This window comes from Ostrea edulis, chromosome 3 (assembly GCF_947568905.1).
Source record: "Ostrea edulis chromosome 3, xbOstEdul1.1, whole genome shotgun sequence".
In the NCBI taxonomy this organism is placed as follows: domain Eukaryota; kingdom Metazoa; phylum Mollusca; class Bivalvia; order Ostreida; family Ostreidae; genus Ostrea; species Ostrea edulis.
Genome location: NC_079166.1, coordinates 21,384,946 through 21,457,034, shown reverse-complemented (window position 1 = coordinate 21,457,034; position 72,089 = coordinate 21,384,946). Strand labels below are relative to the sequence as shown.

Below are 72,089 nucleotides of genomic sequence, written 5' to 3'. Positions count from 1 at the left end.
TATTGTGGCCCCATCCAACCCCCGGGGCCCATGATTTGAACAAACTTGAATCTGCATTATGTCAGGAAGCTTTCATGTAAATCTCAGGCCATCGTTAAAAATATTTTTGTTTGATGTACTCTGACTCACATTTTTCAAGGTGGGTTGGTAGGTAGGGTTTTCTTTTTTTTGGTTTTTTTTTTAACGTCATGAAAATTTGTAATATTTTCTTTTAGAATAAGGAGAATTTTCTATTTTTCAAGGGACCCCCCCCCCCCCCAAAAAAAAGTTTTAAATTGCTGGAAAAAATGGTCGGGTAGGAGCAAATTTGACTGGTCTGTCGGAGTACATCAAACAAATCAATTTTTATTTTTGGCCTCAGCTTTTCTGGCTTAGTGGTTCTTGAGAAGAAGATTGTTAAAGTTTTTCCCTATATATTTGTATGTAAAACTTTGATCCCCACCCTTGTGGCCCCATCCTACCCCCGGGGGCCATGATTTGAACAAACTTGAATCTGCAATATGTCAGGAAGCTTTCAGGTAAATTTCAGCTCTTCTGGCCCAGTGGTTCTTGAGAAGAAGATTTTTAAATGACCCAACCCTATTTTTGTGATTATCTCCCCTTTGAAAAGGACATGGCCCTTCATTTGAACAAACTTGAAAGCACTTCACCCAAGGATGCTTTTGGCCAAGTTTGGTTGAAATTGGTCCAGTGGTTCTGGAGAAGAAGTCGAAAATGTGAAAAGTTTACAGACGGACAGACAGACACACGGACAGACGACAGACAAAATGTGATCAGAAAAGCTCACTTGAACCTTTGGTTCAGGTGAGCTAAAAATCAATTAAAATATGCAAATTCATTTTTGGGTTGAATGTATTAATTGTTACACAAATTTACTACATGTATATGTATCTATAATTTACAAATCATTACATTTTGCTAAATGATATAATTATTCTACATATATCATCTAAGATTTTAATTATACAAAATAATATCATATAAAATCTGTAAATAAATTATGGATCAACAAAATTGTCAAATACTAAGATCTGCTTTCATATTTACTGTACTTAAGGCCACATAGAATTTCATATTTACAGATTATCATCCACGCCCACCCCTCTCAAAATTATCCATCCCATTGTTTTTTATTCTACCTTTTTTTTAAAAAAAGAAGTTGAGAACAAATATTTGGCTTGTATATCAAACATTTAGAGCATTTCAATGACTGACCCTAACATTTTGGCATGTTGTGGTTATATTTGACATGTTTCTATTATAAGGGTACCCAAAGATGTGGTAGCTGTGAAGGACTGTTACAGTGTGATATGCATTTGGTCAAGTGACTGCACATGTATGCCTTGTTAAAATTGATTAATGGAGATGCTATTGAATGTGAAAGTATGCGATACCATGCCATTTCCCAATTCTGTGTTTGGAACTTTTATTATTGAGTGTGCGTGTCTTAGACTAGAAGAAGATTATGGCAAACTGAATTGAATAATGTTAAGCAAAAGAACTACAGTACAGTGACTGTTGCTTTGTGGTACAATGATGGTAATTATGACTCATTAATTAGCGGATACGGCAATGGCATATCCTGATCCTGCATTAACTGCATATTCAAACAAGAGGCCCATGGGCCACATCGCTCACCTGATTCACCTTGGCCCATATTTAAAGATTTGTTCTACATATTCGCTTCTAAAACTTTGATCCCTATTTAAGTATTGTGGCCCAACCTACTCACGGGGGCCATGATTTCTCCTACCTAAAATCTAACTCCAAAAACCCCCACACAAACATAGCTTGTAAAGGGGATAGGAGGACGTGCCTGGTGTTTAATAATTCAACGTGTACAGGCATTAGAAAAATGTGTATATGCAAAAACATACTTTAAATTGTATGCAAAATGATACCCATGTCTAGTCCTATTATAACATTGGAAGGAAAATTTGATCTGACCACCATTGCTACACGAAATTTTAAGTTACGAAAAATAAAAAAATTACATATGAACACCTAGGCTGTGTCAAGCTGAGTGAGCAAGTTTGTGCAGAACGAACAAAAATTACACCAAACACAGCGACACCTTTTCGAAATTTTATTTTTACAAACTTGAATCTGCACTACAGAGCTGTATGTCAGGAAGCTTTCCTGTAAATTATGTAAACTGCTCTGGCCTAATGGTTCTTGAGAAGAAGATTTTTATGGCCCTATTCTACCCCAGGGGGGTCATGATTTTAACAAACTTGAATCTGCACTATGTCAGGAAGTTTTTATGTAAATTTGTACTTTCCTAGCCCAGTGTTTCTTGAGAAGATGATTTTTAAAGATTTTCCCTTTATATTTGTATGTAAAATATTTGATCCCCTATTGTGGCCCCATCCTACCTATGGGGGTCATGATTTGAACAAACTTCAATCTACACTATGTCAGGAAGCTTTCATGTAAATTTCAGCTCTTCTGGCCCAGTTGTTCTTTAGGAGAACATTTTTAAATGACCCAACCCTATTTTTGCAATTTTGTAATTATATCTTCCCTTTGAAAGGGGGTGTGGCCCTTTATTTGAACAAACTTGAAAGCCCTTCACCAAAGGATGCTTTTTGTCAAATTTGGTTGAAATTGGCCCAGTGGTTCTTGAGAAGAAGTCAGAAATGTGAAAGTTTACAGACAGACGGACAACAGGGGATTGGAAAAGCTCATTTAAACTTTCAGTTCAGGTGAGCTAAAAATTACTAATATTTAAAAAAGCGCAAAAGAATGTTCAACTTCAGTGTTACATGAAAATGTACTTCAAAATCACTTAAAAACAATTATAATATTGCTGTATGGAAATTTTCTGTCCAAAGAAAACAATGTAAAAAAAAAAAATGAAGTAAATCTACACTCTACAGCAACATGCGAGTATAATGAACGGGAAATATACAGGGTTCGAAATTAACTCATGTCCGTAAGTCCGAGACTAGTAGAAAACGTGTCGGACTAGGGAACTCTCTATAGCACTAGTCCATACGGACTAGTGAAAATCCGGAAATCAATCTTGAATTGGTAAAGATTTGAGCAAGATTCGTCTGAGTCTCTTAGATGTTTGAACTTATGGTTGATTACCTGCATGGTCAGGTGTTTGCATGACTATGACAGTCTGATCTTCCAAACACATGGACTGCGTTTGAGATCGCCGTTTTTGGAACGTGCACACATTGTCAAATTCCTGCCGATTCCGAATGCTGAGTACACATTACGAGAACGTGTTCTAGGTGCAATAATTGCAAGTAACGTGGTCTGAGAACATGCACGTTTGTATGCACATGTTCTCGTCATTCGCGACTCTAACACAGTAGTTCATAACACTATAGCTCATGACTTGGTCAATCGAGTGAATTCTATTGACTTTATTTATAAAAGTTCGAACTCCTGTGACTCTAAGGTCTGAACACCAAAACAACAGGAACGTTGATCTCGAACGCACTTATGGACGTTTATCAAAGAATTAACTCGGAGGTTAATATTGTATGCTTTTGAAGATCTTGAATGCGAAATAAAATATGGTGGTCTCTTTTTCTTCTGTAGGTGTCAGAAATTGAATTGTTTGCAACTGTGATGTGTTTAGTTTGATTAAAATGAAGATCATTTTATGATATACTGGACGGACTAGTGAAATGATTTGCGGACTAGTGAACATCAATAGTGACTAGACCGTACGGACTAGTGCTTGAAAAAGTTAATTTCGAACCCTGAATATATATTCTGAAAAATAAAAAATACACCACCTGCCCCATTTTTTTCCAAGCAAGGATGAAAATCTAAAAAATAATTTTATGACTATGTGGCCTAAAATATTTTGTATACTTACTAATTTCAAAACTCGAAAAGGAAATGTTATCCATGTGAAGCACTCTGTTCATCCTCTGGGGAAGACAATCTTTGATTTGCAGTTTGTGTCATGACTACACCATGATATCTTCTAATCTCATCATACTATCAGAAAGTAGTTTTGGCAGTTGGCAAGTGTATCAATGGTGTAACTTCTTCATGATCAGATCTTCTATACTGTGTCATATTCAGCATAAAGAAACAAGGGCTATCATCTAGTTCTGAGGTACCGAGGAAGGGCTGTTTTTCTTAACACAGCCTTTCTTCTGGTATTCTTAGGGATACTTTATTCATCTTTTAATTACATTTCCTTCTTGGAGATTAAAAGTTGAAGACCACTGAAAGAAAAAGAAGTGATTTAATGAGTTCCATGTACAACTGTAGTTTATCGAATGTGCTGACCAGAATATTATCTAACTGTAGCCCCCCTCCCCGATCAAGCATGCAATGTCATACATGTATCTGAAATCAATACTTATAAAAATTAATTAAAATTAAAATGTTCAAATCTACAATCTTGTTACACATCTCCTATATTTTTTACTTATCATAACTTTGAATTTTTAATAAGTGTGTCCTTTTGTCCACAAACTTTAACAACCCCTCATAAACAATTTACAAATATGATATCAGAAATAATAATCTAAAAACATTATCCTGTTGTTCATAGATGCCATCAACACTAAGAGTATAACAAATAACAAAAGCTCTCCTGACATTGTCCCATTCTGAAAGAAATGATGTGCTTATATCCCCAAAGGCAGGGGGTTACCCAGAATTGTGTCTAGAGAGAGGAATAATATTTATGGAATTAACCAAAAAATTCAGGCTTTGACATTTACTTTTTTCAGCACTAGACCATTCGGGCTACTTCAAATGATTTTTACTAGACCTGACTTTATATCCACTAGCCCTGACCAACTTTCCAGGAACCCCCCCCCCCCCCCCCCCTTGATAGTTTCTCCATATTTAAATACTTCATTTAAATGGCAAACGTTAAGTTTGAACCAAAACGTATTTAATTGTCTCAAAAATATCTTAATTAAGTCTCGTCATTCCATTTGATTTTCAAACACGTTTTCTGTTTCTTTAAATTCTACCTGACACGGATATGCTTTAGTCTATTTAGCATAAAATGGCCTCAACCGGCTTTTTATTTAATTTATATTTCATAATCCCTGCTTTGTTTCTTCCTAACCTTTTCTTTTTTCTCCTGGGACGTCTTTCCTTGTGGACGAGAAGTCGTATTTAAATATAGAGACATTCCCGCACATATGTCAACACTGATAAATAGCTGTTTACGACGTAATTTATTGACTTGATAAACACTTTATTATAGTAAATTCAAATACACCGTTTACAATTAGCATCTAGTAGATGTCGTAAAACATCACTTCCGACCGTGACTTATTTATTAGAACTAAAAATAAAGATTATTCCATCACACGGTTCAAGATTGCTTGAAAACTCTTTACAATTATTTTCTTTTAGTTAAGAATAAAATATCTTACGGTTTAAAGTAAAGTTTCTTGTTTATTTTTTAACACCACCAGTCGGACTAGTAAATCAACATTTTACCCGACCGGACCTATCATTTAGTAGACTCGGTCGGTGACGGTCGGACGTGCCTTAGTGTCAAACCCTGAAATTAGTTAGAAATTTTAAAAAATTTTAGCTATGAATCCATGTTAAAAAATTGGTCATGGTAGCTCAGTGGTAACAGAGCATTTGCTTCATGATGAAGAAATCATGGTTTCGAGCCATGCTAATGTACTTTATTTAGGGTGTAAATGTAGGTAGTGAGGTGAATGCTCCATCGTCATATTTAGCATTCAAAAGAGAAAGTTGCTGGTCTTTCAGATGAGACCTTCAAACACCACATGCATGCGTCTAAATGTGTCGCACTTCATATTACTGAAATATTCTCTACAGGTATTATACTAAAATCAAACAAACACATATAATCATATACATGTTAAAAATCTTAATTTTAGAAATTTCTTCTTCTGACAAAATGATGCACAAGCATATAAATGGAAGCTATGCCACTATATGTCATGACACAGTACAGCTTGATCAGTTGATACATCACATAAAGTCACAGATGTAAACAATCAAGAAAAACTCAGTACCCAACATGCAACATCATCCCTTAATTTTGTATTGTAGCTGAAGATCATTCTTCCAAGATCGAAATGCAGCTTGGAAATGATTAGCGAGGGTTGAATTATTCTTAAAAAGTAGATTGAAAGCAAAAGGTAACTGCCAAAGTTACCAGGAGACAATAATCCATACATCGTTCGAATTTCCTCCACTGCCACCTAAAGTGCACGTGTAAACCACGCGTGTGACACCACAGCCCGACAGGCTACATTGTAAACAAGTAAAATGCATTCAGAGTAATAGTTTTACATATCATATTCTGTTTGGTTTATAGTCTTAGTAGTTACATACCTATGCGGTACACCTGTACCATGTACTGCAAGCAGTACGGCGTAATGTACATTTGCATCCTCGGGGATTTCAACCCGGACAAAGTGGAACATGCCAATCCGAATACATAAACATCTTTCTTTTTTATTTTTGCATTTTTATTTATTTATATATTTATCATTTATGTCATGGCGTTGGAAAAAACATTTCAAAGTAGGGAGACAGATGTAAAGGGGGATACGTTCCAATCATCCAAAAAATGTGCCGTGTGGAGGGGTGGGGCCATGGGTAGGGGGGTTGATTCCTAAGGACCTGGCACATATCTTTTTGTGAAATTCTATCCAAAATCAATATGAATTCTTAGCATACAGAGTACATTAACTGCAAAGATTATATTTTAAAAAGAAAAGAAAAAAAAAACCAAACAGTTCACGCAGATTTATCACTTTTATCATCGAAATTTTCAGTAACTCTGGTACTCTGTCGCTTGTACATAACACGATCAGTATGAAACACCATTTAATCAGTCTATGTAATAAAAAACCCATTGATAATATGCAAAAAATTTCTTTCAACCGTGTTTACTTACCTCAGATGGGCCAACTTCTTTCCCTGGAAAACTCCATTATGATGATATCACAAATGACGTCATTTAAAACAGAGCATGCGCACTTCGAAAGTGTGTAAGCCATGCTCGCAAGGAAGAAAGATGGACGAGTGCTAAATCTTTACACACCTGTTACACACATCTCATAAATCCTGTTAAGTAAACACTTCAGGATTTTGATGGTAGATGACCTATTTAATGATTTTATGCTGATTTTTATAAAAATCCAACTGAACACCACCATTTCCGTGTTCCTTTGGCCGACCCCGTGTTGATTTACACGTGTGCCTTCTTATTCACTGGTTCAATTGACAGGGCTCACACACACACACACACACACATACGTGTAACGCGTGTCAAATGAACACCTTAACTTCCCACCTGCAACTGAACACTTCTACAGTTATTGGTATTTTAGTACGAAAATTTACTATTTGGTACTAAAAACAACATAGAAGACATTGCTGCGGTCGAAATTTGTGAAATATCGTTTTATTCACTCCTTGAATTTTTGCTTATCAAGTGAACACTTTCCTTTACACACGGTCAATTGAACACTTTCCTTTACACACGGGCAATTGAACACTTTCCTTTACACACGGGCAATTGAACACTTTCCTTTACACACGGGCAATTGAACACTTTCCTTTACACACAGGCAATTGAACACTTTCCTTTACACACAGGCAATTGAACACTCTGACACACACGGGCAAATGAACACTCTGACACACACGTGTCATTGAACACTCTGACGCACATGACCAATTAAATACTCTGATACACGCAGCCAGCTAAACACTCTGATACACACGGACAATCAAACACTCTGAAACATCCAAACAATCATTCTCACCACGCTAAATAAATAAGGCCAAATCTCTAAAGCTTACAAAAAAGCGTGAAACGATGATATAAATCGAAATTGGGATGGGATAGACAGGGAATCCACACATTTCGTTGAAATTATCGCCGCAAGAAAATAAAAAAAGGGGGGGATAGTATTGATTGGATGATTGATTATATATTTTACGTCCCGTCGAGAATATTTTATTCATATTGAGACGTAACCAGCTTTAAGCGGAGTACCACGAATTTAGACCTATCCAATGTATCCATAGGGTTCAGGGTCGTAGCAGTGAGGGTTCTTTGAAATATCGTGCCAACACCTACTACATGTACGACAAGGGATATACGTTTATAAGGTCACATCCAAAAGATCCGTGATTCACACTTCTAAATGTCGAGCGTTTGGCGAAGGAGCAATTAACACTACCAATTTTAACGTCTTAAGTTTGACGCATGAACGATGCTTGAACTCACGACCTCCCGGTTACGAAGCGAACGCTCTACCATTGAGCTACCGCGACCGGTCGGGGGGAGGGGTAGTAGTGTCCATAATGATGACTTTTAATGTAATAATAACTTATGATAATCATCATTATTATATATATATATATATATATATATATATATATATATATATATATATATATACTTCTATGATTATAGACTCCCTCGTTTGCCAATGCATGCTGTACGGACCAGACTCTGTAGTAATTCGACCAAAAAGTATGATAAATAAAATCAAAATTCTGTAATACAGTGCCTAAAGGATCTAAAACAAGTATTCATAATTATATACATTTTTTGTATCACTTTAAGTTTTTTGTTGACTTTTGACATGAATAAAAATTAGATATCTTTGTAAAGAAATGTTACGCGATATCTTAATTCCACTCTAAAAGGGAACATTTTCATGAACATTATGTTTATATATGTAACTACATAGATGTGACCTTACAGAAAACTTTAATCAAACGTTGCAAAAACCATAAATTCTTTGAAAATCCGGTTTATAACACCAGTTTATATAACATAACTTCAGAATCAGGATTTGTTCCCGGTTCCTTTATATACTGTTACAAAAATATCTACATGTTTATGATATGTACATGCACATTATGTCAATTTTGACTATCATCTCACCTTGAAATATGAGGACAAAATTGTAATAGAGAACCCCCAAAAATCACGCTTTTGCTTCATCTTAGATGTTTTTGTTTAGAGATTTCGTGCCTTTGGCACTCATTACGCCCTTCCCTAAACGTGTTACGTGTTGGACACCCCCCCCCCACCCCACCCCCCCCCCCCCCCCTCATTAACCACGTCTGAAACACACCGACAATTGAACCTGGTACATTGCGCATAAATTGAACTATTATAACGGAAGGTAAAATTCAAGTTACATATTTGTAAGTTTTATTGATGAACTTAGTCCAGTCTCGAAAGGCAAGTAGAGATTTAAAACATTCCCTGAATATCGGCAATTCGCGCCTTCGAATGAGAAATAATCTCCCTCTTAAAAGTGATTTGGACCCCCACTCCTTTCCCTGCCGATCTGAGGACAGAGATGACCAATTGCAAATTCAAGGGAATATATTACCTTCTGTTTTTGTTCAAAAACTGGACGTGTCCTCTCATGACCTTTATAATACAAATTCACCAGGTTGATTTTTAAAATCTTATTAATGTTTTACATAAGCTCAAATTAAAGTCCAATAATATACGCACATCAAATCAATTATCGCTCTCATTAATTCAATTGATGCGCACATCCATGTGGTGGAAATATTGCTCGCAAAAATTAATTTAGAGTTCTGTATGAATGACTTGATTATCTCTTTTAATTCAATGGAGGATCTTTTTAATTATATATACAAGGCTATTTCATAAGCAATTAATGCGCGCATCATTTTTTTTTAAAGAGCAACAATTCAATTAAAGAAATCATTCAATTGTGGATATCTTGAATTGAAGATTATATCTCAATTAGATAATCTCTCTACAATAATTATTCCACGCATCAATTTAATTAATGATATCATTAATTCAATAGAAGAGAGCAATAATTCAATTATTGTGCACATTAAGTGATGTTAGCATTAATGAATTATTGCTCTCTTCAATTGAATTGTAGCATGCATTAATTCTATTGTTGGTATCATTAAATTATAATTCATTTGAGGAGAGCAACAATTAAATCATTGCGTGCATCAATTCAGCAGAATAAATAATGATATCAATAATTCAATTCATGCTCGCAATATATATATATAATGCAGAATTGAAGATATTAATTATTTGAAGAGATCTTTAATTGCAATGTTGGTCCATGAAATGAATTGATAATATCTTCAAATAATTAAAGATATCTTCAAATATTTGAGTTTGTTAATTTGGCGCTCCATAGATCTAAAACTATTCCTAGTGGATTATGGTGCTTTCTGACTCGGACATCATAACAGCTCTTGCCACAAATGAATCTCACCATACAAGTGATAAAAACACACTTGAATATGTTGCAGAAAAATAAAGATCAGGTGGGTCGCATATACCTATAGCCACCTCTCTTTTAATTTCTTCATAGGATTCATATACTTAAAGGGATTTTTCTCCTTGAAAAGGTGATATTTGAAAATATGTCACTTTTCAAGGAATTTTATAATCCCCCAATAGTATGTACCGGGGTAATTTCTAAACTGTTTGGTGAAAATGTTGACAATTAAGAATCAGTCACTGGTTATCCATGTGGAATTTAGCTATCTCATATGAATAAACTTTTGATTATTTTACTACAATCTACCATATTAACCAATTTCGGAAATAATTCCTTATTTGTCTTAAATTTTGATTTGATATAAAGAGCAAACTGAAATGATAAACCAAAGTTCACATTGAACACCAGTGAGGCAATTGTATACAAATATCAAATTCATATATTACAGAATTCATTAAGATATTTGAATTATTCTAATCTTTTAATGTTCCATGGTAGCAATGAAAACAGCAGGTCTTTTATTCTCAGTCATATATTTTATTATATTACAGGAGATGTTATATGTACAATTAGTATATATATATATATATATATATATATATATATATATATATATACATTATATATGTAATTCCATGTGCCAAAAAAATGTATACATACATGAGTAATTCAACCACAGACATATCAATAAATTTGCATTTAATACATTGAATGTAGTCCTTTGATTAAATAATCAACACAGATGGATCCATATGATAATACATGTATTTGTAAAAGAAAAAAAAAGAGTTCCATTTCTCATACAAATGATATCTGTACAAATATCAATATCAACAAGAGGCCCAGGGGCCACATCGCTCATCTGAGTCACCTTGGCCCTGTTGTTTTGATTTTTTAAATGCTATTTTATCAATCTTTATTCTCATGAATAATGTGACCCAAACCTACCTCTAAAGAACAAAACATTACTAAAATGAAATCATATAACACAAAGATATGACAAGCATGATATTGTTGTTCTGGATAAGACCAAGATATGAAGTCATAGGTCTTGGTATGATATGAAAGACTTAGCCATAAGTAATCTATATACAATACATGAAAGCCCTATCTAAAATAGTCCTGGATATACTTAATAAGTTATACTTTCTTAAAAGTAGGTCAAACTCAGAGTTCAGGGTCACAAGGTCAAAGAACATAATATGATTGATTGTTTTAGCTGTTTTCCGCCACACTCAACAATTTTTCAGTTATCTGGTGGTGCCCAGTTTTTATTGGTGGAAGAGAGAACCCAGATACAATGTACCTGGGAAGAGACCACTGACCTTCCGAAAGTAAACTGGGAAACTTTCTCACTTACCGGTGCAAGCAGGATTCGAACCCACGCCAACCACTAAAGAGACATTATTTGTCGAAATGCGCATCTGGTGCATCAAAATTGGTACCGTATAAGTTTTACCTTAAGCACAATGTAGTTCAGGACACACTGAATAGGTCAGATTTGTTTTGCCAAAAAAATTGTATATACAAGATATGAAGGCTCTAGTTTAAATAGTTCAAGAGATATCTTTAAAGATTTTTCCTTTAAATATATCAGCATATAAAACTTTGATCCCCTATTGTTACCACACCATACCTCCCGGGAAATGATTTTAACAAACTTGAATATGCACTATGTCAGGAAGGTTTAATGTAAATTTGTGTGTTTCATACTAAATTTGTAAAGAATTCTGTTATTCGAATCGTAGATTAATCACTGTTCGTTATCTTCACCTTTCAGTTATAGAATTTAGTTAAAAATATTCAATTGTTAACATCGACGGACTACAACGGACGCAGACCAATAGCAATATGTTATCTGAGTTTACTCAAGTGACCTAAAATTGTATAATTTTTCTAAAGCTTTTGAAAATTGATAATGCTATAAAAGCCTAGTCTGATCCCTTACACCCCATTTCAACAGTTAAGCGTAAAAACAGACTGGAGTGGATGGGGACCAAACTTAAGAAAGCTGTGAGATTAGTTCAATATTCAAACCTACAGTTTTTGAATAATAAGTATTTAACCCAACTGGGATGATTTCATCCAAAATATTTCACTAAAAATATTTGTGGGGATATTAGTTCACACAGACATTATGTTTCAAAATGAGTACGAGTATGGAAATGAACTGGGGTTCAAATTGACTGGCTACGTATACCTAACATGGCTACATCAACAAAGAAAATCACTTGAAGCTGTGAGTTTTTAGGTTATATGTGGGTTTAAGGAATATTTGAAAGTATGCTTGGAAACAAGTATAGTGGGAAAATATGTTAGGAATTATTTAATATTAAATTCATGAGACAGCGATGCACTTTTTTTTTCTGTGCCGTAAATTGAAGATTTTTAATAAGGGGCTCATCTGAAGCTCTAGTGCTCTGACTTGCCCCAATATCTTCTCAAAGAGCTACGATTTTGGGTTTAGTTCTGCATCTAGTTTTTTAGGAAAAGATTTTAAAAGATTTTCCTTGTATATATTTCACATATAAAACTTAGATCCCCTATTGTGACCCCACTCTACCCCTGTGAGCCATGACCTTTAACAAACTTGAATCTGTACTATATATGAATGTAAAACTTTGATCCTCGATTGTGACCTCACCCTACCCCCGGATACCATGATTTGCACAAAAGAGGAACCTTTTATGTGAATTCAACTTTCCTGGTCCAGTGGTTCTTGAAAAGGTTTTTTAAATGACCCCACCCTATTTTTGCATACCCTTTATCTATTGATGATGCATACCAAGTTTGATTGAAACTGACCCAGTTGTTCACTCTGGAGAAGAAAATGAAAATGTGAAAAGTTTACAGAGAGACAGACGACAGGCAAAGGTGATCAGAAAAGCTCATTTGAGCCTTTGGCTCAGGTGAGCTAAAAAAGTATATAAACATGTTCAATGTTAAACCTGTTTGTTGTATTGCTTAACAGCTCCATTGCCAGCATCTACCCTTACTGAGCTTACAGTGTCAGACCTTGATATCATCATCATCACTCATTTTGACTATCCAGGCCAAATTAATATTTTTGCAAGGGTGAGGCCTGGCTGTCCTGTCGAGGTTGAAGTTTGTACTTCCACACTTGGCGACCCAGTGTATTGATCCTATCCATTCTTCTAAACTCTAGGTCTCGTTTTAGGATCTCATCCCATGTCAGCTTTGGTCTACCTATGAAGTTCTTTTCTGTTGATCATGATGCATACCATTCTGACAAATCTGCAAAAATATTTAGAGAAGTGATTAGTAAAAGGTCTTCGTAAAAGGTAGCAAGAAATGTACAATTAGATAAAAATTATAATTTATATTTCTACAAAGTAAGTGTTTATCAAATGATCAGCTGAAAATATTAATTCACATATCAATTATCATTTTTAAAGATTCAAAGTGATACAGATATCATAAACATTTTATGACAAATATATCATAACTTCAGATTGTTTTTATGAAAAACAAATGTATCCCCAGCTCCCCAAATTGGAAGTGCTCCAAATGAAACCTCCAACCCCTTAATGTACTGCATGGTATGGAAGATAAAGCATGAGCAGGAACATAGACATTATGAACTCCAATAATTAAGCCACATAGGAGAAGGGTTCACAAACTATTTTACACCCTCCACCCCTACAATCCACTATATTAGGGACAACATTTGGATCTTTGATCTGTCCCTGCAATATGCACATCGCAAATGGCATTGAAGTATTTTACAAAATTTCAAGTCTATCGGATAAGCCGTATAGGAGAAGTATTCACAAGCTATTTTAACATCCTCCACACCTCTTAGATCTACTATTAACTTTTAGAAAAATAATTGGACCCTCCTGTCCCGACAATATGCACATCTACAAATGGCAATGAAGCATTGTACAAAGTTTCAAATGTATCCAATAAGCCATATAGGAGGAGAAGTGTTGACAAGGTATTTTACATCCTCCACCCCTCTAAGATCTACTATTAACTTTTAGGAAAATAATTGGATCCTTCCGTCCCACCAATATACACATCTACAAATGGCAATGAAGCATTGTACAAAGTTTAAAGTCTATCCGATAAGCCATATAGGAGAAGTGTTCACAAGATTTTGTGGCAGACGGACAGAAAGTACAAAAACAATATGTCTCCCCTGAAAGAGGGGAGACATAATTACAGTACTGCAGCAATATTTTCACTGTATTTCAGTTGGAGGCTGTCAAAATACAAATTATCAATATACTCTTAAGGTGCAAATCAAAACTTGTATATATATACCTTTTCTCAATACATTTTAATGCGTTTTATTTCATCTCTAGTGGACTCTCTTTAGGAGTGGCTTATTTTGCTGGGAATATGGGCATCTAGCTATCCTGGTGCCATGCTCTTTTTAATGAATATTGTATTTTCTAGGTTATGTCAAAGCCACTTGTTCTCTTTGATGCAAAATTATGTTTGACTGAAATTAAAGTGAAGGTTATTTAACAAGAAATCTAGTAGACACATTCAAGCAATACCTGTTCCAAATCTAATTAAAATTAGATCTTTGATCCGCTCATGCAATCGCTACACAAAGCGATTGCATGAGCGGATCAAAGATCTAATTTTAATTAGATTGTACCTGTTCCCTACCACTACTAACTATATATTTATTCAACATATGTTCAAATTCAATGGAACCACTGGACTTCATATACTATTTTGTCAAAATACACAGTATTATTGAAGAGGGTGTTACAACTTACATATACCAGATAAGACGTATCATCAATGTTCTACCTAATATATTAATATCTGCTCTAGAACCTGATTTTCATGCACCCATGTTATGATGGACTGTATCATGGTATTTATCAAGCTCTTTCATCTGTCTGTTAGCTTTTTTAAAAATTCAAAATCTTAGTTTATCAATCCTTATACCCACTCAGGTGATCTAATCAGTAATTAAAAAAACTGATTAATCTTTTTGAACATCATATCTAGCAAATATACTTACGTACATATGTAACTTTAAAATGATACTTATGCCTTGTTCAAACAGCGGTTTTAATGCATATTTTGAATTAAAATTTTCAAACTTTAATGCGCATCAAATATACTTCGTAGAATAGATATAGGCCCCTGCATAATGACAAATTTGGGTCACATACATCATACCCCTGGTTAGCTATAGATTTATATTTATGATAATTTTGACTGAAAAACTAATTTTAAAAAACTTAATTGATCGCTAAAAATAGTGAACATTAAGTAATTAGAAAATGCCAGATGTAGATATGTGCTCTGCAGAGACATACTGGGTCATATATGCATAAAGAAGAAAAAAACTATAAAACAATTCTCTTTGATCCACTGTAAATTGTTGGAAAATAGTCGATCCCTGGGTCAGAAGAACGTGAACAACATTAAATGATAATGAAGTATTGTACACAATGGCCTTCATTTTTGCAGTTACTGCCATTACACCGAAAGTAGGGGGCGTGCTTACTGATGGGGTCCCCCCCAATTGTGGCCCCATCCTACCCCCGGGGGCCATGATTTGAACAAACTTGAATCTGCACTATGTCAGAAAGTTTTCATGTAAAAATCAGTTTTTCTGGCTCAGTGGTTCTTGAGAAGAAGATGTTTAAAGATTTTTCATATATATTTGTATGTAAAACTTTGATCCCCTATTGTGGCCCCATCCAACCCCCGGGGCCCATGATTTGAACAAACTTGAATCTGCATTATGTCAGGAAGCTTTCATGTAAATCTCAGGCCATCATTAAAAATATTTTTGTTTGATGTACTCTAACTCACATTTTTCAAGGTGGGTCGGTAGGTAGGGATTTTTTTTTTTTTTAACGTCATGAAAATTTGTAATATTTTCTTTTAGAATAAGGAGAATTTTCTATTTTTCAAGGGACCCCCCCCCCCCAAAAAAAAGTTTTAAATTGCTAGAAAAAATGGTCGGGTAGGAGCAAATTTGATTGGTCGGTCGGAGTACATCAAATAAATCAATGTTTATTTTTGGCCTCAGCTTTTCTGGCTTAGTGGTTCTTGAGAAGAAGATTTTTAAAGTTTTTCCCTATATATTTGTATGTAAAACTTTGATCCCCCCTTGTGGCCCCATCCAACCCCCGGGGCCCATGATTTGAACAAACTTGAATCTGCATTATGTCAGGAAGCTTTCATGTAAATCTCAGGCCATCATTAAAAATATTTTTGTTTGATGTACTCTAACTCACATTTTTCAAGGTGGGTCGGTAGGTAGGTTTTTTTTTTTTTTTTTTTTTTAACGTCATGAAAATTTGTAATATTTTCTTTTAGAATAAGGAGAATTTTCTATTTTTCAAGGGACCCCCCCCCCCCCCAAAAGTTTTAAATTGCTGGAAAAAATGGTCGGGTAGGAGCAAATTTGATTGGTCGGTCGGAGTACATAAAACAAATCAATGTTTATTTTTGGCCTCAGCTTTTATGGCTTAGTGGTTCTTGAGAAGAAGATTTTTAAAGTTTTTCCCTATATATTTGTATGTAAAACTTTGATCCCCCCTTGTGGCCCCATCCTACCCCCGGGGGCCATGATTTGAACAAACTTGAATCTGCAATATGTCAGGAAGCTTTCAGGTAAATTTCAGCTCTTCTGGCCCAGTGGTTCTTGAGAAGAAGATTTTTAAATGACCCCACCCTATTTTTGTGATTATCTCCCCTTTGAAAGGGACATGGCCCTTCATTTGAACAAACTTGAAAGCCCTTCACCCAAGGATGCTTTTGGCCAAGTTTGGTTGAAATTGGCCCAGTGGTTCTGGAGAAGAAGTCGAAAATGTGAAAAGTTTACAGACGGACACAGACAGACGACAGACAAAATGTGATCAGAAAAGCTCACTTGAACCTTTGGTTCAGGTGAGCTAAAAATCAATTAAAATATGCAAATTCATTTTTGGGTTGAATGTATTAATTGTTACACAAATTCACTACATGTATATGTATCTATAGTTTACAAATCATTACATTTTGCTAAATGATATAATTATTCTACACATATCATCTAAGATTTTAATTATACAAAATAAGATCATATAAAATCTGTAAATAAATTATGGATCAACAAAATTGTTAAATACTAAGATCTGCTTTCATATTTACTGTACTTAAGGCCACATATAATTTCATATTTACAGATTATCATCCACGCCCACCCCTCTCAAAATTATCCACCCCATTGTTTTTTATTCTACCTTTTTTAAAAAAAAAAGAAGTTGAGAACAAATAGTTGGCTTGTATATCAAACATTTAGAGCATTTCAATGACTGACCCTAACATTTTGGCATGTTGTGGTTATATTTGACATGTTTCTATTATAAGGGTACCCAAAGATGTGGTAGCTGTGAAGGACTGTTGCAGTGTGATATGCATTATGGTCAAGTGACTGCACATGTATGCCTTGTTATAATTGATTAATGAGATGCTATTGAATGTGAAAGTATGCGATACCATGCCATTTCCCAATTCTGTGTTTGGAACTTTTATTATTGAGTGTGCGTGTCTTAGACTAGAAGAAGATGATGGCAAACTGAATTGAATAATGTTAGGCAAAAGAACTACAGTACAGTGACTGTTGCTTTGTGGTACAATGATGGTAATTATGACTCATTAATTAACGGATACGGCAATGGCATATCCTGATCCTGCATAAACTGCATATTCAAACAAGAGGCCCATAGGCCACATCGCTCACCTGATTCACCTTGGCCCATATTTAAAGATTTGTTCTACATATTCGCTTCTAAAACTTTGATCCCTATTTAAGTATTGTGGCCCAACCTACTCACGGGGCCATGATTTCTCCTACCTAAAATCTAACTCCAAAAAACCTCACACAAACATAGCTTGTAAAGGGGATAGGAGGACGTGCCTGGTGTTTAATAATTCAATGTGTACAGGCATTAGAAAAATGTGTATATGCAAAAACATACTTTAAATTGTATGCAAAATGATACACATGTCTAGTCCTATTATAACATTGGAAGGAAAATTTGATCTGGCCACAATTGCTACACGACATTTTAAGTTACGAAAAATAAAAAAATTACATATGAACACCTAGGCTGTGTCAAGCTGAGTGAGCAAGTTTGTGCAAAACGAACAAAAATTACACCAAACACAGCGACACCTTTTCGAAATTTTATTTTTACAAACTTGAATCTGCACTACAGAGCTGTATGTCAGGAAGCTTTCATGTAAATTATGTAAACTGCTCTGGCCTAATGGTTCTTGAGAAGAAGATTTTTATGGCCTCATTCTACCCAGGGGGTCATGATTTTAACAAACCTGAATCTGCACTATGTCAGGAAGTTTTTATGTAAATTTGTACTTTCCTAGCCCAGTGTTTCTTGAGAAGATGATTTTTAAAGATTTTCCCTTTATATTTGTATGTAACATATTTGATCCCCTATTGTGGCCCCATCCTACCTATGGGGGTCATGATTTGAACAAACTTCAATCTACACTATGTCAGGAAGTTTCCATGTAAATTTCAGCTCTTCTGGCCCAGTGGTTCTTTAGGAGAAATTTTTTAAATGACCCAACCCTATTTTTGCAATTTTGTAATTATATCTTCCCTTTGAAAGGGGGTGTGGCCCTTTATTTGAACTAACTTGAAAACCCTTCACAAAGGATGCTTTTTGTCAAGTTTGATTGAAATTGGCCCAGTGGTTCTTGAGAAGAAGTCAGAAATGTGAAAGTTTACAGACAGACGGACAACAGGGGATTGGAAAAGCTCATTTAAACTTTCAGCTCAGGTGAGCTAAAAATTACTATTATTAAAAAAAAGCGCAAAAGAATGTTCAACTTCAGTGTTACATGAAAATGTACTTCAAAATCACTTAAAAACAATTATAATATTGTTGTATGAAAATTTTCTGTCCAAAGAAAACAACGTAAAAAAAAAAAATGAAGTAATCTACACTCTACAGCAACATGCGAGTATAATGAACGGGAAATATATATTCTGAAAAATAAAAAAATACACCACCTGCCCCATTTTTTTCCAAGCAAGGATGGAAATCTAAAAAATAATTTTATGACTATGTGGCCTAAAATATTTTGTATACTTACTAATTTCAAAACTCGAAAAGGAAATGTTATCCATGTGAAGCACTCTGTTCATCCTCTAGGGAAGACAATCTTTGATTTGTAGTTTGTGTCATGACTACACCATGATATCTTCTAATCTCGTCATACTATCAGAAAGTAGTTTTGGCAGTTGGCAAGTGTATCAATGGTGTAACTTCTTCATGATCAGATCTTCTATACTGTGTCATATTCAGCATAAAGTAACACGGGCTATCATCTAGTTCTGAGGTACTGAGGAAGGGCTGTTTTTCTCAACACAGCCTTTCTTCTGATATTCTTAGGGATACTTTATTCATCTTTTAATTACATTTCCTTCTTGGAGATTAAAAGTTGAAGACCACTGAAAGAAAAAGAAGTGATTTAATGAGTTCCATGTACAACTGTAGTTTATCGAATGTGCTGACCAGAATATTATCTAACTGTAGCCCCCCTCCCCGATCAAGCATGCAATGTCATACATGTATCTGAAATCAATACTTATAAAAATTAATTAAAATTAAAATGTTCAAATCTACAATCTTGTTACACATCTCCTATATTTTTTACTTATCATAACTTTGAATTTTTAATAAGTGTGTCCTTTTGTCCAAAAACTTTAACAACCCCTCATAAACAATTTACAAATATGATATCAGAAATAATAATCTAAAAACAGTATCCTGTTGTTCATAGATGCCACCAACACTAAGAGTATAACAAATAACAAAAGCTCTCCTGACATTGTCCCATTCTGAAAGAAATGATGTGCTTATATCCCCAAAGGCAGGGGGTTACCCTGAATTGTGTCTAGAGAGAGGAATAATATTTATGGAATTAACCAAAAAATTAGTTATAAATTTTTAAAATTTTTAGCTATGAATTCATGTTAAAAAATTGGTAGCTCAGTGGTAACAGAGCAATTGCTTCATGATGAAGAAATCATGGTTTCGAGCCATGCTAATGTACTTTATTTAGGGTGTAAATGTAGGTAGTGAGGTGAATGCTCCATCGTCATATTTAGCATTCAAAAGAGAAAGTTGCTGGTCTTTCAGATGAGACCTTCAAACACCACATGCATGCGTCTAAATGTGTCGCACTTCATATTACTGAAATATTCTCTACAGGTATTATACTAAAATCAAACAAACACATATAATCATATACATGTTAAAAATCTTAATTTTAGAAATTTCTTCTTCTGACAAAATGGTGCGCAAGCATATAAATGGAAGCTATGCCACTATATGTCATGACACTGTACAGCTTGATCAGTTTATACATCACATAAACAATCACAGATGTAAACAATCAAGAAAAACTCAGTACACAACATCATCCCTTAATTTTGTATTGTAGCTGAAGATCATTCTTCCAAGATCGAAATGCAGCTTGGAAATGATTAGCGAGGGTTGAATTATTCTTAAAAAGTAGATTGAAAGCAAAAGGTAACTGCCAAAGTTACCAGGAGACAATAATCCATACATCGTTCGAATTTCCTCCACTGCCACCTAAAGTGCACGTGTAAACCACGCGTGTGACACCACAGCCCGACAGGCTACATTGTAAACAAGTAAAATGCATTCAGAGTAATAGTTTTACATATCATATTCTGTTTGGTTTATAGTCTTAGTAGTTACATACCTATGCGGTACGCCTGTACCATGTACGTACTGCAAGCAGTGCGGCGTAATGTACATTTGCATTCTCAGGGATTTCAACCCGGACAAAGTGGAACATGCGAATCCGAATACATATACATCTTTCTTTTTTGTTTTTGCATTTTTATTTTTTTTTTCTATTTATTATTTATGTCATGGCGTTGGAAAAAACTTCAAAGTAGGGAGACAGATGTAAAGGGGTATACGTTCCAATCATCCAAAAAATGTGCCGTGTGGGGGGTGGGGTAGGGGGGTTGATTCCTAAGGACCTGGCGCATTTCTTTTTGTGAAATTCCATCCAAAATCAATATGAATTCTTAGTATACAGAGTACATTAACTGCAAAGATTATATTTCAAAAAGAAAAAAAACCCAAACAGTTCACGCAGATTTATCACTTTTATCATCGAAATTTTCAGTAACTCGGGTACTCTGTCGCTTGTACATAACACGATCGGTATGAAACACCATTTAATCAGTCTATGTAATAAAAAACCCATTGATAACATGCAAAAAATTTCTTTCAACCGTGTTTACTTACCTCAGATGGGCCAACTTCTTTCCCTGGAAAACTCCATTATGATGATATCACAAATGACGTCATTTAAAACAGAGCATGCGCACTTCGAAAGTGTGTAAGCCATGCTCGCAAGGAAAAAAGATGGACGAGTGTTAAATCTTTACACACCTGTTACACACATCTCATAAATCCTGTTAAGTAAACACTTCAGGATTTTGATGGTAGATGACCTATTTAATGATTTTATGCTGATTTTTATAAAAATCCAACTGAACACCACCATTTCCGTGTTCCTTTGGCCGACCCCGTGTTGATTTACACGTGTGCCTTCTTATTCACTGGTTCAATTGACAGGGCTTACAAACACACACAAACACACACACACACACACACACACACACACGCACACACACACACACACACACACATACATACATATATATATATATATATATATATATATATATATATATATATATATATATATATATATATATTATCGCATGACTTTTGGTGTCTACCATGAACTATATAACCTTGACCTTCTTGCAGAACAGCAAGGTCATGCTAGTGATTTTGATGTTGAGACACCTCTATATGCTGTCAGAATTCATATTCAGTCTTGACATATAAACCCCTGTCTTATAAGCTGATTTCTCCACACAATACATGATGATTGTTAGACAAACAGATAATCGAAAGGTAATCTAACGATTATCACTAGCTATAGTGGTATGCAACAAGAGTAATGTTACCTATGTAAATCTCCGTTTAATGTCAATCTTTTCAAAGTATTTTCACAATTTTCGCTGCTGTATTATTTTTTTCTTTATTTGAATGGGTTTCCTTTATAATAGATTTAATTAATCTTGAAATAGTACTCTAAACGTAAATGGTAGTGTTCTGTAATTTCATGAATTTGGAGATATTATGATATTTTCAATAACTATGGAACCGACAACACATTGATATTATCATCATTTTTAATGCTTATGGCCATCAAATCAAAATCTGAAATTTGAATAATAGAGCGACACATATGGTTAACTCCCGGAAGCCATCCTCGTTATCTCCGTCCTTGCATTTTTTTTTTATTCACTCATTTTCAACGAAACATTTTGTATCAATTTCAGGGAAGGTTTAAAAGCTAGTATAAATACACTGTCATTATTGATGATAATTCACTAGCTCAAAAAAGAGAAGATCGGAAATGCTGTTTATCGTGGCAATAATCCTGTTGGGTCCACAGCACCAAGGTAAGAATACTTGAAAATTCAAACATAACGACACCTTCATAGTTCAACAGTTTTACTGGCTATTTAGTACATGCGTTTAGTTTCTAATAGACGGGTGCAACAGTCATTGAAAATATCAGATGAGTTATGAGATAATGCTATTGGCATACCGTTCACCTGATCAAGATATAGAGCTACGGCAGGTGGGACTGCTTGTCGTAAGAGAAAATGAAATGGGGTTGAGTTACATTTAGTTGAGACCGCCAAAAACCGAAGTCCCGTGCCACAACAGGTGTGGATGTGGCATGATAAAATGTATGCCTGCATATAGGTTGTAAGCGCTGAGCATAGGCCTAAAATGTTGCAGATAAAGATGGGAAAGTCCTGGGGTGTTCTCAAAAACTAAAATCCTGTATGATATATGAAATATATCAACTTGGAATTTCCAACGAAACATAAAAAGAAAATGTATGGAATGATCAAAATAGAAATAAAATGAAAAATATCCCTATATGGTCACAAACTGTACATATAAATGACAGTCGCTAAAGTTTCAATAGCTGTAGGGCAACAGCTAATCATCTCTCTATCATCTGACTATCAAAGGATGATAAACAGATAATAATTGTGGTCCTGAAATATACACTGACTGCCGACAATTCATTGAATGAACAAACAAGAAACAACTGAAAGTACTTTGTATGCAGACGATATTCACGAGTTCTGTAACTCTGGGAAGCAAACGCTTAGTGACTCATGTCTTGCTATCATAAACCGCTAATGCACTTTCAAAATATAACGTAGGATATATTCGGGTTGGTTCATATTTGCATATGTTGTCACATTTTCCAGTGATTTTTATCTAAGAGGACATTGAAGCTGGAAATTGATCAATAGCGTAATTTGTCGATCATGACCTTTTAACCGTGAGAAAGATCGTCAAGCCGAATAACTGTGTATAACTACGACACGAAAAGTGCCTTATAATCTAAAATTACCGTCATTAAAAACACACTGATTTTGACTACGGATAACTCCGTTTGCCTGATCAAGATGTTGGACTCACAGCGGGTGTGACCGGTCGATAAAGGATGCTTACTCCTCCAAGGCACCTGATCCCACCTCTTGTATATCCAAGGGTCCGTGTTTGCCCAACTCTCTATTTTGTATTGCAAAGCTCGTTTAATATACAGTTGTAATAATTAGTTTTAGATACAAATACAATATTGTTATAGGTTTTGTCAGCTGGTACCAAGAGATGTTCCTCGTGCAACGTATCTAATTCGTTCGATCCCCTTTCCTTTACTAAACGTGGAAGGATATATGGTACTCTTGTTTTGGTGAGTCGAATATGTACATTTTAATATTTCACTTATACTTTTTTATCCATTCTAATAAGGTATCAAGTCCTTCTTTTATCTATTCAGCCCATGGTCGAGAATGATCATCAACATAATTCATCATAATTAAAAGAAACTGGATTCTCTGAATCTAAATGACTTACAATCGATTATGTTATCAATGGTATAAATTTCCGCAAATTAAAAGATTGAAATTGATTGATCGATTGATTTTATATTGTTTACGTCTTTTGCTGATATGCAGTCGCTTTCATTGCCGGTGAAGTCCTGCAACATTTAGGCCTATGTAATTCCCCATTTAGTCGCCTCTTCAGACAGACAAGGGGTACTGGGGACCTATTGTAACCCGATGTTGTAGCATAGATTTCTCCGGCATAGACTCCCCCCCCCCCCGGAAAAACGGGTCGGGGATAGAGCTTTCCCCATAGGAGGAAAAAGCGCCCCAGCATATAATTTCCCCATATGTACAAAATCAGTATAGAATTTCCCCTTAGGCGGAAAAATAGCCCTGATATAGAATTTCTCCCGTCTTGATTCCGGATTTCATCGACCGGAATCTTTTTCTCTCATGTAGAAGCTTTTGAATAAATATAGAATGAAGCAAACCCATGCAATTGAAGATAATAATTAATGAAAATTATTGTAATTGCTATAAAGAGGTACATGTTATCAAAAAAAGTTACAAAAAGAAACAAATATGTGCTGTTGAATTGCTATAATTTAATGCAATAGATATGCGCTAATTAATATTACGATGTTTATAAAAGAAATGATTTTTGTTAGATGTTGAAGTTGGGTTTACACGCTGAAAACTTTGAATTGCGTATAGTAAATACAATATGCTTCCGAAAAGACTTTAAAGATGGTCAATATCATTAGGGGTTTTCGTACAAAGTCGACTAAAAGATATACAATTAAAATATCTAAAAAGTAAATTAGATGCACTGTATAATTAAATTCGAAATTTTAAATTGAAAATACATTACCTTCTTCCCAACTTCACTATTTCAGATGTTAGTTCTGGTAGATAACAGCAAAAAATTGAGATGTATAAATGAATTATGATATACCATTACACAATTTGAATAATTTCCTTTAAAAAACAAACATATGATGATGATGATTGTAATACACAAGACTCTGCTCAAAATAAAAAAATAAATAAATAATAGGAATTCGTGGGTCTAGATAAGCAAGAGAATTCTAGTAATTGAACTGGAAACAGATACATAGCTAAAATGTAAGAAGGAGGGGCGTACTGTCATTTAAGGAGAAATTCTATACTGGGGCGGTTTTTCCTGGGGGGTGGGGGGGGGGGGTCCGGGTAAATTCTTCCTTGGGAGAAATTCTATGCCAGGCCCATCTTTCCAGGGGGAATGTCTAACCTAGGCCCGTTTTTCCGGAGGGAATATCTATGCGGGGGGACTTCTATGCTACAACACCGGTACGCCACGGGACCAGTTTGATATTGAAATATGTCATAGTTTAATACGAAGATCCCGACGGATTTTTAGTGACGGTCAGTGTCAAAATAATATAATGCTTACAGTATTTTTCTTATTCCAGTGGGTGCCAAAAAACCCGAAATCGTAGGTGATATTTTACCCGACATCAGAAAAGGTCATGAGACAAGATACCTGAACTGCACAGTAATTAATAAAGGTCCAGGTCAAAAGGTGGGCCATCTTTCTATCTATCTATCTGAATGAATAAATGCATAGAATTCCTGTGTGCCAACTAGTGCTCTTTATCTAGGTACTATGGATGGATGTTGGGAGCCCTGAAACACATCCAACAATGTTCATAAGCGAGGATGACTCCGTGTATGAAGGTAAGAAAAGTTTAATTTATATAACTTAAAATTCAATCATCAAATTGAATGTAGACCGCTACTGTGAATACCTTTAAACCACAAACAACATCCTGAAAGAGGGGGGTTTCGGAGAGAAAGCGCATGTCGTATTCATTTTGACTTATTATAAAGAGACAGATTCCACCAATCACTGTCCTGTATTTAATCTGAAGGCGTGATTACGTCACATAGAATTTGCAGTGTATGTATGTAAAGCAAATCCACACTGATCAAATTTACACAAAGCATATACATGTTGTTTCACATTGGACATGGTAACCCCTTATAATTTAGCTAACACAATACAATGCGAATACCTAACACAATACAATGCAAATCTTTAACACAATGGAATGCGAATACCTAACACAATACAATACGATTACCTAACATAATGCAATCCTAATACCTAACACAATGCAATGCGCATACTTAACACAATGCAAAGCGGAATACCTACCACAATGCAATGCGAATAACTAACACAATGCAATGCGGAACAACTACCACAATGCAATGCAAATAGCTACCTACAATGCAATGCGAATTGTGCCCATGCTGCAGTAATTGGAACCAATTCTAAAAACTGTTAATATCAACATATTACAAATATTTACTAGCTATGTATACAGGTGTATCTAGGACTCAAACTGGATCAGAACTTTGTGTCGCAACCTTGCGTGTCGACTTCAACATGTCACATACCGTAAATTTAGCATCTGTATCTTGCATACAAATAAACGACATACCTGTTTGTTGCTTTTGTAACACATCGGTACTTGGTTAAGTAAATATGTCATTTCAATCAGTAATCATTGACATTATCGATTATTTTTGTTCTATTTCCTACTGTTTTGGTCACAAAGTTTACTTCATTGAATTTCAAACACAGACAAATCAAAGAACATTGCATTGCCTATAATTGATTACAATGAAATAAACAATTTCCAATGTGTTTAATAAAAAGCTAATTATAAATTATGTTAACCACTACAGTTTCACAATACAGTTTCACAATATCGGGTTCACGCGAGCATATTTTTTCTGCAATATCCTCATAATCATGAGTATATACATGTATACTTCAAATGCATTGCCACAGTTTCAATCATGTATCTAGCTAGTGAAACTTTTAAAGTTCCATATTCGCAGCACTACCAATGCTAAGAGCAAGGCTATGGTCAATATAGTATGTAGAAAGAAGAGAGAGAGAGAGAGAGAGAGAGAGAGAGAGAGAGAGAGAGAGAGAGAGAGAGAGACCCTTCGGTTGTTTGACCACACCAGCTTTATACCCTATCATAACACTAGTCCCATTTGTAGCTATTCCTGCAAAATTTGAAATACCTTATCCCGCAGCTGCTACGAGTTTAAGAATTTGCTTCCTAATAATATCTGCATTTGCTCTGACTAACTGTTAAACCCCAAGAATGAAGTCCTAGCCTCTAGCCTACCAAAATCCTCCTCTAAAACCTAACGTAAATTGCCAAATTCTGATGGACTGAGACATTTGAAGACTGATCTAACATGATACCAAGCAAACATTGGTCTCTTTTTTTAAATACATTTCTCAATGGGGAAAGGCGGTGTTTGCGTCTTTACTTGGTCCGCCTTTCAACAAAACAAATGAAAATATGCGTCGTATTCCATCATATGACGAACTCAAAATGACGTGTGGGTCGTGATTTGTACCTATGCACAGTTACACATTTTCTTGTGTTGGATTTACAATTAGCGACAATCTGAATGGTACGTTTTCATGTAGTAGACATTTTGATATAACTACAAGCCGTAAATTATTGCATTTTCTGATATTTGAATATTCATTTTGGGTATACCCAAACAGTGGCATTTCCGGTATAACCCAAAAATGTCGCAGCTGAACGACTGTTTAAAGGGCAGCAAAATACGCATTGCATGGATAGCTTACACATATTCTCTGACATAGCAAACTTCAAATTTCACGTTTAATGCGTTTACAATTTTGATAAATAGACTCTGTAGAACTAAAATGGCTGTCTTCAAGGCTAAACTATTTGAATCAGTATACTGCTCAAGTAACTCAGAAATTATATGCATTTTGATAAATGAAGATTATTACCTTTGTCTTTTATATTAAATTATATGAACATACCTTAATTCTGGGACATATCATACGAATGTATCTAGGTTAGGGTGATATTATATATACGATATATATAGTGAAATACTTAATGTGATTTGGGACTAAACAATGCATTTGCATGTATATAATTCCTATGTTATTTATTACAATTGTTTTGATTGGACAAAACTAAAGCTGAACAAGAGTCCAAAAACGCGATGTATTCATACACACCTGAAAACAAATAACATAGTGCGGGGAAACTATTCAATTTTTTGCAATTGTTATTAAAGTGAATGAATTGGAATTATAAGAATCAAACATTCCTTTTGAAGAATTTATCGATGTGTAAACTCCGGACATTTTACTCACAAACTTAACATAAAAGTGCTTCGCACTTTTATTTAGTTTGTGAGTAAAATGTCCGGAGTTTACACATCGATAAATTCTTCAAAAAGAATGTTTAATCCTATAATAAAAAGAAATCTGCTTTCAGGTATACGGTTTAAATATGATATACAGGTTCACAGAGATGGAGTGAAAACAACCTACATGCTTGTGGTACGCTACTTAGACTTTGTGGATGGAGGAGACTACAATTGTGTCATCGGCATTCCAGGTTTGGATATAAACAAATGGCCAACGAAGACTGGGACACTCATCGTGCACGGTCAGTCTCATATACTAGAAATAACAGACCCCTAGTTTGCAGGTAAAAGTAAAAAAAAAAAACGGATACAGGAGAATACATCCTTACATGAGTCCATTACACTGATGTCATGAGTAATTGTAGACGCTGTTTTACTGTAATCAAGAGGAATGGAACTATAACTATGGGGTATTATGCTTGCTCTTTTGATTGCCTCACATTGCCAGCTTTAGGTAAAGTACCATCTATTTGATATGTGTAGTGCATGGTTGTAGCAGTGGCAGTTCATTATTTATGTTGAACGTCTTAGATTGGTGTAGTAAAGGGTTATATAACAAACCCGATCCACCTGGTTACGAAACGCTTTAACCTAACCACCAAGCCACCGTGACCGTTGTTTTTGAGTTTACAATTTTTCTATATATAACTACCAAAAAATATTTCTAGGACTACATGCAACTATCCAATACACATGTGAATAAAACAAATACAAAACAAATAACAAAATTGCACTCGAGCAATTCAAAACATAAATATACAAAAGCTTACTTTCTCTTTAGACAATGGACATACTTAAATTTACAATTACCCTGAATTTTTCCAGAAAAACTGACAGACCGAAGTAACATTTACACATATAAAATACATATCTATTACTGGCATTCCATGTAAGTCAAGAAAACAAATAATAATCAAGGTAACATGTATATGGGACTAACAAATAAGAAGTTATATTATTAATATTTAACAACAATCCAATAATGGGCAAAGGTGGGGTCCATTACCCACAAGTTGAAAAGATCATGCCAATTATGGTCTTTGAAACGACCCCACCAAAGCCATTGCCATCACATCATCCATTAACAAGTTAGAAGAAACTTAAAAACTATCCATAACCTTATCCGGTAAAAAGCACATTGTACCAAAGATCTTGGCTATTGTGATATAATATAAAATGTACATGTATTTTAAACTAATCTTAAGAAAAATAATGTTACCGGCCCCAGCAGATAACATGCGAACCTTTGATATGTACATACAATTTAATTTCAATAATATTGCCAGCTCAAGCAGGTTAACTCTTAAAAGATCATAACTCAAAACATAATTCAACAGTATGATGATATACATATAATGAACTTCAACTGCATTACCGGCCCCAGCAGGTAACACGTAAAAGACTGTTAATCCGTACATGAAAACTGCACTAGTTACTGGCCCAAGCTAGTAACATGGTTAAATAGAAGTGTCATATTGTACCAATGCATATACCGGCCCCAGCAGGTATACACAATCATAGGCCAAACAAGGGTTCTGACAAAATTTACTATTACTTATTGCTAGGTATGTTATTTGATCGGATATATTTCTGAAATGCATTTGAATGCCAGCGTCCCACTGATCTAATTTGCGCATCTATGCAACCATTCTGTGCAGCCACCGTAGCAGCACCTATCCTAAAACTGTGACCTTTGTCCAAGCCACAGCAAAGCAAACATTTTTGTAGGGTCTTATGAAATACACTCCTAGTCAGCTGTAAACCCCCATTTAAAATGAAAAGTGGACCTTCATTGTTTTTCCTAACATTCAAATACTGAACAAGGGAATCGATGGCAGAAATTTGGCATGGTCCATGTGAGAATGATATGTACTTAGGCTGACCTGAAGAATTATGTTTAAACTTCCTAAAGCAGACATTGACCTGATTAAATTTTTCTGCCCCCTGAGTGAAAGTAACATCTGAAAGCTGAATGACATCATCTGTATGTCCATCTGAACTTACTATTTCCCCAATGCGTGCAAATGCAGAAAATGCAAATAAGAACATAGCTCGAAACATTTTTCTTTTGTATTCCTCATGAATGACTTGTGGTATACACGAAAGCAGATTGTTTAAAATATGAGGTGTGATGGGTAAACGTATATCAAAGGTATTGCCCAAACGATATGCCCCTGAAACTAACTTCTGTATAACAAATGCTTGCGTTGGGTCTTGGTAATTTAGCACTTTGTGAACATAAGCAAGGGCTGATAAATATGTTGAAATGGACCTAGGGGAAAAAGAGTCGGAGAAAAGATGAGCTACAAAGAGAGTTACCAGCGAAGTGCTCAGGGGTAGTTCACAAGACATTCCATATTTACTACAAAAAGACAGTAGCGTCCTCCAAGCTATATTATACGTAGCCTTAGTGGATGGTGCTATGGCTGCTTTTGTAAGTTGCTCAATGTATTCCAAACGTTTTGAGGCATCAGAGCTTCTGGTACCACTGATGGTTCTGGTTGAGCATGTGGTGCCAGCTTCTGAAACTCTTGAACCTGCAACCGAGAAAGACTATCTGCCAGTTTATTGTGTTTTCCAGGGATATGTTTTGCTCTAAATATGATATTATAATGCAAACACTGAAGAACCAGATATCTGACCATCTGTACTACTACTGAATCTTTACTTGTTTGCCTATTGATCATTGACACTAAGGCTTCATTGTCCGTGAAGAACAAAATAGAGTGATTAGCAAATAATCTACCCCACAAATTGACTGCAATAACTATCGGATAAAACTCTAATGTCATGATATTCAATTTCTTCCAGTCCTCTGGGAAACTACCATAAAACCATTGCGTTTTATAAATTCCTGCAAAACCCTTTGACTCTGCCGCATCGGTATGTAATTGTAAAGTGTTGCTAGACAGAAAGTTTTCATCTAAAAACATTGTTTTTCCATTATAACACTTTAGAAAAGCTAGCCACATAGACATGTCCTTACATTCTCTACTTATTGTAATGAATTTTGATGCTTTGAAACATTCATCAAAAGATTGATAAAGCGTCTGAGGAATGCACGACCTGGCAGAATGACTGAGCAAGCGAAGTTCAACGTACCTATCAATGATTGCATTTCCTTAATCGTACACCTATCCTTACTCATAAATGAATGAAGTAACCGTGTGCATTTCTCAATCTTATGCAAAGGTAACCTAGTTTCTCTGAGCCTAACGTCAAGTTCAATTCCAACAAACTCAATAACCTGAGTAGGAAGCACAGTCTTATCTGCTGCAAGTGGAATACCCATATCCCCACAAACATCGAGAAACTCGTTGAATTTCTGGAGACATGAAAATTTAGATCTTTCAATGAACAGAAAATCATCTAATATGTGAACCACAGCATTCATTCCTAACTTATTTCTTGCAATCCATTCTATTGCTGAGCTAAATTCTTCAAAAATCTTGCAACTAGTTCTGCAGCCCATTGGTAAACATCTATCATAGTAGTATTTACCCTCCCACATAAAACCTAATAGCTCGTAGTCCTTTGGATATACTGGAAGGATTCTAAATGCAGACCGAATATCTGTCTTGCAATAAAATGCATCTATACCAAGTTCTTTAATAAAACCTACAGCATCATTGATTCCAGCATAGTGGACTGCAGCTGAGTCATCAGAGATTCCTGCATTTACTGAACCTTCCTGTTTCGTGGGATAAGACAAGTGATGTATCATTCTAAATTGATTAGGTGTTTTCTTAGGTACTATACCTAGAGGAGAAATCTTTAAGGACTTAAATGGTAGTTCAGAGAATGGACCTGCTATGCGACCTTCCTTTAATTCCTTAGCAATTTTTTTAGTAACAACCTCCTTATTTTCAAGAGCAGATTTAAGGTTTGAACTGAGCTGAAACCCTCTTTTTCCTTCAAATTCTAGATGAAAACCATTTCTAAACCCCTCTAGTAGATATTTAGTTTTTGTCTTGTCATATCCAATTAAATATTGAGCTAGTTTTGCAGGGTTTACAGGAGTGGGTAGTTGGGAGAGACACTCAGTCTTTTTTAGGAGGCTGTGACCCACTTGCAGACTTTTTGTCACGGCCCCTCCAACATTGGGTTTTGGGGTGGGGTTTGAAACAGGTAGAGCATATGTGTGGGTATTTACACTGACTGTTGCAGGACTTCCCATCATTGTATCTGAAACAATGGGGACGAAAAAGCTGTTTTTTGTATTCTGGCTATGAATGATTGGACCCCCCAACTTTTTCATAAGGGCACGACTATATAACACTTGATCGACATGCCTCCAAGACATTGTCAAGTCCCCTTGTCTGGCCTTCCTAAATGTTACATCATAATGAAACCAGTCCCCCCCCATCTTTCTGAATAGATCTAATCAAGTGCATGTACACTGATAACGACTCTGGAAGATCTCGATTATCTGGGCTGCCCTGTCTTAAAACTGAACTAAATATATTAAAAGCATCAGTCCACTCCTCAATAGTGACAAATTTCTTCTTCTTGTTAGAAGATAGCCCAACTTTTCCTTTGTCTTTCACTGACAAATGAATGTCAACAAACTCCAGCTCTGTGGGAGGATCTAAAATATCACTCATTTGCACAAACTCATTTGATAGAATCTTCTCTTTGAGTTTTGTCGTAACATAAGTGTGAAGGGGTATCCCCAAAGGTTTATATTCGGATTGATTACCCTGTGTATTTGGTAGCTGTCTTTCCAAATCCAAAACTGCTGATGCAGGTATCTGTTCACCTTGCAGCATTGTACCACTGGTATTTCTTTCAAATCGTTGCTGCTTGTCTTGATCTGGACCTCCTGCTTGCTCCACTTGTGGATTCTGTGTAGGAAGAACTCCGACCTTCTGTAATTCTGCCATAATATTACTTGTAATGTTTTTAGTTAAGGATTGAATTATATCACTATTTGTAGTGTCACTTGCACTTAGAATGTTTGTAGCATTGCCATTTTGCGCAGTCCTTCTCCGCTTAGCTGGAGGCTCAGTGCCAGCGGACTTCTTCTTTGGGCCCATGATTAAGATCTACAATAACAAAATGTTCATTAAGCACATGCTAAAATAATATTAGCATGCTACTATACATGCATATATCTGCATGCCATTAATTAGGGTAGAGGTAATTTAACCTGCTAATTTTCATATAACTACATATTTTCAGAAATAAATTCTTGTTCAGAAGTGAACCTGACATCTATTTGACTGTATACAGTGCTACAACCTCTTACAAGGCTTAAATCTGAAAGTACCAGTATACTCATACTGTATATAACATGATAAATTCATACCATGCCAAATAAACTGTAACTGTACAAGCCCAGGACTCTTGAAGCTTGCTAAACAAATCATAAACCCTTTAATAGGCATCAAACTATATCATATATGCAACAATACATGCCCAGGACTCCTGAACCATGCTAAACAAATCATAAACCTTTAATAGGCATCAAATAATATCACATATGCAACTGCCCAGCATGAACAAACTGTTTATTCAGCACGTCACTGACCAAGTTACCATGTATAGACAAGGCATAAACTTAAGTGGGTAAATATTATTATCATTTTTGATAATTAATGTTCAACTTTTGATTGTAGATGTAAATGTGACACTTGTAGAGTAGTAGTTTTACTATAGAAAACAAAAGAACTGTGTCAAAGTGCACTAGTTATTCTCAATGTATTAGCTCACATAGAACTGAGTTAAGTAAACCCAGCAATCCAGAATGTATTCAAATGCCACACAAGATATATTGTATATATTCATAAATGTACTAGTGAACCAACGTCAATCTGAATATTCAAACACTATACAACCTAATTGTATATATGCAAAATATATATTGCACCAACATCAATCTGATTATTGACCCATTCACAAGAGCAATACAAATATCAAATATTAAAGAAATACCGTATAGCATGAAGAACGGCTAATCTAAGGCTCCTATAAAACTTCTTTGTCCCTATCACAGAGAGGGGAACACCGTCCCCACTTAAAATAGCCAAGGGACTTTGCATCAGCCGCAAATGACGCCAAAATGTGAGGTTAGGATGGTCTTCCAACATGTCCTTTAACATTCGATTCACAATGCCTCGCTTAAACTCGTATAATTCAACACTAACCTGTCTTGGTTTAGTGCGAATAAAAAGTTCACAAACCACAATGTTTTTTATGAAGCAAAATTGTTCAGTCAAAGATTGAACCCAGTCTACTAGTCTGCATGGAAAGACTTCTGGTCTGACTGCTTTAATGGACATATCATTCCCACCTAGCTGAATCACGATAATGTCCGGTCTGTATGCCCGTAGCTTCTCAAATAACAAAGAGTCAACTTCCAGTGTATCTAACTTTCCACCGCTAATTCCATAGAAATACACTGTACATAAAGATGAATCTAATCCCAAATTATTGATACATCCTTCAATTTGCCCCAATGATCGTTCGAGACGACGTATGAAACTGTGGCCAACCACTAAAACTTTCGTCATGTTTGTAAACAAAGACAGAGTTCAGTATGGCGGTCACACTCGGCTGTGCGTGAAACAAAACAAATCTCAGTTTTATGTCATGTTTTACCTGTAGAAGTCCTGTTCCGCTCACATAACGTAGAACTGCAAACCTCAAACGATGCAGCAACTCTTAAACCGTAATAAATTGGCGAAAACAAAACTTTTGCAATAAAAATATTTTCTGTGATCTTAGACTTCTATCAGGATTATCTTTCACAAAAGGGACGCTATCTTTTAGCCAATCAAAATGAAGTATCGCTAAGGGGTAACATACGGGGTTCTGTATTGGTAAATAATTGAGGTTCACCATAGGCAAACAATCATATGGTACGTACAGTTGTCAGCATAAAATCATTTATTACATAAATTGCATATATATATATATATATATATATATATATATATATATATATATATATATACATATATACTGATGCATATTTTTCTTTCAGTTCCTTCATCAATCACACCAGGCAGGGTTTCTTTTTACGAGCAAATGATTGGATCTAATCTAACATTGAACTGTGAAGCGTTTGGAGTACCATCCCCAAACATCACATGGAGGAGAGAGGATCGAAAGGAACTGCCGATTGGAGGATTCCAAATTCAGGTCACAAACAAATTCTTCAAACTAGATAAATAAACATTTTGAATTGAGTGTTTCTTAATTCTACACTTTTAGGGTATTTTTTTTTTATAATTATGAGATTGAATCACCATATTTCAAATGAAAAGAGATCATTACAGCAATTTGAAAGGTTGAATAATATGAATCCACCCCGAGTTTATCAGTAAAATGAATTACATTACCGTGGTGTGCTTTTGAGTGAAACCAATAATTTAATAAAGCAACAACTGTTCGTGGTAGCGTAGATATGGTATTTAAAACACTACCTGCCCCAATAGGAGATCTCGGTTTTGATTCTCGAACCCGTAACTTTCGTAAAGTTCCCTGTTTGGAATTAGAACTCTATGGTCTTTCCAATTTTACCTTCATAACAGAAGTATCATTTTTAGTATTTCAAGAAAGGCTAGTTATGTCTATGTGGGCAAATATATTCTAAGAAGGTGCAAATTAAAATTAATGAAAACGGAAACCAAGCTGCATGCGTGTACAGTGTACTTTCAACGTCATCGGTATAGGGAAGTCAACTGAACTTGAGAAACCTCCAAAGGGATGATCGTGGTGCATACACCTGCGTGGCTGAGAATGGAATCAACCCCCCGGACAGCTGGAAAGTGCAAATCAGAGTATTTTGTCCACCAATCTGCACACCAGTGCAGTCTGTAGTGGGCCAGGCACAGAACAGAAGATTCAATGCAAAGTTAACATGTATAGTTAAAGGTACACAGATATCTTCTTTTGTTAAGCAACATGCGGAATTATATAGGCAAAATGAAAACATAATGAAATCAAGAAAGCCTTCTAGAAAATGTGTTGGCTTAAATAACTGTGTAATTTGGTTGTATAATGATCAAATGTTTGAATGTTTGACAGGTGCAAATGTATTCTCATTTTTGCCCTAAAAGTGAGTCTCAAAAAGCTGTGCACTCCTCAAATTACGCATTTCCATGTATAACTTAGCATGTTCTTCAATACATCCATGCACTTGTCGTTTGATTGACAGGATACCCCCAGCCTACTGTAACATGGATGAAGGACAGTGCCGATGGAAACCGCGTTTTAATTCAGAACGATGAACATTATCGCATGACCAAACATTACATAAGCCTTCTTCACGAGGAAGAGGTTTGGCACTCTCTTACTGTGAATAATGTTCAGGCTAGAGAATATGGGAAATACTATTGTGTAGGGAAGAACAGATATGGAGAAGGAAAGACAACTTTTACGTTGTTTGGTGAGTAGAAACGCGTAATCTAACAATGTACCATTTGCAGCTACCCCCTTGCTAGCTGAAACCCCAATAATATTTACATATTGATAATGCAATATAAGGCACAGGGACCTCGCTGTCGGAGAGCTTGTATCAGGGATACCCCGAGGGTCTCTACAGCCCAGTAGCTAAGTACTTCGTTACTAGCTTGAAAATACGGATGTATATTTAATTGCTGTTATAAAATTTAGAAATTCATTTCAAAATTAAGGATTATCTCCCTCATGCATAGCTCTTATCCTTGGACAAATTTGGCTCCACTTGTTTGGCACGCTCTTTTTGGCTATATTTAGATCTAAAACTTCATAGTTATTTCGGATTTCAAACATTTCGGTTGAGCATCACTGAATAGACATTATTTGTCGAAATGCGCTTCTGGTGCATCAGAATTGGTACCGTATAAGTTTTACATTATGACCCCTGGGTCGAGGTCTCTGCTGGTGGACTGTTACTCCCCAAGGGTCTCTACAGCCCAGTAGCTAAGTACTTCGTTATTAGCATGAAAATACGGATATATATTTAATTGCTGTTATAAAATTTCAAAATTGAGGATTATCTCCGTCATGCATAGCTCTTATCCTTAGACGAATTTGACTCCACTTTTTTGGCATGCTGTTTTTGGCTATAATAGCTCTAAAACTTCATTGTTATTTCGGATTTCAAACATTTCGGTTGAGCATCACTGAAGAGACATCATTTGTCGAAATGCGCATCTTGTGCATCAAAATTTGTACCGTATAAGTTTTACATCGTAGAATATATATATGCTAGAGCAAAACGTCAACAATTAGGCCCATTGAGATAATATATTTTGGAGTATATATTCTTAACCGTGATCATCGTAAATCCGTAAGTGACCACTTCAATTCATTATCATATCAAGAACAATACAATGACTCCCGGTGCGGTAAAAATTCTAATAATCATCAAACGATATCTTTGTTGTTTCTACCGTTTCCATTACAATCACCATCTATATCTATAATTAACGACATTAATGCATTGCCTGTAAAAACCTGGAATAGCTACTTTTTTTTTCTCAGTAGATTGAACATAATCCACATTTAATAGACATGACCTATTTACATCTCGCGGACTCCTGTTACATGATTCATATGTATACAGAACTCATACGCAATACTATGGTGTAATTGTGTTGATTAAAAAAGATGCAAAATTGTATCAACATTTTCATACTATTAAAACATATTTCTTCTTGATTCACTCTTCCAATCATATACAAACGCAGACACATTTGTAAAGTTAATAGTACGTTTTCATTTCGCCTTAAAAGTATTGCAGAGTAGAGGGTCATGAGGAGTAAGTAGTTTTTATATCTCCGTGATATTAACACTACTTAACCTAGAATAGGTCATCTTATCGTAAAAGGCGACTAAATCGGGCGGTCCTTCAGATAAGATTGCAAAAATACAGGCCCCGTGTCGCAGCAAGTGTTGCACGATCAAGATCTCTCACTGCTCAAATGCCGTAAGTGCTGAACAGTGGCCAGAATTTACAGTCCTTCACCAGTAATGATGACATCACCATACATGTATGTGTGAACAATGCTGGAGCGGAATGTTAAACAATTTACAAACAACCCAGCAACTTTATCCGAAACTAAGAAAACGATACTGCTTGGATATTGTAAAATTACGATACCCGAGGGCAACTTTAGAGTAAAGACAAGGATTTGTAAAACTAGACATGGAATCGGGCCAGGAAGACAATTATTTAGAATGACGTACTTTATCCGTCAATTTGCAGTAAAGTGGATTGCACAAGTTGAAAAGAGAAACTGGTCGCTTTTTTATATTTTCGACGCATGTTGGACAGGGGGAGAGAGGAAGAACTGTATCACATATTCAACAGCAGCATACACATTTGAAGCACAAAATGCTTATCACAAATGTATACAAAGAATTGTTTTCTTGCATTGACATATATAAACATCCAATTCTGATTGAACAACTACTATAAAGTAGGAGTTTGATCTTAGTGGCCTTACTTCCGAATGGCGATTAAACATATGACTCCATCATCATATTGAAGTAATAAATCAAAATAAAATAAAGCGCTCAAGTTAGAAAAGAATGCAGCATTGACAAGAGTATGCTTGCAAATCATAATAAGAGGGAAACGTATCTGTGACATGATTTCATTTGACCATTATAATCAGAGTGTAGGTATATTGCAATATTCAAACTGTCCAGGGGTCCTTGTTTGCCCAACTATCTGTTTTGTATTTTTTATAACATTTCAGTTGAGCATCACTGAAGAGACATCATTTGTCGAAATGCGCATCTGGTGCATCAAAATCGGTACCGTATCAGTTTTACATTATGACCTCTGGGTCGAGTCCTCTGCTGGTGGAATGTTAGTCCCCGAGGGTCTCTGCAGCCCAGTAGCTAAGTACTTCGTCACTAGCTTGAAAATACGGATGTATATTTAATTGCTGTTATAAAATTTAGAAATTCATTTCAAAATTAACGATTATCTCCCTCATGCATAGCTCTTATTCTTTGACGAATTTGGCTCCACTTTTTTTGCCACGCTGTTTTTGGCTATATTTAGTTCTAAAACTTCATAGTTATTTCGCATTTCAAACATTTCGGTTGAGTATCACTGAAGAGACATTATTTGTCGAAATGCGCATCTGATGTATCAAAATTCGTACCGTATAACTTTTACATTATAGGAGTTTTGAGATTCATCACTGTTCGTTATATTCACCTTCCATAGAACATATCTAAGTTTATCAGAAATATCGTATAAGCAGATTTTTTAGTGAGGATTTGATTTTTAGCATGATAAGTGAGAGCGATGGGGTCGCTAAAATTGAATATTGCTGACAGTTTACTCCATATCGGATGTAAAAGTCACCTTTCCTGGAATCATAAAGCAGCTAATATTAACTCTTGTTAAATATATATAACCATGTTACGGACAAGTCACAAAATTTGTCTCGCTAAAATTCCACTTATAAGGTAATTACGAAACTATAACGGATTATTAAATACAAGCTAGATACTGGATGAGAGCAACATAACTTAAAAACACCACTTATGTGTGTCAGGTAATCCTTTCTGGTTGTTGTAACACTTAACCTAGAACACCACTAATGTGTATCAGGTAATCCTTTCTTATTGTTGTAACACTTAACCTAGAACACCACTAATGTGTATCAGGTAATCCTTTCTTATCGTTGTAACACTTAACTTAGAACACCACTAATGTGTATCAGGTAATCCTTTCTGATTATTGTAACACTTTTGTGTATAATCATAAAATTTCGCTTCTTCGGAACTTATTTCTAACTAAAAGAGTAAACGAAAGCAGGATTGTGTGATGTCTGTAATTAAACACTAAGTCTTTCTGATTTGCTCTTAAATTCATCATGGTATCGTTTTAACGTCTTTATATTCACTCGGGAGGGAACTTAAATGACATTATATGAACTAGAGCCACGAGAGGTCAAAATTGGCCCGTTCTTTGAATTCAATTCAATTGTCAAAATTTAATCTTATGACAATGTACTTCATGAACAAATAATATATAGCATGACATTGCTTCCTTTGGTATTTGGAAAGTTACTTTTGTATAACGTTGCGTCGGCAGACAAGCTATGACGTCATTAAAACATCTACGAGTGTTCTCTCAAAATTATATGGACAAGCGGCGTTTTTCAATAATATAACGTCACTGAGAAATTAAACTTTTAGAACATGAAGAGCAAACAGTTTCCAATAAAAATATGTAAAAGATTTTAATATTAATTGACATTGAATAAGAACAATTTAGGTTTTTCGTTATAGGAAATCATAAAAGCGGCACAGTATAAAATACAGCGATTTAATGTAATCGAAACTAAATTACAATTACTGAAGAAAAAAGCTTGTTTTCATTTTATTTCCGACAGTATATTTTTATGGAGGAATTCTACATGCATTGCACAATGTGTCATGTTCATGTTTGACAAAGACAAAATTGTGTTTTTGTAGAAGCAAATTTCAGGTTTAGTTATTCTCCTTCTTTCTCGCGGCTTTGTTCTTTTGTTGCCTAAAACACACTCAATACAAATGCTTGAAAATCGATAAATTCCCAATATTTTCCAAACTAGGCTAAATTTGCAACCCAATATCTTGCTAAAACAAAAAAATAGACCCAAAAAAATTTCGTTACAGCAAGATAGGATAAAAATTAAAAGATTTGATCCATTAATTGTAATTTTTCCACATGTGTAATTTTCAAGGAAAATGGGGTCCAGTTTTGTAGCTTGTCCTATCTAGTCCTTCACTGGTTATGTTAATTGAGTTATCTCCCTTTGATTGTATTGCGCTTCCATGGTTACGGAATTCATGTGAAAGTTAAACATCAATTTATTGAAAAAATAAAAATAATCCGAAAACATAATTTGTGTCAAGTCTTTTAATCATTATATTTACATATTCAACATTTGAGATAAATTGGACCTAAACGCAAAGGCATACACTCTCCAAATATCAATGTTGTTGATTATTGTCATCATATATTTTCGAGGAGAATCATCCTAAATCCATATTTTATTCCTCGATCATAGATTTACATAAAACGTTTCAAAATAATTGGGATATATGCTTTGAGATCCTATGTAAAAATCTATCATTTCAGAATGTCTTATAAGAACACGTCTATTTTTGATATGAGAAACTATCATCAATCGACGCAGAAATTATGTTTGTGCAAGACCTAAAACAAGAAATTTACGTATGACCACTTCCATCGAACAAAGTAAATCCTACATTTATTTGTGCAGTTTTCATTTCTATACCCATGCCAGAATTTTTAATTTCTTCGATTAATGTGGCCAAACTGAAATTTTGAATCAAAGTTCCAAAATTTGTCATTTTTAGAGAAAAATTTGCAAACGTCACGTGTTATGACATGTATGCCACAGAATTAACATTTTGATAAGAATACATTTATTACGATGTATATTGACAATATCTAGAGCAATATTTGTTTGTTAAATTTCATATAATTTTTCATAAAAATGCAGGCCGATTTTGACCTTTCGTGGTTCTAGCTCTTTAATTATCGGTAACTGAAGAAATACATTGTTTACAAAAGAAAACTAGAAAACAGTTTGTTTGATTTTATAATGCATATGAATAGCTTTTCACATGCACATGTGTTTCTTCAAAATCGATGATTATTATGATGCATACACTGGCACGTGAAAAGGGGAATTACTTCGTTAGTTACTTAACACAAACGGTAAAAAAGAAATCAAAAGCATTGAAATTTAACGACTGTAAGTTTGCCTCGTGTCAAATAAAACTTCTAAAACAAAAGCACTTTGTTGATAACCCAGTTTTACAGCTTTTACGGCAAATAATAGTGATTCGGGTTCTTTTTCTATTGAAGCAAAATATATTAATCCGGAACTAGCAGGTTCATCCAATGCTACTATCTCACTGGTAAACATGTAATGTGTAAAAGATGACTGTATATCAGGATATGTTAGAATTGGGTCATTATCATTTTGATACATTAACCTTCTAAGTTCCCAAAGATGTTTATTTCTGCCTTTGGGTATACATGTATACTGTCAATTTCGATCAGTTTTAGGAGTGTCCATTCATCATTTATGATTCGTGTGAAATAGACTAAAAAGGGAGGAATTGATCCAAATATAGATTATATCAATAAAAATATGAAGATAACGATCAAAGGTGTGAGACTTATCAATCTCATAATCCCTATAAAGAATGTCGAATGAGGAGTATGGCAAATACGAACCCTTCAATATATCAAAGGTGGAATCAAGTGCCTAGAAAGAGTAATTATTTCCTGTCGACCGGTCACACCCGCCATGAGCACTCTAACCCCCTTAGGTAAACAGAGTAATTCGCAGCCAAAACCAGTGGGCAACGAGCAGCCAAATAAGTGTAATGAAACACGCCAGAAAGCAATTTTGCCTAAGCAATTGCCGTGCAATGTGTTGAATAGTCGAACGTTTCGAAGCTATCAATTTGGGGAAAGTTTAGCGATTTTATGTTTACTAAAAGTTTGTTGTTGAATTGTTGAGAATGCAGATTTTATTTGTAAACCCAACTTCTTCTGTATATGTTTTGGCAGAATACGTCTGAAGATCCTTACTCACGGCAATAGTTTCATAAGGAGTAATACTTTTTTCTTCTTTTTGTTTTGCATGTAATTATACGTTGTACTTTTTTTATTTAACTACTCCATTCATTTCCTGTTACACTTCCCGTGAAAGAATGAAACTTAGTATGTACTTGTGATGGTGTGATTGTTTCCTTTTCTTTACATTATTTACATATTTTATTAGGAAATGAATTTGTTTATTTTTTTTAGGAATAGGAAGTTAGTTTCAAATATGGATTGTTGTAAAGTTTTGAAATGTATTAGGAAGTATCAGATATTGTTAATACTGTTATCGATAACAAAAACGTAGTGAGAATTATTTACACGTCGTCAATATAGTCGTTATCACAAAAGAAATCTCAGATAATCAGAACTTTGGAAAACTGCCGGTCATGTCGGTGTTATAGAGCCAGACTTCTCCCCAGAGCAAGCCCTTCCCCCGCCGTAGTATCACCCTAGAGTGAGCCTTCCGCCAGCAGACTTACTCTAGTATAAACCTTACCCCAGGGGAAGACTCACTCTAGAGCCATAAAACCCTCTTAAAATATCGCACTAGAGGGGCACCCCCGCTTTCATCCCTTCCTGCACAAACCATGAAATCAATTTTAGTTTATCGGACATGACATTACCTACCTACCTACATCCATACCTACCTACATTCATACCTACATACATACATACCTACCTCTCTACTTATCTACTCACCTGAAGTTGTACAAGTTTAAAAGCATAACCAATATTTGTACGCAGATGAGAATAAACATAAAATCGACATTTCCTCATTTCATTTTTCAAATTTATAAAACTAGCCAAGGCATAAGTATTGTGTGGGAGAAAGTCCAAGGTCTATGGGTCAAAAAAAATGACTTATTATTTCCTATGTGGGTTTTTTCCACCTTTTCTTCTCTTGACTTTAATGAACGACTTAAGCAAACTTTAATGCCCTGCTGAAAAAAGGTCTTGGTATCTAAACAAACTGGATACGTTGATAGTAGTTTACCAGGAATAAATGAAGGGGAAGTCCTGCTATGGGGAGGAAGGCTGACTCTACAACTAGTGATATAGTTGGTCTTCCAACGGGAAAGTCTGGCTCTAGAGTGAAACTTACCTGGGGGTTCTTCTGCTCTAGAATGAGCCTTCCCCCAGGGGGAAAACTCACTCTAGAGCCAGGCTTCCGGGGGAAGGCGCACTCTAGAGCCAGGCTTCCGGGAGAAGGCTCACTCTAGAGCCATGTTTCCGGGGGAAGTATCATTATGGGGGAACGCTCACTCTACAAGACCACAAGACCAGCTTAATTGTGCCTTGACTAAAATAAACTGGTTAAAAAAAGAACCGCATAACCAATCTTGTTATCGCCCTCATATTGGTTTATAAAGAAAACAAATCAAACAAACAAAATGGCAATGCTACCACATAAACAGTCTGCATACAGAGTCGTTTCTCACGATATACATCGGTAATTGTCGGGTGACTTCACTACACAGTGTTTTATACAATATAATGCGATGTGGAAGCCACTCGAGGATCTCCAAGTGAAACTTTACCATCTGCCTGGTTGCCTGGCTCACTGACAAAGGCAACGTGGATCATTATAGTAGGGACAGGGAACCAGGCAAACTACACCGTGTATAACACAACACGAAAGTGTGACATTTTGGCCGATTAAAGTTACATCAGGGGCAAAATCGGGTCAAGCCTCAAAAAGTTTTGAAAGGTGATGCGGAAAATGATAAGACTAGATATGAAAATTGAAAAGAGAATTTAGATATTGGAAAGACGGGAGAGACTGGTTGCAAGCTAATGTCAAAATTAACATGTTACCTGTGCCTGATTCATGGGGTAGGTGAGTGTAGGAATGCTGAGAATTTTGTCACTGACTGAACTGGTTTCCGAACTCAGGAGTAACAGACCACGACAATTTAAGATTCCATCGTATAAAGGCAGTAGAGCGTTTCTATGCTAAAATATGATACAGATCAGATTGAGATTGAGATTGAAACTGAAGTGAAACTGAATATGAGAGATAGAGACATAAAAAAGTATTATATGAGAATGTTGGGGATAGTAAAATAATAGATGCAAGAATGGATGATGAAGAGAGTAAGTGTGATTCAAGAGTTTGAGTAGGATTTTGATGAAAACGAATGTTGTGATAGACTGTTAGAGAGTAGGAATGTGGGTTTGAAAACTAAGCCTAAAATAATACATGTTACAATAAACTTCTAAAACCTACGATCGATCTATGTGTTACTTCAGTTTTATCAATTATTTCAATTTTAATATTTTATATTCGGATAGGCTTAAATCAATAAAAAGTGTTCCGTAGTTAAAACCAGCCAGTGTGTCAAGAACGGCCTATTGATCGGTATGAAACATGTCAGATATCACCTGATAGGTTGTATTGACAAACTAAATGCATAAAACAATATAATTGTGATATGTTTACAGAGGTATGTTAAAGTGACAACAAATTCTATGAAACAAGGTTTCTTTTTGTGTCTGCTGATTTGAATTTTAAGCATAATGTATGTGCCATGGAACTGTCCCTCAAAGTTTCTTCTAATTATGTCAAAATGTTCTGGGAAATTTAGCATTGTTATAATAAAACTGCTATAATTGTAGAATATCATGCTTTGTTCGTTGATTAGAAGATTGGGATATTCGATCTTATTTTGGCGGGTCATGAAACACATATTTGGTGAGGGAATTTTAGTTAAATCAAAATTCATTGATTTCTCCAATTACGGGTATATTCATATTGGCTTTAGGAGAAATAAAATCCCCTTCAACAACGTGTAATGACAGCCCATTACTGATCTTAGGTAAGCGTTTAACGGTATCGTGACAATTTGGGGGATTCTAAAAAGAAATGTCTTCAAATCGATGCTGATTTATGCTTTACAGTTACGACCTTGAACAGTAACTGTCTCTTAAAAGAGTTTGATTGTGTATATTGCCAACATGTCTAGATTAAAATAACACATACGTAACATATCAAACGAAGAAACGCAGCACAAATATATCACACTGCTAAGCAACATTGCAGTGTGGTGATGAAGTTAGAAAATACATTATCACAGGTGGTTGATTTCATATACAGCAGGTCTGTATAAATAACGTAAACAGAAATACGCTGAGAACTGGATTACAGCCACGGGACCAAGAACAGCAACACCATACTCAAGTGACTCCCTTCTCATGGTTCTTCCACTTTGTGTATCATTACATGATGGTTTCTCTTCATCCTCAGCAGTCGTGTGATCTGGGTAAAGTAGAACCAGTAAATGATTATAACAATGCCTGGTTTTATATTACAACTATCCTGGTATTGTTTAAGCTACGTTGATTTTGATTCAGTTTAGACACGTGAATGCGGATAACTCTGTTTACCTGATCAGGATATAGGGCTCACGGCGGGTGTTACCGGTCAACAGGGGATGCTTACTCCTCCTAGGCACCTGATCCCACCTCTGGTGCGTCCAGGGGTCCGTGTTTGCCCAACTATTTATTTCGTATTGCATATAGGGGTTATGAGATTGATCACTGCTCGTGATCTTCACCTTGCATGAATGACGTACAAATGCGTCAAAGTTGTGTACGAAGAAAGCATATTCTATAATTTTATGAAATATCAAAAGTTTTTGACATGTATATGGGTTTTCTCAAGTTCAATGACCATGTATTATACTAGACACAGTTACACAATTGCTATTGATTGGAAGGCTTACTTAGCGTAATTATAATATACTAATATCTGATAATAATTTATTGGAAACACACACCGAAAGCGTTTTACCTTTCAAATAAAATTTCTAAATTCACCTTACTTTGTTGAGAAACTAATTTTGCAGCTTGTGTCTGGCTGCAGATCTACATCTGTAACGCCATAGGACAATATTGAAACCGGACAGAGAGCAAACAGACCAGAGATCTACAGATCCTCTTATAAAACAATCCTCAAGTTACTATGTAAAGCATATACCAACAGTTAGGACCTTATATCCCTGCATTCATGCACATTTGTCACAAAACTTTTAAATAAAAATTTCGTAGCATATTTGAACATTATATTTCACCGACAACATACATTCCAACACTAACCGAAGCCCCATGCGAACCGAAACCCAAACCATTAAATGATTTCGTTTGTTTACACAGCGACTTTAGTAGCAAGTACAAATCAACTAGCTTCTATTGGGTTCTTTCTACTTACCAACAAAATGTTCAACTCCGATAGTTACTCGCGAACAGATTCCTCTAACATGAATAATTCTTAGATCGGGTGTTCAGATGTTTCTATAGGTATACATGTAATGTGTAAAGTGATTACTGTTTGGGAGTATGTTTTAGATTAGTGTCATTGACATTACACCTCGCCCCCTTCTGAATTTCCTAAAACATTTTTGTTTCTGCATTTCGGCAATGAATGTGAAAGGAGAAGATAACGAACAGCAACATTCGTTCAGTGTTGGAATTATCCATTCATAAATAATCTTAAATAAAACTTATTTTAAAACGTGTTCCAAATGTACATTATATACACGTATATTCACCTTTCATCGATTACATTTGTGAAAATCATAAGTATATTAAGTTTTATGATGATAATGCCAATGTGTTTTGAAAGCTTTCATGTAGTCTAATTACGAGTATATTCTAGGGAAATGCGAGTGAAAAGCATGCCACAATAAAGTTTGACAAGTTTATAAGAGATAATTTCGCTAGCATTGTCAAATCAATACAAATTATATAAACTCTTATGGTATAAAAATAAGATACTACTACATACTAAAATCATTAAATGTCATTGAATACCAATGCATCCAGTTTGGAAATGGCAATTCCCTTCCGTACAATTACATTCCAGTTGACAACTGACTCCATAACTCGGATATCGACATGGAATATCACAGTTGTTCCCTGTGTATCCTGGTGAACATTCTATATAAAATCAAATGTTGGTGAAATATTAATGTGTTTTAAAGATAGTGTATCATAGATTCACCAATGGTTTCAATTCCTAAACGTTACCTTTAGTGGTTGGATTGATTGAAGACATAATATGTGAAGAAGTTGTACTTCGAACAATTGGTGGTAGTGTTGGCGATCCAGCTTTGAAAAAAAGTATTTATATATAATAACATAATCATTATTAATAGCATATTATTAACAGAATTATCTAAGTTTTCCAAGATTCTGAGTATCGGGGAATAAATATCTTCATTCAATGAAGTGCATATAATTAGATATTACAGTAGTACAATACCTTGACACCCTGTTGTATGATTACAATACTGTTCCTCACAATTGCACGTCATTTGGCAATGTTCTCCATAGCCAGGATAAGGACACTGTTTCTCACAATTTGTTCCAATGAATCCAAGAGGACATCTACACGCTGGAAGTACAAGTAGAAATTGATTATACATACATACATGCATACATACATACATACATACACACATACACACATACATACATACATACATGCATGTATACATACATACATACATACATACATACATACATACATACATACATACATACATACATACATACACACATATACATACATACATACATATATACATACATATATAAATGTATCATGTATTCCATTTTCATTGGGATTGTCATTCTTTCGACAAACAGGTAATTCCTCACGACAATGACGCAAATTATGTTCCCCGAACAAAGTTTGGGAATAATTTTCACTTCTTAAAAAATATTCCCTGAAACTTTCTGTTCTTGCGATGAGAATTGATTAATAAGTATCGTCAGAATCAGCAACCTATACGCATATGTGTATGTACATCTGGATAATACCAAACCGCCAATGGCTATGTTATGAATGAGGGAAATGAATTTATATTAACGGCATACGTAGATGATCTAAATATTTATAAATTGGTTCACTAACACTGTAAATGTGCACTACCGGGTGAATGTGCAGATATTATATTTTGATGACATATTTATTTGATGGAAAATACTTTTTTTCTGTTTTTCATTAAATGTTTTGAAATGTATGGGATGATTTCAGCTTCTCCATCGTCAACTTCCCACATTTATGTAGCAATATTCCATTATCACCTGCATATGGTGTTTATATATCTCAACTAATTCGATATGCAAGAGCTTGTTCTGGGTATAGTCAGTTTTTAAATCGAGGTAAGCTACTGACAAACAAGTTGATGGTACAGGGATTTCAACAGTCTCGATTGAAGTCAGCATTTCGCAAATTCTATGGTCGTTATAACGATCTAGTTCGTCAACACGATCTCGCATTGGCTCAAATGCTGTCTGGCATGATTCATACCGATTGTTAAGCCGTTCTTGGCACACTGATTTTGACTGCGGGTAATTCTGTTTACCTGATCAGGATATGGGGCTCATGGCGGGTGTGACCGGTCAACAGGGGATGCTTACTCCTCCTAGGCACCTGATCCCACCTCTGGTGTGTCCAGGGGTCCGTGTTTGCCCAACTATCTATTTTGTATTGCTTGTGGGAGTTATGAGATTGATCACTGTTCGTTATCTTCAACCTTATGTTTAAGTTGTATCTTAGTACTCATTATGGTTTGTTATTGTCTACATTATTTGATCATCACAATTCGACATTAAGATATATCGACGACGTTTTTTTTTTTATTAACAACCATAACTTTCATTCATATGTCGATTCGATATATTCTTACGAGCTCGAAATAAATGACACCACAGAATCGTCGACCTCTGATTCATACTTAGACATTTTATATTAAAAAGATATTAACAGCAAACTAACCATGCGACTTTATGACAAACGGGATGAATTCCGCTTCTACATCGTCAACTTTCCATATCTATGCAGCAATATTCCATTACCATTTGTATATGGTGTTTATCTTTCAGCTAAATCGATATACAAGAGCTTATTCTGCGTATGGTCAGTTTTTATGTCGATACAAGCTACTGAAAAACAAGTTGCTAGTAGAGTGTTTTCAACAGTCTCGTTAAATGTCAGCATTTCGCAAATTTCGTTATAACGATCAAGTTTGTCAATACAACTTATCATTGGGTCAAATGTTGTCTGACGTGTTTGATACCGATTGTTAGACCGTTCGTGGCACAATGATTTTGACTACGGATAACTCCGTTTAATTGATCAAGATAAAGGACTGACGGTGGGTGTGACCGGTCGACAGGAGGTGTTTACTCCCCCTAAGCACCCGAGTCCACATCTGATGTGTCCAGGTGTCCATGTTTGCCCAACTATCTATTTTACATTGCTTATGGGGTTTATGAGATTGATCACTGTTCGTTATCTTCACTTTTCATACATGCACATGTGCTAAATTCTGATTGGACGATTGCAAAATCATAATTTGCCAATAATTGGTTGAAACATTATGGATTGTATGTTGGGAGTTTGAGATCAATGCCTGTTGAATGACATCAATACAGTGTTGAATCGAATTCATCTGCGCGTGTATGCTCACGAATTTATACACACTATATTTAGGTTACTAAAATGGACAAATATTTTAAAGAAAAGGCTTTCATAAAATAGAATGTTTATTGTATGTTTATCATATAAATGTATGATAAACTACATATACAAACATTGCAAATTCAAATGTGTGTCTGCTTGAATACGGATGCATTTTGAGTTCATATATTGAAACATAGCATTGCTACCTTTCAGCGAAATGTTTTGAAATTGATATTGCAGATACAGTTTTCGATTTTCAAGTGATTTGTTTCGTCAAAAAAGCACTCATACACGTATGCAAGCACGGGCGTTTACTCTTAACTATTTAGATACCTAAAACTCTCTGATGGGGAGGATATTGATATCATAATTGAGTCTAAAAGACCTTACAATGTAATGTGGTTGGTAATCCTGAAGCATGATCATATATGACAGTAAATTTGTTTCATAATTCCTATTGTGGACTCACTTTACTTTCTTCATTATACCTGGATATCCGTACTTCCATGATATATTCAATTTTTAGGAAATGGTATGCAGGCTGTGGATTGATGTATACTTAAACACATCACTTAGTGGTATTCGTAAGATAACTGCTTTCGCGCATCCACGTATCCCTACGTTTGATTGGATAATGGGGAAATCCCCTTGTTCCCCCCCCCAATAAATTGCCTTTAAAATCATTCTGTACACATCAACGGGTTGGCAAAGGTGACTGAACATCACTGACCAGGAAGTACATACACGTTGGATTTGTTTTGATTGTGCAGTGTTTTAACTTATATAGCTCTCAAATAAATGAATAACAGTAAACATATTCCTGCCTCTAATGTTAGTATCTGTTGAACGATTTAATAACACTTTTTTGAATAGGGGACGTACGTTGGAGTATATCGGTAACGGACGTTTTTACAATTAGAACTAGTTATCCATGGAACAGATTCAAATCAACAAAATAGCAATATTTGTTAGTTATTTTTAACTAAGACTAGTGTCTATGATAAACTATATCCATTTGAGGATACTGGATTCAAAACTTTCAAATCCTTAAATGTTAGGTGTGCAGTCCTATCATGGACCGTAGTTACATATACAACAGCGAAATCGACAAAGTAATATACAATTATCATCATAATACTAAAATATACTATGCAGTTTTGAGAGTTAGTATCTACATAATGTTTATCAGTGATTACTTGTAACATACCAATACAATCGCCTTCCTGTCTGTTACTGCAATTCATGTTCCTGTATTAAATAGAAAAAAATTCTGAATAAAAGTCTCTCTCTCTCAACATATACATGTAAAAAAGAGAATTTTATTCACTTACCCGGTACATTGGTCAGCATGGGTCAATCTATAAAGATGGGTTAGGACTGTCATCGCAAATAATGGACAATAAATCGTTGTATACGGAGTATCCATAGCATATATGTGTTTCATTTATCTACGCAATTTCTATGTTTCCTGGAAGTATTCGTATATTTCCGTCTATGCGTCCCATATGGTAGAATATGATGAGTGCGGCGTGTTACTTCCCCGCCTGCTCTATTCTGAACTTATTTGTGTATTTTCATAAAATTTCATTTCCCTATGTACTCTCGTTCAAATTTGCACTCGGTGTCAATTGTTCTGATGAGAAATCCGCATTGTTCAACATATCATACCATCATATCTTATACCAGTAGTATCATGCACGATATCGCATATACAGAAATTGAGATACAGTGATATCTGTATTAGGCATGACAAGGAAACAATGAGTATAGAAATAAAATCAATCGTTTCTACAATTTAATAAATCGTTTAAAGTCAGCATTTCGCATTTTCTATGGTCGTTATAACGATGTAGTTTGCCAATACAACTGATCATTGGGTCAAATACTATCTGATCTGTTTCATTCTGATTGTGGGGTCGTTCTCGGCACACTGATTTGGACTATGAATTAATCAAGATATAGGACTCACGGTGGGTGTGACCAGTCGACAGGGGCTGTTTTCTCTTCCTGGACACGTAATCCTACCTCTGGTATATCCAAGGTTCCGTGTTTGTCCGGTTCTCTATTTTGTATTGCTTATAGGAGTTATGAGATTGATCACTGTTTGATATATTCACCTTTCATTCAAATATCTGTAACAAGATTAATGTTGACACCATAGGTAAATCTACAGTGATGTTAATTGATTGGTTGTGCTGAAGCAAGAGCGTGTATCCACGTGCATTCTTTCGTACTTCCTATTTTAGACTCATTCATTTTTGTTCACTTTTCATTAAAATGTTTTGAAAATAATTATAAATGAAGATGTGTAACACTTCACTGAATGATGTTTAAAACTCACTTCACGAGAATACATGCGCTCTTTGAATAGATTAATGTTGAAAAGTCATGTTTTTCAACATCTCCTTATAAGTAAAATATTCTTGAGAGGGACTTAAGCAATATACAAGAAATCAATGAAATGTAATTGTTCAGTAACTTGCTTAGAAAGTTTTACTGAATACAATTACAGGCCTACCAAATAGATATTATAGTGCAATTGCAATACCAATGGAATCTGGGGTTCACAAAATGAGAATGTGTGAAAGATATTACATTAATCATATGTTTCTAAATCAATTATGAATCGGTTCAGACCTCCTATGTAATAATGCAAATATAACTGAGAAACATTTTAGCAGTCCTGTAACGAACCACATTAACAAAAAATAATGGTATAGACAGGGTGATATGATATCCGACTGTAGTATGGTTGTCTTTATTCTTTATGTCGTTTGCAAAGTCAATATCTAGCATTAATTCATTTCTACTTAACAATCCAACTACCTTCCTAATCCTTACTGCAATCCATGTTCCTGTATTAAAACAAAACAAATTTGAATAAATGTATACATCTTTCTCTTTCTCATATTTGACAAAGAAAATCTCTCTCTCTCTCTCTCTCTCTCTCTCTCTCTCTCTCTCTCTCTCTCTCCTCTTCACCAGCTGTTTAGATAAATAGGAAAATGATTCCTTCTTCTTCCCGTCCACCCACACAGAGATTCCCAATTACCTGGAACTTTAAAATTTCATAAAATAATCCTTCTCACCCCCTTTCCTCTTCTAGATAAAAATATATCAACTCGTCTGTGAGAGTGAAGATGATCCTGTATATATGTATATATTTTGTATTGCGTATATGATTTTGAGATCGATCACTGTTCGTTACCTTCACCTTTCATGTAGCAATATCTTTAAAGCAATCTTCAAACGTCTTATATCAATTCCATTGGATTCAGTGAGAGTTGAAGATAACGAACAGTGTCCAATCTAATGACTCCTATAAGCAATACAATTAGAGTTGGACAAACAAGTACCCATGAATATACCAGATATGGGATCAGGGCATTAGAGGATTAAGCATCCCCTGTCGTCCGGTCAGACACGCCTTAAGCCCTAAATCTTGATCAGGTAAACGGTGTAATCTGTAGTGAAAATCAGTGTGCCGAGAATTGCCTAACAATCGGTATGGCACACATCAGACAGCATTTGACCCAATGATAGATTGTATTGGTAAACAAGATTGTTAAAATGATCATATAATTTGCGAAATGTTGACTTTAAACAAAACTGTAAAAAAAAACCTGCAGCATCAATTCGTTTGCCGGTAGCCTGCCTCGATAGGTGAAATGTAAAGGTAACGAACAGCGATCGATCTTGTAACTCCTATTAGTAATACAAAATTAAGAGTTGGGCAGACACGGGCCCCTGGATATACGAGATCAGTTTTTAAATCTAGGCAGGCTACTGACCAACAAGTTGATGGTACAGGGGTTTTAACAGTCGCATTTGTCAAAGTCAGTTATTCGCAAATTATATGATCCTTATGCAGATCTAGTTTCCCAATACAAATTGCCATTTGGGTAAATTGCTGTTTGTCCTGACCAAGACATAGGGCATACAGCGGGTGTGAACGGTCGAAAGGGAATGTTTACTCTTCCTAGCCACATAATCCCACCTCTGATATATCCATGTAGGTTCGTTCCCCCCAATTCTTTATTTTGTATTCCTTACAAGAGTTGTGAGATTGATCACTGTTCGCTATCTTCGCCACTTCTTGAAGTTAACCACCATATATCAATTGTGTTAAATTTTGAACTTCTATCATCAAGCATAGCTATGTTAATTTTAAAAAAAATACACACAAGGAAAAACATACGCCATTCTGCGGTTACATACATCTCTTATGTAAAACTTAAACTACCAAAAACTGTTGATGTTATTAAGCAATCAAGCAAAGCAAATGCCAAGGATGGCCATTTTACGAAATGAGGGTCATGCTGAATTTTTGCACATTTAAATTATTAGAGCTTCCCAAGGAACCAGCAAAACCACCACTGCAGATTTTGAATTTCTAGGATTAAAAATGATGATGGTATCAAACAAAAAAGCTAAAACAAATGCCATATGGTGGCCATTATGAAACATATCTGCGATCTTGAATTTTAAAATGTGGTTTCATAGGTAATGTTACATAGTCGACCTAAAAGTAGTACTATACCAAATTTTGTGCTTTCCTCATCAAGTGAGCGATTTTTCACCAATCAATCGGGCTAAGAGGCATTTTACATTTTGTTTTCAAAATATCGTTCACTTCCCTGTGCATTGAAACCTACAAGTCTACATATAGTAATGTATCCGCAAATAATGCAGGAAAGTCAGTCTGATACAGCGTATCCATACACTATGTTTTACTTCATCGACGCGATTACTAATTAGTCATGGAAATATTAGCATATTTTCCGCCTATGATAATGTGATGCATACGGTGTGTTACTTCCGCTGGTTTCTGCACCTAAGTGTGTGTATTCATAAATTATCATACTCTTTAGTAGTCTTATTTTGCACTCCGTGTAAAATTTTATAATGATTAATCTCCATTGTTCAAGATATTACATTAAGCTCGTTATCATAATTCATATATGTTTGTTCAATGGTAGACATCGTGTACAACATATGCATACATCGAAATTAATTATTATTCGGGAATTCGTACTATAAATATGACACACCAATTTTAAACCAACACAGCAATTATATACAATTTACAGACACACCTATTGTATCACCCAGTGACATGTGTCAACTTCTTTATAATTCCTTAAGCCAATAAAACGTTCTATACACTTCTGCAATAAATGCATTTAAATTGAAAATGAACTAAACTCTCTCTCTCTCTCTCTCTCTCTCTCTCTCTCTCTCTCTCCATAAAAATGCAGGCAAGAGAGTTTTCAAATTGCTCTCTATTTAATTTTTTTAATGGTTATTCCGTATAACAATCATAACACAGATCACAGTCCCTTGTATTTTATGAAAGTGGGTAAATTATGATGTGGAACTGAATCGAAATTATCATTTTTTTAAAGCTGGTGATAACAAAATAAATCTAACATTTCAGTAATTGAGCGATACATATGGTCCACACCCGGGAGCTATCCTCTATGGCTTCGACCTCGTTTTTAATTTTTGTGTTCACTCGAATTCTACGAAATCAGTTTTATCACATTTAAGAGGTTTAATAGAGCAATATTCGATGTGCAACTTCCACTTTCAAAATAAAAAACGTATACAGCAAATTCCAACGTAATTATTAATAATAGGGGTATTAGTAAATGTATCCAATTAATGTTTCAAAACTTCGATGTCTTTTTTTATTGCACTATGACCACCTTACATCTATCCTATCCAGTACACACAAACACACACACACACACACACAGAGAGAGAGAGAGAGAGAGAGAGAGAGAGAGAGAGAGAGAGAGAGAGAGTCCCATTGTCCTGGTCCTCGGGTGAAGGATAGGACCACATTTTGGGAGCAAAGTGTTGTATTTTTCAAAATCTTGTCAAGAATCCCTGGGCTAAAGATATTGAAATTCAAATGAAAGCCTGCTGACATAGAGAAGATTGAAGATTGTTCAAATCATGACAACAGACTTAGAGCAGGAGCACAGGATCAAAGGGCGCAATGTGAATGTATCGGGAAATCTTTTCAAAAATATTTCCAAAAATCGATGGGCCAGAAACGTTTAATTTCATATGAAAGTGTTCTGACTTATAGTAGATTTAAGAATGTTCAAATAATGGTTTCATGGTTGGGGAAGAATGAGAGATCATATTTTTATTTGGAATTGCAGGAAATTATAATTCAAACATTTTTCCCACGGTAGCAGGGTCAACCCATATATAACCAAATTGCAAATGTTCCCAAGTTGTGTAGAGTTAATTGTGTTATGCCCTGTGACAATCATTCAGGACATACCGGTATTCATCCCCGTCTTTCTGTCTGCCGGAAACTTTAAACTTGCTCATAACTTTAGAATGATACGTGATAATGCTTTCATATTTCATGTACATATTTCTTATGGCAAAACCTTTTCTTTGGCGTCAAAGTTTTTACCTGTATTACTTTCACCTTAGAGGTTGTTTTTTTTTTTAATTTCTTTTAAAGAAAATTGAGTTTATTCAATATCCTCTAAAGTATTAAAAACTTTTCATAATTTTGATAAATATTCCGTATGAGGTAGACCTTATAGTCTGTACATGGTCCTTTACCAGTCGACGAGGATGATTACTCCTCATAGGCACCTGACCCCACCTCTGGTATATCCAGGGGTCCGTGTTTGTCCGACTCTTTATTTTTCAATTATGAGTTATGAGATTGAATCAGTTCGATATCTTTAGCTTTCACGTTGTAAGTTTGATTTTAGCGTTTGAGCTAAATTTCAAAACTTTGACCTTACGCTTAACTCTTAAATAGTGAACAATTTCACATTCATGTGTATCATATATATCTTACTTGAGGCAAGACATTTTCTGTGGTCCAACGATTTTTAATGCTATGACCTTGACCTTGAAATTTGACCTACTTTGAAGTAAATGTAACATACGAGTTTTATATATGTCCTGAACAATTTCACTTAGAGCTGTCTTAGATGTATATTGAATACAGTTTTTATGGCAAACTCTTTCATGTGACAAAATGGTGTTTGACCTTGCGACCTTAAAGTTTTACCTACTTTATAAACTCCATGCTTTATTTATTTTCTCCTCAACTGAATCAGGTAGACCTTTAGTACTTTGTGAACACGTTGTTTTCTAATTTCAAGTCTCGAGAGGATAGTTTGCGGACAAAATCGTTATTTATTGAATATCTCTAAAACGGGTTCAGGAAGGGCTTTCATATTTTGTATATGCATTCTTATGGCAGGACTTTGTGTTGTCACGGAGCTTAATCTTGTGACCTTAAACCACGATATACGTTTGAATGAAATATATGTAATAAACATGTTATGTATTCTGAACTATTTAAAGCAGAACTTACACACACACACACACACACACACACACACACACACACACACACACACACATATATATATATATATATATATATATATATATATATATTATCGCATGGCCTTTGTTGTCTACCATGAACTATATAGCCTTGACCTTCTCCCAGAACAGCAAGGTCATGCTAGTGATTTTGATGTTGAGACACCTCTATATGCTGTCAGAATTCATATTCAGTCTTAACATATAAACCCCTGTCTTATAAGCTGATTTCTCCACACAGTGCAGGACGATTGTTAGACAAACAGATGAATCGAAAGGTAATCTAACGATTATCACTAGCTATAGTGGTATGCAACAAGAGTAGTGTTACCTATGTAAATCTGCGTTTAATGTCAATCGTTTCAAAGTATTTTCACAATTTTTGCTGCTGTATTATTTTTTCTTTATTTGATCTTGAAATAGTACTCTAAACGTAAATGATAGTGTTCTGTAATTTCATGCATTTACAGATATTATGATATTTTCAATAACTATGGAACCGACAACACATTGATATTATCATCATTTTTAATGCTTATGTCCATCAAATCAAAATCTGAAATTTGAATAATAGAGCGACACATATGGTTAACTCCCGGGAGCCATCCTCGTTATCTCCGTCCTTTTTTTTTTTATTCACTCATTTTCTACGAAACATTTAGTATCAATTTCTGCGAAGGTTTAAAAGCTAGTATAAATATACTGTCATCATTGATGATAATTCACTAGCTCAAAAAAGAGAAGATCGGAAATGCTGTTTATCGTGGCAATAATCTTGTTGGGTCCACAACACCAAGGTAAGAATACTTGAAAACTCAAACATAACGACACCTTCATTGTTCAACAGTTTTACTGGCTATTTAGTACATGCGTTTAGTTTCTAATAGACCGGTGCTAAAGTCATTGAAAATATCAGATGAGTTATGAGATAATGCTATTGGTATACCGTTCATCTGATCAAGATATAGAGCTACGACAGGTGGGACTGCTTGTCGTAAGAGAAAATGAAATGGGGTTGAGTTAAATTCAGTTGAGACCGCCAAAAACCGAAGTCCCGTGCCACAACAGGTGTGGATGTGGCATGATAAAATGTATGCCTGCATATAGGCCTAAAATGTTGCAGATAAAGATGGGGAAAGTCCTGGAGTGTTCTCAAAAACTAAAATCCTGTATGATATATGAAATATATCAACTTGGAATTTCCAACGAATTTCCAACGAAACATAAAAAGAAAATGTATGGAATGATCAAAATAAAAATAAAATGACAAATATCCCTATATGGTCACAAACTGTACATATAAATGACAGTCGCTAAATTTTCAATAGCTGTAGGGCAACAGCTAATCTATCATCTGACTATCAAAGGATGATAAACAGATAATAATTGTGGTCCTGAAATATACACTGAATGCCGACAATTCATTGAATGAACAAACAAAAAACAGCTGAAAGTACATTGTACGCAGACAATATTCACGAGTTCTGTAACTCAGGGAAGCAAAGGCTTAGTGACTCAAGTCTTCCTATCATAAACCGCTAATGCACTTTCAAAATATAACGTAGGATATATTCGGTTTGGTTCATATTTGCATATGTTGTCATATTTTCCAGTGATTTTTATCTAAGAGGACATTGAAGCTGGAAATTGATCAATTTGTCGACCATGACGTTTTAACCGTGAGAAAGATCGTCAAGCCGAATAACTGTGTATAACTACGACACGAAAAGTGCATTATAATCTAAAATTACCGTAATTAAAAAGTTCTTGACACACTGATTTTGACTACGGATAACTCCGTTTGTCCGATCAAGATGTTGGACTGACGGCGGGTGTGACCGGTCGATAAAGGATGCTTACTCCTCCAAGCCACCTGATCCCACCTCTTGTATATCCAAGGGTCCGTGTTTGCCCAACTCTCTATTTTGTATTGCAAAGTTCGTTTAATATACAGTTGTAATAATTAGTTTTAGATACAAAGACAATATTGTTATAGATTTTGTCAGCTGGTACCAAGAGATGTTCCTCGTACAACCTATCTAATTCTTTTGATCCCCTTTGCTTTACTAAACGTAGAAGGATATATGGTACTTTTATTTTGATGTGTTGAATATGTACATTTTAATATTTCACTTATACTTTTTTATCCATTCTAATAAGGTATCAAGTCCTTCTTTTATTTATTCAGCCCATGGTCGAGAATGATCATCAACATAATTCATCATAATTAAAAGACACTGGATTCTCTGAATCTAAATGACTTACAATCGATTATGTTATCAATGGTATAAACTTCCGCAAATCAAAAGATTGAAATTGATTGATCGATTGATTTTATATTGTTCACGTCTTTTGCTGATATGCGGTCGCCATCATTGCCGGTGAAGTCCTGCAACATTTAGGCCTATGCAATTCCCCATTAAGTCGCCTCTTCAGATAGACAAGGGGTACTGGGGACCTATTGTAACCCGATGTTGTAGCATAGACTTCCCCGGCATAGACCCCCCCCCCCGGAAAAACGGGTCGGGGATAGATCTTCCCCCATAGGAGGAAAAAGCGCCCCAGCATATAATTTCCCCATATGTACAAAGTTAGTATAGAATGTCCCCCTAGGCGGAAAAATCGCCCTGATATAGAATTTTTCCCGTCGTGTTTCCGGATTTCATCGACCGGAATCTTTTTCTTCTCATGTAGAAGCTTTTGAATAAATATCGAATGAAGCAAACCCATGCAATTGAAGATAATAATCAATGAAAATTGTTATAATTGCTATAAAGAGGTACATGCTATCAAAAAAAGTTACAAAAAGAAATAAATATGTGCTGTTGAATTGCTGTAGTTTAATGCAATAGATATGCGCTAAGTAATATTACGATGTTTATAAAAGAAAATGATTTTGTTAGATGTTGAAGTTGGGTTTACACGCTGAAAACTTTGAATTGCGTATAGTAAATACAATATGCTTCCCAAAAGACTTTAAAGATGGCCAATATCATTAGGGATTTTCGTAAAAAGTCGACTAAAAGATATACAATTAAAATATCTAAAAAGTAAATTAGATGCACTGTATAATTAAATTCGAAATCGTAAATTGAAAATACATTAACTTCTTCCCAACTTCACTATTTCAGATGTTAGTTCTGGTAGATAACAGCAGAAAATTGAGATGTATGAATGAATTATGATATACCATTACACAATTTGAATAATTTCCTTTAAAAAAACATATGATGATGATTGTGATACAGAAGACTCTGCTCAAAATAAAAAAAAAAATAATAGGAATTCGTGGGTCTAGATAAGCAAGAAAATTCTAGTAATAGAACTGGAAACGGATACATAGCTAAAATGTAAGAAGAGGGGAGGGGGGAGCGTACTGTCATTTAAGGAGAAATTCTATACTGGGGCGGTTTTTCCTAGGGGTTGGGGGGTTGGGCCCGGGTTAATTCTTCCTTGGGAGAAATTCTATGCCAGGCCCATCTTTCCAGGGGGGATGTCTAACCTGGGCCCGTTTTCCCGGAGGTAATGTCTATGTGGGGGGAAATTCTATGCTACAACACCGGTACGCCACGGGATCAGTTTGATATTGAAATATGTCATAGTTTTAATACGAAGATCCCGACGGATTTTTAGTGACGGTCAGTGTCAAAATAGTATAATGCTTATAGTATTTTTCTTATTCCAGTGGGTGCCAAGAAACCCGAAATCGTAGGTGATATTTTACCCGACATCAAAAAAGGTCATGAGACAGGATACCTGAACTGCACAGTGATTAATAAAGGTCCAGGTCAAAAGGTGGGTCATCTTTCTATCTATCTATCTGAATGAATAAATTCATAGAGTTCTTGTGTGCCAACTAGTGTTCTTTATCTAGGTACTATGGATATATGTTGGGAGCCCTGAAATACATCCAACAACGTTCATAAGCGAGGATGACTCCGTGTATGAAGGCAAGAAAAGTTTCATTTATATAACTTAAAATTAAGTCATCAAATTGAATGTAAACCGCTACTGTGAATACCTTTAAACCACAAACAACATCTTCAAAGAGGTGAGTTTCGAAGAGAAAGCGTATGTCGTATTCATTTTGACTTATTATAAAGTGACAGATTCCACCAACCACTGCCCTGTATTTAATCTGAAGGCGTGTTTACGTCACATAGAATTTGCAGTGTATGTATGCAAGGTGAAGATAACGAACAGTGATCAATCTCATAACTCCCACAAGCAATACAAAATAGATAGTTGGGCAAACACGGACCCCTGGACACACCAGAGGTGGGATCAGGTGTCTAGGAGGAGTAAGCATCCCCTGTTGACCGGTCACACCCTCCGTGAGCCCCATATCCTGATCAGGTAAACGGAGTTATCCGCAGTCAAAATCAGTGTGCCAAGAACGGCTTAACAATCGGTATGAAACACGTCAGACAGCATTTGACCCAATGCGAGGTTGTATCGACGAACTAGATCGTTATAATGACCAGAGAATTTGCGAAATGCTGACTTCAATCGAGACTGTTGAAATCCCTGTACCATCAACTAGTTTGGCAGTAGCTTACCTCGATTTAAAAACTGACTATACCCAGAACAAGCTCTTGTATATCGAATCAGTTGAGATATATAAACACCATATGCAGGTGATAATGGAATATTGCTACATAAATGTGGGAAGTTGACGATGGAGAAGCTGAAATCATCCCGTTTGTCATACAGTTAAGTTGTTAGTTGGCCGTTAATGTCTACTTTCAATAAAATATCTAAGTATGAAGCAGAAGTTGACGACTCTGTGGTGTCCTTTATTTCCAGCTCACATGGATATATCAAATCGACATATTGTATGTAAAGCAAATCCACACTGATCAAATTTACACACAGCATATACATGTTGTTTCACATTGCACATGGTAACCTCCTATAATCTAGCTAACACAATACAATGCGAATACCTACCACAATACAATGCAAATGTTTAACACAATGGAATGCGAATACCTAACACAATACAATACGATTACCTAACATAATGCAATCCAAATACCTACCACAATGCAATGCGCATACCTAACACAATGCAATGCGCATACGTAAAGGACACATCTCGTGTTTTCAACATAAACATAATTATATGCATTTTGTCTTCCTTATGCTTATAGAAATTAATTCTAATAGTTCGTTCGCTGAAGTATTGCGATAATTAGCCATAATACGGACTTAAATCTAAGCCCCGATTTCAAAAAGCCTAGTTAATTAGATAGGTAGTCACATGGTACAGTGACGTCATATGCGACCTTCGTCGATCAACTTGTTGTAAAAGTAGTGTTAGATATTTTTAAAAACTAGGGTTTTAGGGGCCTAATTTATTTATCATGGATAACATTTATCTCGATGTTGACAAATTTCCCGAGTCATATCTTTTAGCCACCAGTGCATACAAATAGCGACCGAAATGTAGCGAGGAAAGCGAGTATGAAATCTGCATAAATTTGAGAGTAAATAATGTTTACATGGGATCACTGTCTAAATACAATTTGGTAATACCATTTCTGTAAACAACTGTAATTAGCGTTGTTGCTTTTCTAAAATAAACAGTGCAATTATTATTAAATTTATTTTTGGAGAAGTTAGATAGGCCTAAATTATGATACGATTATGCATCATTGACAACTAAGCCTACTGTCACTAGTGCAATTCGAAAAATATAATAATAATAATGATCAGCCTTATTGTGAAAATCACAATACTTTTAAATTATTTTATTCAAGTAATTTTATTAATCACTATTTTTTGTTATCTACACGTTGTTACTTAGGAAGTGGGAGCGCGGCGTGCTGTTGTTGTAAACACGTACGCGTTCCTTAAAGCAAATTAAAGCATTATAATTCAATTCAAAGTTGGGAAATATTATATTTTATTATTTATAATTGAAAGTTCAATTATTTTTTATCTTTAAATTTCTTTTTTAAAACTACCAGCCGGTAGACACTGCAAGCAAAGTTCTGCCTATATATTGTTACAAGGTTAAGGTCAGTTGGTGCGAGTGTGTATTGAATTTGAGAGCAGAACGGAAAGCATATGCCGTAGGCCTATATGTAACAGTGCGTAGCTTCGATAAAAGCATTTTCTCGCAGTTTATCTACGTCTTTGTCCAAGTGCTTGTTTGAAAAAGTACAGGGACAAATTCTACTGGGTTTTTTTTATCGCAAAGTCGTTGTGCTGACAAAAAATATTGACGTCTTGTCCCTCATACCTTCCTTCGAAAATTGAAAAAAAAAACCCAGTCCAAATCCTCTCTACTGACAGCAAGTACACCCTTAAACGGCACAAAACACCCTAATACAGTGTTATTTACAAGCTGTTAATGTAATAATTGTTTGTTTGTCAATTAAATCTAATCTGTTTATGAAATGGCTAACAACTGTTTTCAAATCTTCTTGCTCGAAGTCGCATATGACGTCACAGATAATGGCGCGTAAAATATCGAAGAAAATATGCATATCGCAGCGTTGGAAGTTCATCGCTTTCAAACTCGAAAACTACGCAAACTGTTTCATTTAAAACACATGTAAAGTAGTTTTAGGTATGAAATGAATTAATTTTGCTGAAAAAATTTAAAAAGTTTAAAAACATGCGATGTGTCCTAAACACAATGCAATGCGGAATACCTACCACAATGCAATGCAAATAGCTATCACAATGCAATGCGAATACCTAACACAATGCAATACGAATAGCTACCACAATGCAATTCGAAAAACTAACACAATGGAATGCGGAAAAACTACCACAATGCAATGCAAATAGCTATCACAATGCAATGCGAATACCTAACACAATGCAATACGAATAGCTACCACAATGCAATTCGAAAAACTAACACAATGGAATGCGAAAAACTATCACAATGCAATGCAAATAGCTACCCACAATGCAATGCGAATTGTGCTCATGCTGCAGTAATTGGAACCAATTCTAAAAACTGTCAAAATCAACATATTACAAATATTTACTAGCTATGTATACAGGTGTATGTAGGGCTCAAACTGGATCAGAACTCTGTGTCGCAACCTTGCGTGTCGACTTCAACATGTCACATACTGTAAATTTGACATTTGTATCTTGCATACAAATAAACGACATAACTGTTCTATTTCCTACTGTTTTGGTCACAAAGTTTACTTCATTGAATTTCAAACACAGACAAATCAAAGAACATTGCATTGCCTATAATTGAATACAATGAAATAAACAATTTCCAATGTGTTTAATAAAAAGCTAGTTATAAATTATGTTAACCACTACAGTTTCACAATATCGGGGTCAAGCAATCATATTTTTACTGCAATATCCTCATAATCATGAATATATGCATGTACACTTTAACTGTATTGCCACAGTTTCACTCATGTATCTAGCTAGTGAAACTTTCAAAGTTCCACAATATCAGGTTTAGAAAATCACAGTTTCACTGCAAATTATATCTAATTTTCATTTTGGTTCACACCGCAAATGCATTGCTAAAGTTAAAACAGTCAAAAGCTGGCTCTTCAATGGAAATTGTCATCAGATTGGAGAGGGATTCAGATTTCAAGGAATTCTTGAAGTCTGTTTCAATCAAGTTAAGTCTGGAGAAGTCCATCTCACAGTCAACAGTGAAACAGAAAACCAACATTCTCTTAGCTAATTATCATACAGCTGGTTAAATAGAATTTCTTTTTCCAAAACTAAGCTGCGCAATATCCTTAACTGTTATAAGAAAACATTTCTTTATCTAAGTGTCCTACAACTGGATAAATAGACAGATTTCTAACACTAAAATGCGCAATGTCCTTAGCTGACATCAAGAAACATTCCTTTATCTAAGTATCCTACAGCTAGATAAATAGAAAGATTTCTAACACTGAACTACGCAATATCCTTAACTGTTGATGAAGAAATGTTGCTGCCCATTTGTCTCCCAAACTCATGAGACTCGTAAATTTCCGAACCTCTAAGTCAACAGAATGAGTAAATGAACACGAATTCAGAAATTAGCCAAGTGTGGCAAAAGTTTTCTGGGAGATGGGTAATGACACATCTTTATCTCTCTGCTTAAAACTATCCCTAAAACATGACCTTGAAACTCAAAAGTATATATATGTAGCTAAGTAGAAGCAGCACAAAGCGAAGAGGGAATCTGCTTAAGGAAAGATAACTGACACTGCGGAGTGAAGGAAGAGTAGTCAATGTGATATTGCTGGGACTGCTTACAGAGGAAACACAGGTGATTCAGCACATCAGACAAGAAATGAGCATAGTAGAGAAACGTACAACATGAAATTAGTTTGAGACGACTAACAGGTTTGGCATATTCCTCCTCTAAAACAAAGAGAATTAAAGTGTGGGTTTTTACATCAGCATCAAAAGCACCTTCAGAACTTAAATACCTAATATAACAAAAAACTTCGTCATCTTGAGAGAACTACAGTTCAAGACAAACAGAACAGCATCAAGCTTAACAGTGTTTTGGAAGTACTTGTATAACGCAATGAACATTTCCTGAAACATGACAAGACAGGGAACCATATTCGCAGCACTATCAATACTAAGTGCAAGGCTATGGTCAATATAGTGTGTAGAAAGAAGAGAGAGAGAGACCCTTCAGTTGCTTGACCACACCAGCCTTACACCCTATCATAACACTAGTCCCATTTGTAGCTATTCCTGCAAAATTTGAAATACCTTATCCCGCAGCTGCTATGAGTTTTACAACTTGCTTCCTAATAATTTCTGCATTTGCTCTGACTAACTGTTAAACCCCAAGAATGAAGTCCTAGCCTCTAGCCTACCAAAATCCTCCTCTAAAACATAACGTAAATTGCTAAATTCTGATGGACTGAGACATTTGAAGACTGTTCTATCATGATACCAAGTAAACATTGGCCTGTTGTTTTTTTTAAAATACATTTCTCACTGGGGAAAGGCAGTGTTTGCTTCTTTACTTGGTCCGCCTCTCAGCAAAACAAATGAAAATATACGTCGTATTCCATCACATGATGACCTCACAATGATATGTGGGTCATGATTTGTAGCTATGCACAGATACAAATTTTCTTGTGTTGGATTTACTATTAGCGACAATCTGAATGGTACGTTTTCATATAGTAGACATTTGGATATAACTACAAGCCGCAAATTATTGCATTTTCTGAGATTTGAATATTCATTTTGGGTATACCTAAAACAGTGGAATTTCTGGTATAACCGCAATGTGTCGCAGCTGAACGACTTCAAGATCAATGTTTAAAGGGCAGCAAAATACGCATTGTATGCATAGCTTACACATATTCTCTGACATAGCAAACTTCAAATTTCACCTTTAATGCGTTTACAATTTCGATAAAAAAAACAACTCCGTAGAACTAAAATGACTGTCTTCAAGGCTAAACGATTCGTCGTTGTTGCTATTTGAATCAATATACTGCTCAAGTAACTCAGAAATTATATGCATTTTGCTAAATGAAGATTATTACCTTTGTCTTTTGTATTAACTTATATGGGCAGACTTTAATTATGGAGCATATCATACGAGTGTATCTAGGTTTGGGTCAGGTTACATATACGATATATATGGTGAAAAACTTACTGTGAGTTGGGATTACACAATGCATTTACATGTATATGAAAAGAAATCTGCTTTCAGGTATCCAGTCTAAATATGATATACAGGTTACTAGAGATGAAATGAAAACAACCTACATGCTTGTGGTACGCAACTTAGACTTTGTGGATGGAGGAGACTACAATTGTGTCATCAGCATTCCGGGTTTGGATAGAAACAAATGGCCAACGAAGACTGGGACACTCGTTGTGCACGGTAAGTCTCATATACTAGAAATAACAGACCCCTGTTTCATTATATCTTTACAAGTCCTAGTTTGCAGGTAAAAGTAAAAATAACGGATACAGGAGAATACATCGTTATACAAGTCCATGACACTGATGTCATGAGTAATTGTAGACGCTGTTTTACTGTAATCAAGAGGTATGGAACTATAACTATGGGGAATTATACTTGCTCTTTTGTTTTCATGACATTGGATATTTGCTTTTATATCAAGGAATGATCTAAATACCTTAAGTACACAATATTTACGCTGATGCATATTTTTCTTTCAGTTCCTCCATCAATCACACCAGGTAGGATTTCCTTTTACGAGCAAATGATTGGATCTAATCTAACATTGAACTGTGAAGCTTTTGGAGTACCATCCCCAAATATCACATGGAGGAGAGAGGATCGAAAAGAACTGCCGAATGGAGGATTCCAAATTCAGGTCACAAAACAATTCTTCAAAGTAGATAGATAATCATTTTGAATTAGGTGTTTCTTAAATCTACATTTTTAAGGTATGTTTTTTGTGTATAATTATGAGATTGAATCACCATATTTCAAATGAAAAGAGACCATTACAGCAATTTGAAAGGTTGAATAAAATGAATCCATCCCGAGTTTATCAGTAAAATGAATTACATCACCATGACGTGCTTTTGAGTGAAACCAATAAAGCCTTTACTAAAGTAAACCACTGTTCGTGGTAGGATAGATATCGTATTTAATACACTACCTGTCCCAGGAGATCTCGGTTTTGATCCTCGAACCCGTAACTTTCGTTAAGTGCCCTGTTTGGAATTATAATTCAATGGTCTTTCCAATTCTACCTTCATAACAGGAGTATCATGTTACGGTAGCTTTGTGCAAGATCTTGATGAAGAATTCCTACCATCCTCAATAATAAATCCTTGGTCGAAATGTTTAGTATATCAAGAAAGGCTAGTTATGTCTATGTGAGCAAATATATTCTAAGAAGGTGCAAATTAAAATTAATGAAAACGGAAACCAAGCCGCATGCATGTACAATGTACTTTCAATGTCATCGTTTTAGGGAGGTCAACTGAACTTGAGAAACCTCCAAAGGGATGATCGTGGTGCATACACCTGCGTGGCTGAGAATGGAATCAACCCCCCGGACAGCTGGAAAGTGCAAATCAGAGTATTTTGTCCACCAATCTGCACACCAGTGCAGTCTGTAGTGGGCCAGGCACAGAACAGATTATTCAATGCAAAGTTAACATGTATAGTTAAAGGTACACAGATATCTTTTATTGTTAAGCAACATGCGGAATTAAATAGGCAAAATGAAAACATAATGAAATCAAGAAAGCCTTCTAGAAAATGTGTTGGTTTAAATAACTATGTAATTGAGCTGTATAATGATCAAATGTTTGGATGTTTAACAGGTGCAAATGTATTCTCATTTCTGCCCTAAAAGTGAGTCTCAAAAAGCTGTGCACTCCTCAAATTACACATTTCCATGTATAACTTAGCATGTTCTTCAGTACATCCATGCACTTGTCGTTTGATTGGCAGGATACCCACAGCCCACTGTAACATGGATGAAGGACAGTGCCGATGGAAACCGCGCTTTAATTCAGAACGATGACCATTATCGCATGACCAAACATTACATAAGCCTTTTTCACGAGGAAGAGGTTTGGCACTCTCTTACTGTGAATAATGTTCAGGCTAGCGACTATGGGAAATACTATTGTGTAGGGAAGAACAGATATGGAGAAGGAAAGACAACTTTTACGTTGTTTGGTGAGTAGAAACGCGGACTGTAATATAACAATGTACCATTTGCAGCTACCCCCTTGCTAGCTGAAACCCCAATACTATTTACATATTGATAATGCAATATAAAGCACAGGGACCTCGCTGTCAAAGAGCTTATATCAGGGATATTTATCTTATTTCTATACAAGCAAACGGTATTGTATTGTTTCAGACTGTACTCCATTGTAATGAAAACTCACGTATTTCTAACACAAAGCGGTGAAGATAACGAACAGTGATCAACCTCTCAACACAAAATAGATTTAGGCAAACATGGACCCCTCGTCATATCAGAGGTGGAATCAGGTGCCTAGGAGGAGCACACATTCCCCGTCCACCGATCACACAAGCATGTGAATAATATCAGTAATCAATTTAACCTTAAGTGACAACGCGACACTTCTAATTTTGAATGTTTTTCCTAATAAATGCAATGAATATATTTACGTTCTATTGTCATATATTTAAGTACAGTAATAGCAAGGTGTTAAAGAGTTCAGGTTTTGTTTAACCTTGTCTCCCAATGCTCATTGAACAGGCGTGTTAAACCGAGTGATACAAACCACATTTGTCATTCTAGTCGTACTACTTACATGTATTCAGTGCAGTGGTACATTGCAGTGCTCTAGTGGAATTAAGTTGTAAAAGCAATGATGCGAACGCCAGGTAATATTGACTCCAGAAGATTAAAACCGAAATTATTGGACAAGTTTAAATGAACCTAACTCAATAAAATAAGTATACCTGTGTATTTTTGAACTATTTATAAACCTTAGCAAAGCTCATAAGAAACTAGAAGGACATTGTTTAGGCAGATTACCCCCACCCCCCACCCCCCCCCCCACCCCAATATATGTACAAATGTCACAGAAATGTGGGGAAGTCGGATTTATTTTGTATCTAATATAATGGATTAAGTATAACACCTGATTTATAGATTAAACGTATTATACACTGTATATTCAAAATTTTATTTTATGATTTATCATTCGTAAAAGCTATCACGATGTTTATATTCGAAATAAATGACATGCACAGTGATCAAGCTACATGACGTCCTCAGAAACACTTTGTTTACCATCGTAACATATACGGACTGGTTGTCCATTATCATATGATATCAACATTTTGTTTTAACAAACACAGTGGTGTGAATGAAACATTTCACCTCGTCGAGGTAACGATACGACACGTACACGGCAACAAATGTTATTGAGTAGAGCAATGTAGATGAATTATCTCTGGGGTTAGAGTAAACTATTCAGGTAAAGTGGAGAGAGAAAAAAAACCTTCGAATTCAAATTAAGTGGCCAAATGTTGTTACCTGGATTATTGATTATGTATGTGTTATGAAAAACACATCTAAATGAATGTTTATAATTTTTCATATGAATATCGTTCAGATATTATTAAAATAGCATTGCATATCTAGATAAAGGCAACACCCAATCTGTTGATAAAACTGAACCATGAACTATATCCCTATGATGAAAACGTATGAGAACACTATATAGAAGAATCGCTGAAATTTTGAAGAAGACTTTCAAAGTACCAATGTTTGATTATCAATATTCTCCTTTTTATTTTTAGAAACGTTGGAGTGTCAAGGTGCAAAGTGTCCAACCATTAAAGGTGACGCCTAGGAAGAGTTTGAATTTGTTGTATAGGAATCTGGGAAACCATATATTGGTATATGGCATTTGCCTCCCATGTGTTATTGTTTTATGCATACTTTAACCATTTCTTTCTTGAAATAATATTAAAACATTTCCACAATTACACTCCAGTGTGAAAATTCAAATCCCGATTGTGTTTTGTTCGGGGCTCTGGACAGATATTGTGATCTGCTAAAACCTTGGGCCATCGGTGCTTATAGAAAAACGGGTTAATGAAAAGGTGAAAGTAACAGTGATCGATATCATGACTACTATTGAAACTACAAAATTTAAAATACGGCAAACACGGACTTCTGCACAAGAAAGAGGTGGGATCAGGTGCCTAAGAGGTGTAAGCTCTGTCGAGCGGTAACACCTGTCGTTAGATCTATATTTGTATCTGTTAAATATAGCAATCCGTAGTCAAAATAAGTGTGCAAAGAACGGTCCAACAGTCGGTGTGAAACACGTCAGGCAGCACTTAAACCAGTTAAAGGTTGTACTGGTAAATTAGATTGTCATAACGACCGCAGAATTTCCATAACACTGACTTAATAAAATGATACTGTAGAAACCCGTGTAACACTTATTGGTCAGCAACCTACCCAAATTTAGAAGCTGGTCATGAACAGAACATGAGTTTTCCTATCAAACCTGGTGACTGCAGATGAGAATTGAGTTCATTATTATGAGTCGGAGAATAAAGCGAAGAATCGTTAGTGGGTAGGGCCTGAGTCCCCGAGGCCAAAGAAGTTCACGAAACAACCATCTACTAGCAAGGTGATGACCAGCGTATTTTGGTACGCAAAAGGCGTTATTATGTTAGACTTTTTACCGAAGAGAAATACAGTATCTGGAGTG

The 72,089-nt window shown here is 35.4% G+C and overlaps 3 protein-coding genes and 1 long non-coding RNA gene across 7 annotated transcripts; 2 read left to right on the top strand and 2 right to left on the bottom strand.

Moving 5' to 3' along the window:
* The first annotated feature begins 22,649 nt into the window (after window positions 1-22,649).
* On the top strand, window positions 22,650-28,651 carry LOC125677660 (uncharacterized). Its single transcript, XR_008800892.1, has 5 exons — window positions 22,650-22,773; window positions 23,988-24,092; window positions 25,680-25,789; window positions 25,869-25,944; window positions 28,563-28,651. It is a non-coding gene; the product is annotated as an uncharacterized LOC125677660 (long non-coding RNA).
* Window positions 28,652-29,104: 453 nt separating this feature from the next.
* Window positions 29,105-35,327, bottom strand: LOC125677594 (uncharacterized). 4 transcript variants are annotated; one of them, XM_056157759.1, is made up of 3 exons: window positions 34,429-35,327; window positions 33,194-33,539; window positions 29,105-31,031 (listed from the first exon to the last, which is right to left on the bottom strand). In XM_056157759.1, the coding sequence occupies exons 2-3, from the start codon at window positions 33,528-33,530 to the stop codon at window positions 30,046-30,048; spliced, it is 1,323 nt and encodes a 440-aa protein (XP_056013734.1). In that variant the 5' UTR covers window positions 33,531-33,539; window positions 34,429-35,327; the 3' UTR covers window positions 29,105-30,045. The 4 variants fall into 4 exon arrangements, with proteins under 4 accessions (XP_056013734.1, XP_048771670.2, XP_056013733.1 ...); XM_048915713.2 differs by having other exon boundaries at window positions 35,095-35,327; XM_056157758.1 differs by having other exon boundaries at window positions 29,105-33,539.
* A 9,094-nt stretch (window positions 35,328-44,421) lies between these two features.
* Window positions 44,422-52,321, bottom strand: LOC130052557 (cell death abnormality protein 1-like). Its single transcript, XM_056157760.1, has 6 exons — window positions 51,878-52,321; window positions 51,754-51,794; window positions 48,339-48,470; window positions 48,104-48,184; window positions 47,888-48,013; window positions 44,422-46,334 (listed from the first exon to the last, which is right to left on the bottom strand). Exons 1-6 carry the CDS (start codon window positions 51,988-51,990, stop codon window positions 46,147-46,149), a joined length of 681 nt encoding a protein of 226 aa, XP_056013735.1. The 5' UTR covers window positions 51,991-52,321; the 3' UTR covers window positions 44,422-46,146.
* A 6,261-nt stretch (window positions 52,322-58,582) lies between these two features.
* Window positions 58,583-71,354, top strand: LOC125677598 (lachesin-like). The gene is made up of 8 exons (XM_048915717.2): window positions 58,583-58,717; window positions 61,606-61,715; window positions 61,795-61,870; window positions 67,600-67,773; window positions 68,076-68,233; window positions 68,843-69,044; window positions 69,328-69,558; window positions 71,164-71,354. The coding sequence occupies exons 1-8, from the start codon at window positions 58,672-58,674 to the stop codon at window positions 71,214-71,216; spliced, it is 1,050 nt and encodes a 349-aa protein (XP_048771674.2). The 5' UTR covers window positions 58,583-58,671; the 3' UTR covers window positions 71,217-71,354.
* The last annotated feature ends 735 nt before the right edge of the window (window positions 71,355-72,089 follow it).

Coding starts and splice junctions, on each gene's coding strand:
- LOC125677594 (XM_056157758.1), bottom strand. CDS start 32,860: ATGGGGGGGGACTGGTTTCATTATGATGTAACATTTAGGAAGGCCAGA.
- LOC130052557 (XM_056157760.1), bottom strand. CDS start 51,990: ATGAAACACATATATGCTATGGATACTCCGTATACAACGATTTATTGT. Junction 48,471..51,753: donor ACAGGAAGGCGATTGTATTG/GTATGTTACAAG, acceptor TTGTACTTCCAG/CGTGTAGATGTCCTCTTGGA. Junction 48,014..48,103: donor AATCAATCCAACCACTAAAG/GTAACGTTTAGG, acceptor GATTTTATATAG/AATGTTCACCAGGATACACA.
- LOC125677598 (XM_048915717.2), top strand. CDS start 58,672: ATGCTGTTTATCGTGGCAATAATCTTGTTGGGTCCACAACACCAAG. Junction 68,234..68,842: donor ATGGAGGATTCCAAATTCAG/GTCACAAAACAA, acceptor TCATCGTTTTAG/GGAGGTCAACTGAACTTGAG. Junction 69,045..69,327: donor GTTAACATGTATAGTTAAAG/GTACACAGATAT, acceptor TTTGATTGGCAG/GATACCCACAGCCCACTGTA.